At 54.3% G+C, this 68,809-nt stretch overlaps 2 protein-coding genes across 9 annotated transcripts; one reads left to right on the top strand and one right to left on the bottom strand.

Annotated features, from left to right (window-relative positions):
* Window positions 1-18,757: 18,757 nt before the first annotated feature.
* On the bottom strand, window positions 18,758-30,216 carry NDUFV3 (NADH:ubiquinone oxidoreductase subunit V3). Of its 2 annotated transcripts, XM_043593517.1 has the most exons (4): window positions 30,077-30,216; window positions 28,496-28,616; window positions 21,233-22,318; window positions 18,758-18,988 (listed from the first exon to the last, which is right to left on the bottom strand). In XM_043593517.1, exons 1-4 carry the CDS (start codon window positions 30,122-30,124, stop codon window positions 18,825-18,827), a joined length of 1,419 nt encoding a protein of 472 aa, XP_043449452.1. In that variant the 5' UTR covers window positions 30,125-30,216; the 3' UTR covers window positions 18,758-18,824. The 2 variants fall into 2 exon arrangements, with proteins under 2 accessions (XP_043449452.1, XP_043449453.1); XM_043593518.1 differs by lacking the exon at window positions 21,233-22,318.
* A 13,793-nt stretch (window positions 30,217-44,009) lies between these two features.
* On the top strand, window positions 44,010-65,351 carry WDR4 (WD repeat domain 4). Of its 7 annotated transcripts, none has more exons than XM_043593519.1 (11): window positions 44,010-44,207; window positions 45,954-46,019; window positions 47,149-47,292; window positions 51,939-52,095; window positions 52,754-52,866; window positions 54,708-54,768; window positions 58,446-58,544; window positions 60,177-60,241; window positions 60,966-61,149; window positions 62,306-62,375; window positions 64,330-65,351. In XM_043593519.1, exons 1-11 carry the CDS (start codon window positions 44,119-44,121, stop codon window positions 64,509-64,511), a joined length of 1,230 nt encoding a protein of 409 aa, XP_043449454.1. In that variant the 5' UTR covers window positions 44,010-44,118; the 3' UTR covers window positions 64,512-65,351. The 7 variants fall into 7 exon arrangements, with proteins under 7 accessions (XP_043449454.1, XP_043449455.1, XP_043449458.1 ...); XM_043593520.1 differs by lacking the exon at window positions 47,149-47,292 and adding an exon at window positions 47,016-47,117 and having other exon boundaries at window positions 44,184-44,207; XM_043593523.1 differs by having other exon boundaries at window positions 44,185-44,207; window positions 45,954-46,024.
* The last annotated feature ends 3,458 nt before the right edge of the window (window positions 65,352-68,809 follow it).

A 68,809-nucleotide genomic window follows, 5' to 3' on the forward strand; every position in this document is an offset into this window, starting at 1 on the left:
CACGCGGCCACTGGGTCATCCTTCGACATACACATACAAGTGTTGATATACACCTCATAAGGCAGCGTAAGAAACCCACAGCTGTGAACGTCCCCACCCGCCTCACGGAAAAGTCCCCAAGGACTCACAGGTGATCACGGCGGGGAAGTCAGCTCAAACCATCAAAGTTTTCCCCCAGGTGATCACTGCATTGGGGCGGGGGACCCTGCCCCCAAAGGGACTTGGAGGGCACCCCCCCTTCCTCACATGGATATTAAAGATTTTTTTTAACGTTTATTTATTTTTGAGACAGAGACAGAGCATGAACGGGGGAGGGTCAGAGAGAGAGGGAGACACAGAATCGGAAGCAGGCTCCAGGCTCCAAGCTGTCAGCACAGAGCCCGACACGGGGCTCGAACTCACGGACCGGGAGATCGCGACCTGAGCCAAAGTCGGACGCTTAACCGACCGAGCCACCCAGGCGCCCCTCTCACACGGATATTAAAAGCTGCTTATTCAGTGGTCAAGACTTAATAAAATTAATCAATACATTCTGCCCCATCAAGGACACCTGTCCTGTTTTGACAGCGAGTGGGCCCGGGTACAGAGCGCGGTGACCAGCAGTGGGTTTTGGTGCCATGCCTGGATGCTCCGCGCTGACGAGGCGCATGTGACGGGGGAAAGGCAGGTGGCAACTCGGTGCTGCCTGATCTGGTGCTGCCTGAGCTGGTCTGATCACAGTTCTGACCACACTGACTCCCCCAAACGGCTCCTGGGGGCTCCTGGTTGGACTCTAATGTCGCACAGGAGAGTCACGCTCTTTGAATTGATTTCCCATCGGTTATTCAGCAGGAGCTCTTTGTAGAGTTTTCTCTTCCTCAAGGACATCTCTCAACTTGCCTGTTGGTCTGTGATTGAAAGCCTCCGAGCTGCAGGGAGCTGCAGGGTCCTGAGCTGGGTGTTGCATGCTCGGGGCAATCTTGCCTGCTTTTTATTCTAATTGGAGCTCAGTTTTGATCCTCTCCTCCAGGGTCACACACACCACATCCAGGCACTGCTCAAATACCGCAACACCGTGTATGCTGCAGCAACTCTCCAAATGACTCGATTTCGATTCTATAATCTGATAGAGGCCGGTTCTTCCAGGAGAGCATTTCTTGATGGAATCAGTGAACAGTCGAAACGCGATCGACGTGAGGACAGACGAGGCCGGCGCGTGCGCTCAGGTCTCGAGGGATTCAAGAGGATCTGAAGTCCTTCGAAGCGTGTCCTCGCCCTGCAATGGAACTAAAGGACCAGTCAGTGATAGAAACATGACTAAAAATCCCCACGTTTGGGGGAACTATGTAACACGCTTGTGATAAAACACGCGTAACAGAAAGTTTGCCGTTTTGACGACTTGTAAGTGAGCCGCGACCTCGGGCGCTCACTGCCGAGCTCCGGTCCCCCCGCTGTCCCACCGCTGTCCGCAAGGTGCTTCCGTCTGGGGAAGCAGGGGCCCTGTGACCCCTGAGCAGCAGCCCCTGGGCCCCGGGCCCCTGGCGCCCACAGCTCTCTCCTTGTTGTCTCTGACGCCTTCCAGGCTCCTCCCACGAGAGGAATCACAGTCTTTGTGCTGGTGTGACCGGCTTATTTCAGTCGCTGCGGTGTCCTCTGGGTTCATCCGTGTTGTGGCACAGCTCAGAACTTCCTTCCCCTTTAAGGCTGAATCATATTCTACTGTATGTTTAGAAAGAGAGAAGTGGGGAGAAAGAGAATTTCTTGACCGGGTCAATGACCCGTCAAAACGTAATCACCAGCAGCAGGCAAAAGCGGGCCAGCAGTGGATGAGGCCACACTACAGAACAGAACAGAAGCAGGCTGGGGTCACAGACGCACAGCAGACCGCGCGGGGGCCAGGTGCGTGTGCCCCCGCCTTAAGGGAGCCTGCTAGCATGCACCGACAGGTTGAAGGAAGCACAACGAGCAGGAACCGTGAAATGTCCCCAGTGTGTGCAGCTGGCTCTGGGCGTGGGCTCTAAACCCAGGCACGCTGATGAGTCCTGAGCTTTGGAACCCGTGATGGTCGGTTTTATATGTCAGCTCGGCTGGGCCGTGGTGTCCGGATGTGTGGCCAAACACCAGTCCGGAGGTGGCTGTGAAGGTATCTTTTAGATGGGATTAACATTTAAGGCAGTAGACTTTGAGTGGAGTAGATTACCCTGCAAGGTGTGGGTGGGCCTCGTCTCATCAGGTGAAGGTCTTGAGAGCAAAGACAGGTCCCCCAGGAGGAAGGAATTCTACCAGCAGACGGACATTGGTCTCGGACTCAAGCTGCACCAACTCTTACCAGAGTTTCTAGCCTGCTGGCCTGCCCTGCGAGTTTCAGACTTGCCAGCCCTTGCAATGGCATGAGCCAACTGCTTAAAACCTGTCTGTCTATCTATCTATCTATCTATCTATCTATCTATCTATCTATCTACCTCTCTATCATCTAAAATCTCCGTCTTATCAGCTCTGTTTCTCTGGAAAGCCCTAACTAACAGTGCCCCTTTTCATTTCTATTTAGGTCTTAACAATGGCACATTGAGGCCATCGGGAGAGACCTGCATTTATTTATTGCCCCGTGGCCGCCAAAGCTGCTGGGAGATGGGCCTGGAAGGCCTGTTACCCATTCACCCCTGGTTCTTCCTGGAGGGATTATGTGGTTGAGACTCAGCTTCAGAAAATGTGCCTTCAGGGGCCCCTGGCTGGCTCGAGTCAGTAGAGCGTGTGACTCTTGATCTCAGGGTTGTGAGTTCAAGCCCCACGTAGGGTGTAGAGATTACTTACAAATAAAATCCTGAAGGAAAGAAACAAAGAGAGAAAGAAGGAAAGGAAATGTGTCTTCAAATCCTACCTCCTCCTTCCTGTCTCCCCACAGCGGGAAGGTTGCCCTCCCGCTCGTGGAAGTCCCCAGGACTTCGACGCTCCTGTCTGGAGGGGAGTGCGGGGCAGAGGGGGTGGCTGCAGCCGTCTCCTGCCTCCCTGCCCACCAGCTGGCCCACTGGCCCCTGCAGGGACCCAGATCTGCTCTCGCTCGTCTGGGTGGGGGCGGCTACAGATGGGTGTCCGGGGGGTGGAGCTGGCCCACCGCCCTCCTGTGCTTGGGGCGGCACAGAGTTAGCACAAAAACACACATCATGCCAAAAAATGTTTCTTTTTCTTCTTGCCCCTCCTTCCTGGCTGTTTTCCTAATCTTGCCAAAATGATTACCATCTCTCGAGACATCAGGGAGCAGAGCTGCTGTTTCTGCAACATCCTCTCAATGAGGGGAAAAAGAGAGAACAAAGCCTGGGCCGGACCCTGTGGGCCGGGTCAACAGCATGCCTTCCGTGGCGGCTGTGTGTCTGTCTTGCTTGCCACCGGTCACACGAGACACACACTCTTCTTCCGTGGCCTCCACGACATTACATTTGTTTGCAGAAACAAATGTACTTGGGTTCTGCGCAAATCCTAGCCGCGATGCACGGAGAGATTAGACAACAGACTTGTTTCTGGAAAACGGAATGTGCCTAATATGGGTCTTTGGAAGGTTGTTTAACAACGGGATGGAGGGGCGCCTCGGTGGCTCAGTCGGTTGAGCGGCTGACTTTGGCTCGGGTCATGATCTCGCGGCTCATGAGTTCGAGCCCCGCGTCGGGCTCTGTGCTGACGGCTCTGTGCTGACGGCTCGGAGCCTGGAGCCTGCTTCACATTCTGTGTCTTTTTCTCTCTCGCTGCCCCTCCCCCGCTCACACTCTGTCTCTCAAAAATAAATAAACGTTAAAAAAAAAAAATTAAGGGGGCGCCTGGGTGGCTCACATTGGCTAAGCGTCCGACTCTTGGTTTCAGCTCAGGTCATGATCTCAGTCTCCGTGCTGACAGTGTGGACCCTGCTCGGGATTCTTTCTCTCTCCGCCCCTCCCCCACACGCTCTCTTTCTCAAAATAAATAAACTTAAGACATTTTTTTAATGAAAAGTTTTTTTTAAGTTGAGGTCTTGAGCTGCAGAATAGTTTTGCATACATTTGCCCGCTGGTTTTAGCAAGACCCATATGGCCTTTCTTGGTGGCTGTCCTTTCTGGAAGCAGTTCTAGACCCCTGCTGAGCACATGTGTGCTGCCCCCCCCCCCCCCGCAGGTCTTTGAGGAAGCCTTCTCTTCCTTCCAGGGGGTTTCACACCAGATAACTCTCTTTACGCTATTCTAGAAAGCTCAGGGGGTTGTCAGAGGCCAACAGCCATGTCTTTGCAAGCACCCTCCTTCCACGGAGGGACGCGTGTGTTCATCTCTACTAACGTGCAAACCTCAGCAGCCCGCTTTACGTGGCTCTGTCTGCCACCCTGCGCCCCAGATGCTCTCCTCCCAGTCTCCACCTCGCGTTACGGGGGCCACGGCCTTTCTCATCGGCTTGCTAATTCCCCAAACCGGGTAAACCACCACCTGGCGACGGGAGTCGCGTTGCTGGAAATTAACCAGCTTCTCCGGCGGCTTCTTTCCATTCGGTGTGTGCATCTGCCTCTGGGAACCGGTGATTTATAAATAAAAATTTATTATTTATCATTTATGAGCCTGGAAATGTGACACATATGGAGCTCCGGAAATAAATTGTCAGCTACTGGGCAACATATTTTTGATATATTGCGAATTTATTTCCTACATCACCGATCTGCCCAGATGGGCTTTCGGTTTGTCATACTCAGATGAAATCCTCCGTGCAGCCTCCGACACTTTGAAAGTTTTATCTTTGTGTTTCATAGCCGGTCTTCCCAGGGGCCCCAATCTACTTTCTGGCTCCCTGTCAACGATACCTCCAGGGGTGATACAACAATTTGAGGGCCACAGAGTAATAACTCAATGTGTTTATGTGGCATCCTTCTCCGAGAGGCAAAGGTACTCCGAGGACAGTGCTGCACGTTAAGGCATTCCTGCGTGGCAGACAGGGGCAGGTGTTATTGTTGTGGGGTTTTCTAACTTATTATTTTGGAGATTTTCACATGCACAAAAGCGGGGAGAAAAGTGTAACAAACCTCTGTGTGCCCATCGTTCAGCTGTCAAATCATTAACGTTTCCCACATCTCACTTCCTCTCCGTCTCGTTCTCTTTTCCCCCTTGAGTAGCTTAAAACAAATCCCAGATATGCCGTGCCACTGGTGCAGGAGAAAGTGTCATCAATCCCATTTTATGGCGAAGCAGGGGCACCGTGAACTTAAGGATCTCACCGGAAACCTTACGCCGAGCCTACGGGGAAGACAGGCACCAGAAGTAGGTCTCGGGGTGCCTGGGGGGCTCAGTGGGTTACGCGTCTGACTCTAGATTCGGCTCAGGTCACGATCTCGCGGTTTGTGGGTTTGAGCCCCGCATCGGGCTCTGTGCTGACAGTTCGGAGCCTGGAGCCTGCTTCGGATTCTGTGTCTCCCTCTCTCTCTGCCCCTCCTCCACTGTCTCCCTCAAAATAAATAAACATTAAACATTAAAAAAAAAAAGTCAGTATATCAGATTGTGTATTCAAAATATTTAACAGGGGCACCTGGGCCGCTTAGTCGGTTAAGTGTCCGACTTCGGCTCAGGTCATGATCTCGCGGTTCAGGGTTCGAGCCCCGCGGAGCTGCTTCGGATTCTGTGTCTCCCTCTCTGCCCCTCCCCAGCTTGCACTCTGTCTCTCTCAAAAATAAACACACGTTAACACAGAAGTTTTTTTTAATTAAACGAACAAACTAACAACAGAAGTACGTCTCCCTGCATCCCGACACCGCGCTCCTCAGAACAGAAGCAGGTTGTCCCTCACAATGATGTGCTTGGTTACATACGAAGCATCTACTACACGGTGTCAGCTGTGGCAAAGATGTTCGAACAGATTAAGAACACAGACGGATTTATCTCAGTCTATAAATATTTAAATACGTTAGAAGAGTTTACTTCCTGAAACTATCAGAGTCCCTGTAAAGAATTAACGACAAGCTAAATCCCCCCAAGTTCATACACTTAGAGAGCCATTTGAAAACCCGGACATATGGAGTCATAAGGAATAAACGTGTGACCTCTTGGTCACTCGCAGCTCGGAACATATTGCACGTGTCTCGTGCTGTTGCGTTGGCGAGGCCGACGTGCCCGCCAGGAGAGTTCACGGCAAACGCCATCTCCCGTGAGGACATCTTAGATGTCTGGCTTCTCTCCTGGGCACCTGGGGCCATCAGGGGAGCCTTGCCAGATGCTTCAGCATCCTCTGGTTTCCCCCACAGGAGAGCGGCTTCCAGGTGGCTCCGTGGGTCCCCTGCTGTGCTACTGGGAAGCCTGAAGAATTTGGCAGATTTTTGTGGCTGGTTCCTGGGAGGGGGGCCTCTAAACCGTCAGACCGCATCCAGGTGTAGGCCAGTGGGGTGGCTGATGGCCCCTACACAGCTTCCGGACGGGCGCCCTTCATGCCACAAAGACCAACATGGGTTAGAGGGTTGGGACTTTGGGTCAAGTGATATCAGGCTGAACTTTGGATCTCCAGGGAGGGCAGGGGGCTGGAGACGGAGCTCCTGTGCAGGGGCTCGGCGTGCCTGTGTCCTAGCCCGTCACAGGAACTCCAGACCCAGACGCTCAGGTGAGCCTCCTGGCTGGGGACACAGGGATGTGCTGAGAAGACAGCGCACCCAACGGTGCGAGTCCCGCCCGGACTTCACCTTGAGGTCTCTTGAGGCAGAGCCTGATCTGTACCCTTTATGGGAAACCTAGAACCATTATTCTAGTGCTTTCCTGAGCTCTGTGAGTCGTCCTAGCACATGATTGAACCAGAGCAGGTGCTAGGAGTTCCCGAGTTTGCAAACAGTTGGTCAGAAGCAGGAGCGGCCTATGGGCCCCCGGGTGGCTCAGTCAGTTAAGCAGTCAACTTTGGCTGAGGTCATGATCTTGCTGTTCGTGGGTTCGAGCCCCGTGTCGGGCTCTCTGCTGACTGCTCAGAGCCTGGAGCCTGTTTCGGATTCTGTGTCTCCGTCTCTGTCTCTACACCTCCCCTGCTTATGTTCTGTCCCTCTAGCTTTCAAAAATAAATAAACATTAAAAAAAAAATTTAGGGGCGCCTGGGTGGCGCAGTCGGTGAAGCGTCCGACTTCAGCCAGGTCACGATCTCGCGGTCCGTGAGTTCGAGCCCCGCGTCGGGCTGTGGGCTGATGGCTCGGAGCCTGGAGCCTGTTTCCGATTCTGTGTCTCCGTCTCTCTCTGCCCCTCCCCCGCTCATGCTCTGTCTTTCTCTGTCTCCCAAAAATAAATAAACGTTAAAAAATATATATATAAAAAACAAGCACGAGTGGCCTGGAACCCCCAAAGTGCTGCTGGCAGCTGGAGTGAGGGCAGTCTTGTGGGGCCTGCGGGGTCAGCACTAGCCCCGGGAGCTGGTGGCAGCCTCGTACCGCCTGTCCCAGTGCGATCACCCCGAGTGTGCACCTCGGGCTGGTCAGCGACCAGGCCGGCACCCAGCCCCGGACCTCAGCACCTGAGCCCCTGACCTCAGAGCCTGAGGGGCCCGGCCAGGGCTGCAGGGTGGATTGGGGATGGGCCACCTGTGATAGCCTTTCTCCCTGTGCTACTGCTTTCTGCTTTCAAACAGCTGTGTTAGATTTTATTCTCGAATAGCACACACATTGTTAGAAGATCAAATACAGACGCAGATAAATAAAAATATAGAAGCCGAGACGCGAAGACACTCCGTGTCCCTGCAGACGCCCACTACGCCCTGGAAGAGGTTCCCTTCCAGACCCTTCGCAGCTCTCCAGCGGTTTGAAGGGGGAAGGCACTGGCCCTCTGTTCCCCCTTCTCCCTCCTGCTCTGTGCCCTGGGGGCCACCTGCACGCCGCCTCCTCCTGGGCTCCCTCCTCTGGCTTCCCAGTGGGTTGGCCAATGAGAGAGTAGGAGGAGGAGAGGGGGGCAGGGCTCAGGCTAGGTCCCGGTGCTGGGGGGAGGGTCCCCTGCTTCACTGCCACACTTGCAGTATTCACCTGCCTCCTCCACCTCTGGGAACCGCTCCCTCCCTCTGCCCTCTCTCCATGGGCTCCCAGCTCTCGACAACCCCACGTTAGGGTGCTAGGGTCGAACACCGCGGCACCCTGTGCCCGCAGCTCGGAGCCAGCGCCTGGATGAAGTGTCTTCAGATCCCTCACCTCGAGTGGCCTCTGTGTCCCGCGGGCCCAGCCAGCACAGGGAATGGGGAGGGGGTGGCAGAAAGCCACCAGGGGAGAGCGGGGAGAGGCGGCTGGGGCCCTTCGGGAGCAGCGGCCACCTGCCCAGCACTCAGGGCTGTCACAGAGAGGCCCGGGGTGGTTCTGGTCAGACGACAGGCCAGGTGAGAGGACAGGTTGGCGAAGGCCACTGAGGAGAGAAGGCAGGGACCAGACCCTCGGCTGGGCAGGCCGGGCCATCCTTGGACAGACTCTCCGTGCGATGGGTGCCCCTCATTCGTCGTGGGGAACGTATGGGCCTCAGGCCTCTGAAGTTTGAGACGTGGAAAATCAGCATCCATGAACAGACATACTAGCAAATGCTGCAGAGGGCTTGGGTGGCTGGCCACATCTCAGCATCTCGGTCACCTCACGACAGGCGAAGGTGCGGGGTAACATGGCGCCTGCGTCCCTCCAACACCCAGAGCAGAGTTTCTCAAAGATCCCAGATCCCAGACCTTCTCAAAGTCTGGGCATTTGTCACAATGCACATTTTTTTTTTTTTCCCCCAAGGAGGCTTCATGCTCCGTGCAGAGCCCAGCGTGGGGCTTGAACTCAGCACCCAGGTATCGAGACCTGGGCTGAGATCGAGTCTGACGCTTAACCGACTGAGCCACCCAGGCGCCCCCGAAATGCAGATTATCGATGCTGACGACAGTGAGCTTCAGCTGATCCCCCAGAAAGCCGCGACCTTGAGAACCCCCGCTTCCCCTGCCTCTGCCTCAGGTAAGACTCCCCGTCGGGCCGTTCCCTCCCTCCCACGTGACCCACGAAGATGCCCGTTTATACACAGACTCTGCTACTTCCTGTCCTGTGTCTCGTCAGTGGTTGGCTGAGATTAGACCCGACCCGCCCCGACCAGTTACAGCTGGACAGGGACACATTTCCACCCCGCGCACTGCGTGGGCCCTGGACCTCAGACCCATGAGTCCCACACCTGTGAGTCCCACACAACTAGTGAGACCACCCTGCCCAGACTCTCCGTTCCTGCACCGGGCCCCCTCCTTGTGGCGGCGGCCGCAGAACGTCAGCCTGCTTCCTTGTATGTTTCGTGCTGGCAGTGCGCTCCCCGGGCCCAGGAATCAGCATTTCCACATGCGCCTTTGGGTGCTTCCTACAGCATCACGCTTGAGCAGCTGGGCTCTGGAGCCCTGGGCACCCAGGGAGCACCGTGAGGGCGGTGTGGCCAGGCCCACACTCTCTGCATCGGCAGGTGAGGGTGCCGCGGGCACCACCCCGAGGGAATCAGCTGTCCACACCGCTGGCGGTTCTCCAGCCTGCATCCAGGGGCCACTTTGATTTGCCCCGGTGTGGGGGGAGGGGGGGGGGAAGAGCGGACTTTGTAAATGGAAAGAGACCAAAGTTAAGTCGATGGGAAGAATCTTGAAGTCAATAGTTGGTTTCTGAAAGCAGCTCACAGGCCGGGGTCCAGTGTCCTTTCTTAACCAGCAACTCCCGGCTCCGCGTTTTCTTGGTTGGTCATCGTCGCCCCTGCTGACAGTGAATGATTCCCTCCCAGGGAATATCACAACAACTGTAGTGGCTGCCAGAACCCTTTGTCACAAAATTCCTCTGTGAGTCAGAGCCCGAGGCCATTAGTGAGAAAGGGACAGCTGCGGGCCGCACATCTGTGAGTCATTTGAAAATTTTATGAATAATAAAAACTATCCATTACACAGACTTACACATTATATATTAACCCGATACCTCCACGATTGCCCTATCAGCGGTCTCCTCCGGCACGCATGTTGTTTTCTAACGACACTCTAGCTCCAATAATAAATTCAAATACCTAGAACGTTGCTCTCCAGTAACACGACATAAAATTTCCCACTCTGCATCGTCAACACTCCAAGAACAATAATAAGAATAAATACGGCAGTCACTGAACAGAGAAGGGAGACATGGAAACCCCCCAGAATCCTACGAGCATAGAAAGAGAATTATGGTTTTAGGTTAAATAACCAGGAGGCTGAAAAATTAAAAAAATAAAAAATAAAAAAACCCCAGAGAACATCGAAAGATGCTGAAAAATAAGCCTTAAAGATAGTTGAACCGCCGGGAGCCCCGTAAGCTGCCCCCTGAGTGTAGGTGACCTTCGTTTGTGACTGTGTGTCTGGCGATATGTCGGGGTGCTTTAGAGGACCCAGCAGCCCAGTGAAAGGACGGAGGGTGGGAACCGGAAGCCGCGGGAAAGAAAAGGAGCCCCTTTAAGTACCATTCAGGGCAGGCAGGGGCTCATTGTGTGTGGGGCGGTGGGGGGATCTCGCGGAGAGATCCCTCAGCCATGGGACCTGCTTGCGGGCCCTTCCGGTGTGCGGGTCTCCACCCCCCTCACCCCTGTGTCTGGGTCAGTTTTCAGGAATGCCTTTCCCCCCATTTCTTTTTCTCATAAACTCTGTAGTTAACATTTTCTCCCTCGGAAAACAGCTTTTGGTGGTACAAAGCGTTGCCTATTTCCATGCATTAAACCTACATTTTTATTCTATACCAGAACATCCCTTCTTTTCTGCTTTCTCCCTCATTCCGGCGGCAGTGACTTGCCATATGTTCCAAAGAAGATGGTGTTTTATTTTGGCTTCCCCTGGCTGGCCCAGAGCTGAGGAGGATGTATTTTAAGGCCCACACTTAAAAATAAAAGGCTTGGCAAGGCTTCTGATGAACTAAAAACATCAAGATATACTTGTAACTTGGGCCCTGATTAGTTTAGATTTCATAAGATTTCAAAACCAGTGCTTAGAAGAAAGAACGAAAGGCTAGCGGGTGCCAGTGTGGAGGGATTGGTCCTGCTCCTGGGGGGCAGGGCTGGTGTCCCGGGACAGAGCGTGGCCCTCAGCCACTTGGTGCCCTTGCCAAGGGGATCCAGGTGCCGTCGGGCCTCGACTGCCGAGGACAGTGCAGAGAAGCTTGCCCCTTCGATGCATTTGCAAGCTGCTGGTTGCTTGTTTTAAACTTTTTTTTTTTTTTTTTTTTTAAAGTAAGCTCCAGGTCCAGCACAGAGCCCAGTCGGGGCTCGAACTCAAGACCCCAAGATCAAGACCTGAGCTGAGATCAGGAGTCAGACGCTTAGCCGACTGAGCCACCCAGGAGTCCCAGCTGGTTGCCTGTTTTAGACATAAGACTGGCATGGCTGTCTCTGGTTATGTTCTGTCCCCGGTCTCCCCCCCAATTTGTCCCATCGGCTACGTCCCCGCTGGACTGGGGATCTAGCGGGTGGGGACAACAGAAGAGACATTTCAGCCTCTTTGGGTAGGAAGAGCGGCTTCTTTGTGGAGCCCAAGAGCCCAGTTCTGGGCTGCCCATTCCACCCACAGTGGCCAAGGACGGCGGTTCATCCCCAACATTCCGGTTTCGTTCCCGGCCTGACTTCGGTGAATACTTGATTTGTAAGTGCCAAATCCCGTGTAAGCGATTTGAGAGGCTGCACGAGGCACACAGTACAGGTGGTTCGCAGGGGACGAGTCTGTGCCCCTCCTGCACAGTGATGTTCCCGAGGGCCCGCCGCTCTCTCCCCAGCAGCCTACTCCCGTCGCGGGAGGCGGCCTTGACTTCTCACCCACCCGGAAGCCTACCTGGCTGTGTTGGCCCAGAGACGCACGAATTTCCAGGGCACCATGCAAAGAAGCAGCTCACGATGTTGGAGGAAGCGTCTGTCATGAAGGCACCGTGACCCCGCGGGGGGAGCTCTGTCTTCCCTGGTCTTAGGTACGCATTTCTGTTAAGACTAGGATGTGGTGTCACACCCCTGCGTCGGGGTGCCGCGCATCTGGGGCCGGGGCAGTGAGAGGAGCCGTCAGAGGCGGCCGGGGCTCTGGCACCTCGCGTTAGGGAGAAGGAGGGGGTCCTCAGACAGCAGAGCAGACAAGGAAGAACCCCCGAGGCCGCGGTGCCCTCGCGGCGCTGTCCGGCTATCACAGAACTCGACCGGTACTCGACATTTGCAGCAAGTGCGCTGGGAACGCCGGCCTCTCCTGCAAGTTTCACCACGAGGAAGCACGTGACGAGCGCACGCGCCGGCCGGGTCTCAGCTGCACGTTCTCTGGGGTTTCGGGGAGACGGGCTGAAGTCCACGCTGACTTCTGACGGGTCGAGGGAACATCCTCAAGTAAAGAAACATGCTGGAGACGACTGACCGTTTTGTGGGTTCTCTGGACTTGTGGGGAAAACACGGGCAGCGGTTTTTGCCAACCGAGGACTGGATGCCATCAACCCACACTCGCTTTTTGGGTGGGCGATCTTGCCTGCTGTCACTCGTCAGTGGTGTCGCTCGCTCCCGCCTGCAGGTCCCGGTTAGACTTAGGTCGACGTCGTGGGGAAGTGCGGTGGCTTTTAGTGTGTCGACGTACTTGGCCACCGCGAAGGCCAATCACTAAGCGGGGACACTTAACTCCTGCCCAGTGGGGGGGAGCTCCTATGGGGCCACAGGGACAAGCTTCAGGCCCCTCCCTGGGGATCCAGGGCCAGGTGGGGATCCAGCTAGGGATCCCCACTTGTGGTCACAAGGTGTCAAATTTGCAAAAGTGAGACATTTGAATACAATAGCTTCAGACCACAGCCTCTTTCCACCCCAGCTCGTCTCTCACAGGCGCTGGAGTGGCTGGGAGCACGTCGGGACCCGCCCCAGGGGTACGCTCAGTTTGGGTTTGGTGGGATGTGGTTGGGGGTTCACAGTGACTTCCCTGGTCGGTGCTGTCTGGTGTGGACCGGCTTCCGGGCACACTCCTGCTTTCCACTGAGCGGAATCGCCAGGCACTCTGATGTGCAGGTGGCGACAGAGGGGATCCCGTGGTATGGACACCATGAGATTGCGGACATTGCTGTGCTGATGTCACGTGGCCAGGAACGCGTGGCCTAGCTGTGAACGTGCGGTGTGGCCACAAACACGTGACGCGGCCAGGTCCGGAGGGGTTTGGCACTGAGTCGCTGTGGGTGAGGGCGGGTTTTGAAGTGCATGGAACAGAAGCTACTCGGGGGGAAATCCTTTCTTTCTTTTATTAATTTTGAGACAGCGACAGAGAGAGCGAGCTGGGAAGAGGCAGAGAGAGAGAGAGAAAAGAGAGAGAGAGAGAGAATCCACTTGGGATTCTCTGCTGTCAGTGCAGATCCCGATGCGCGGCTCGATCCCACGAGCTGGGAGATCGTGACCTGTGCTGAGACCGGAGTCGGACGCTTAACCAACTGAGCCACCTGGTGCCCTAGAAAATCCTTTCAATCAGGAAAACTCCCATCAGAGGATTCAGTTTCCGTCCGTAACGGGACAGATGGAATTCTGTCGAGAGCGTCCTCCTCGCATAGCAGAAGCAGCGAAACATGGGCCTTACTTTCCCCTTTTTGATGGGAGCACGTGAAATAAAGTTTATCAGCATTCACTGCAAACAGCAGAGACATCTGTGTGTGGTCACACGTCTATGCATCCAAACCGCCAAAAAACCAAATTTCAACCAACCGCGCAGGAGGAAAGATGGCATTATCTTCATAGCCAGCAAAATAGTGCTATGAAATTCTCATAAGAAGCAACCAAACGTAGCAGCCCAATGTTATTTTTTCTATTAGCTGCCTGACACATAGAGGCGTGTCAAGTGGTTAATTAAAATCTGTTATCTTTCTGGATTTTGTGAGGTTTATAGTATCCACCAACTTTTAAAATTTGTAAGCAATTTTTTTCATTCTCTATAATATCCACTTTCACATTTGATTTTGAATTCTTTTAAAAAAAAGTTTTTTTAATGTTTGAGAGAGAGAGAGAGAGAGAGAGAGAGAGAGAGAGTGTGTGTGTGTGTGTGTGTGTGTGTGTGAGAGAGAGAGAGAGTGGGGAAGGGGCAGAAAGAGGGGGACACAGAATCCGAAGCAGGCTCCAGGCTCTGAGCTGTCAGCACAGAGCCTGACACAGGGCTCAAACTCATGAACTGTGAGATCACGACCCGAGCCAAAGTCAAACGCTTTAACTGACCCACCCAGGTGCCCCTTGATTTTGAGTTAAGTCTACATTATTTTTATGAAAAGAGCTTGCCAAATTTCATAGCTTCAGGCCCCACGAAACCTGAATCCGTCCTCAAAAATTGGTTTATACTTTCTTTCCTTTTTTTTTTTCTGTTAATTTTCATTGAACCCCTTCTAGACTTAAATAATATTCGTTCATGGATTTAGGAACTGAAAAAAAAAAATAGTTTCACTACACTTCACTAAGAAATTCATGTCCAGGGGCCCCTGGGTGGCTCAAAGTGTCTGACTTCAGCTCGGGTCATGATCTCTTGGTTTGTGAGTTCAAGCCCCGCGTCGGGCTCTGTGCTGACAACTCAGAGCCTGGAGCCTACTTTGCATTCTGTGTCTCCCTCTCTCTGTGTGCCCCTTCCCTGCTCACACTCTGTCTCTCAGAAATAAGCATTAAAAAAAACTTAGAAATGCATGTCCAATAACATTTACTTTTTAAGTTTAGAAGCGTTCATTAAGGGGTGCCTAGATGCCTCAGATGGTTAAGTGTGGGACTCCTGATTTTGGCTGAGGGCGTGATCTCACAGGTTTGTGAGATCAAGCCCCAAATTGGGCTCTATGCTCACAGCGCGGAACCTTCTTCGGATTCTTGCTCTCCCTCTCTCCGCCCTTCTTGTACTCATGCTCTCTCTCTAAATAAACTTTAAAACTTTTTGATTCTTTTTTTTTGATGTTTATTTTTGACAGAGAGACAGAGCATGAGCGGGGGAGGGACCCTCAAGCTGGGGTTAGGGTCCTATTAAGAGACTCCAGAGAACTCGCTTGCCCCCTCTCTGCAGTGTGAGGACACAGCGAGAAGGTGGTCATCGGCGAGCCAGGAAGAACCTTACCCGCTGCATCAGCCAGTACCTTGATCTTGGACGTCCGCCTCCAGAACGGAGAGATGGACACCTCTGTTGTTTAAGCCCCTCCAGCTGTGGTGTTTTGTTATGGTGGCTGAGCCGCCTAACACAGAGCCCAAAGCCCCATCCTCGCTACGCGTCCCCTCCCAAAACGTGACCTCCAGCGATGTCCTTGTCCGGGCCTTTGCATGGACGCACCCACCCTGACACCTCGAAGACCACGCCGAGGGTCTCCCCACCATTGCCCTGTGCACCTGGGGGCTTCCTGGTCACCTGGCAATATCTGGGCTAAACATCTTGCCCCACGGAGCTCTCTTGGGTCAACACCCAGCCCCAAACAGCCCCTCTGCTACCAGACGTGGCTCATCACCTTGCCAGGCCTTCCACGTGCCTCGTTCCCAAGGCTGGAAACTTGGGAGAGGTCGTCCGTCCCCACCGTCTCTGACCCCACGGCCCAGATGCAGGCCTGGCATACGGTGGGCATCTAGACCCGTGTTGACTCTAGGCTCGCGAGAGTGACATTGCTCTGAAAGGAACGCCATTTTAACTGTTAACTTTTATACCCTAGTCTTTGTTTCAACTCCTTGCTGGAATAAAGGTAGGAGAGGAGGGCGGGAGGACGTAGAACCCAGGGTGGTGAGCACCTGAAACAGCCCTTGTTACTTTTGTTATTTGAGAGACAGAGAGTGTGCGAGCAGCAGGGAGAGGGACAGAGAGAGAGAGAGAGGGAATCTTCAGCAAATTCCACACTCAGTGCAGATCTGGACACAGGGCCCGATCCCATGACCACGGATCATGATCCGAGCCAAAATCAAAGAGTTGGACACTCAACTCACTGAGCCACCCAGGTGCCCCTAGTCAGCCTTTTTACTTTTTTTTTTCAATTTTTTTTAACGTTTATTTATTTTTGAGATGGAGACAGAGCATGAACGGGGGAGGGTCAGAGAGAGAGGGAGACACAGAATCGGAAACAGGCTCCAGGCTGAGCGGTCAGCACAGAGCCTGATGCGGGGCTCAAACCCACGGACCTGAGCCGAAGTCGGACGCTTAACCGAGCCACCCAGGCGCCCCATCAGCCTTTTTATTAAATGATCTATGGCAACCCCTTCAATCTGGGGCCCCTCAGGGAACCCTGCTCTCTGCCATTGCATAAGGCCCACAGCCAAGAACAGGTTAAACATTTTTTCTTTCTTTTTTTTTTTTTAATTTTTTTTTTCAACGTTTATTTATTTTTGGGACAGAGAGAGACACAGCATGAACGGGGGAGGGGCAGAGAGAGAGGGAGACACAGAATGGGAAACAGTCTCCAGGCTCCGAGCCATCAGCCCAGAGCCTGATGCGGGGCTCGAACTCACGGACCGCGAGATCGTGACCTGGCTGAAGTCGGACGCTTAACCGACTGCGCCACCCAGGCGCCCCTAAACATTTTTTCTTAATGTCTATTCATTTTTGAGAGACAGAGCATGAGTGGGGGAGGGGCAGAGAGAGAGGGAGACCCAGACTCCAAAAGCAGGCTCCCGGCTCCGAGCTGTCAGCACAGAACCCGACGTGGGACTTGAACCCACAAACCACGGGATCGTGACCTGAGCCGAAATCACACGCTTAACTGACTGAGCCACCCAGCGACCCCCAGGTTTAACATTTTTTAAAGGGATGTAAAAGACAGAAAAAGACTGTTCAACGCTGCATGTGGCAAACCCTGAAATATTTCCTATCTGGCCCTTCGCAGGGAGTGTGTTAATGCTGCTTTAATGGAAGAAATGGCTTTGTACTGTTTATGTGTCACACTTCATCCCCTGGGGCACAGGAAGTTCTGTGGTGCTGGTAAACTCTTTTTATAAACCTTCCATTGCTTCCTACGTGCAAGGTATGGGACGCTCCCAGAAGGCACTGGGTGCGAGTCCTGAGCCGAGGGGCACTTTCTTGGGTCTCGGATGCCAGTTGAGATGGGTGGGAGGACTCCGACTGTTAAAACTCAAAGCACATACTTGGAGGAAGAATCAGAAAGGCCACACCGTAATTCGCTGGGTTTCAGTTATTAACCAGCTGCCAGTAAACATTAGGACAAGAATTCACAACAAGGACTGGACTTCTGCTTTGTGTATAATGCCCTCCAGTCTGAGGGTGTTTATTTGTTAACAGGTGTAAGAGAACAAATGTCTAGAAAGATGCCAGGGTTCAGGTGACAGGGAAAATACAAAAGGAAATGGGATAATTGCTTTAACTTGAACCTATTAAACTGGTTTAAAAACCTTGTGGAAGCGGAAGCAATACCAATGTTTGTGAATCATGTGCGATTCATCAGACGGGTTTCTGGAAATCCATCTTAAGGAATCAATACAACACACGGCAGGAGTTACAGCCGCCCAGATGTTTCTGGCAGCGCTAGGAGAGAGCACGGGGACGAGCTCGGGTCCCAAGCCACACTCGGTGGGGAACCGCCCCCATCGGCTCGCGAGGGCTTTGGGGGTCAGAGAGGATAATTTAACAGGGCTGGTTCCCAGGGAAAAACTTCATGCAGACGAAAATTTCTTCATCCAGATCGTTCCGTCGGGAGAATCCCCAGGCCCTGCAGCACGTGCGGTCCAGGAAACGCACTGTGGTTGTGCACCCCCCCCCCCCCCCCCCCCCCACCGCACAGGTTCTGCGGGCCACGGTTTGCAAAGCCAGGTATCACATGGGCACAGCTAGCAGGAGAGAGAACCGTCTGCATGTCGTGGGACGACCTCTCTGAAGCCACCACCACCGGGAGGTGTGTGACACATCAGTGACTGCGGGGCTGGCACCGTGGCCCTAGGGGTTTTCCATTTTCTCCCTTTTGGGTAATGTGGCTTTGGTACTTTTCTGATAAAACAATGCGATCAGGAGAAGCTCGCGGAGTCGCCAAGCGTCTCCCTCGGCGGTAATAAACTCGGAGGCGGATGATGACAATACTAGGGTGACAGACACGTGGAACAGAATTCCATGCACCACACTGTGTGCTGCAGACTCGAGGCCGGGGACCAGAATGCAAATGAAGGGAGGTGATGCCCTGGGGTCCGGGCACAGGAACAAGGGCCATGTGAGAACAGAGCAAACCACGGCTGTGACACCAGCGGGTAGACAGACTTCTGCCCTGACAAACGGACGCATCTCCCACCTCCGCTCTCGTGGTCGGGCGTAACCTCACCTCCACTGGTCCCTGCAGGGTGCGAGTGCAAACACACAGCCCGACACACCCCGCTTACGCCCCGGGGGCGTAAGCAACGCTATCCGGAGCCCGCCGCGGCCATCGGGGACGGAGCTGCTGATGGGCCCCACAAAACTTCAACCCCCCATCCCGCCTGAGTTTACATCAAACACCGGATTCTGGCGAACAAAAAGGATTCCATTCCTTCTCTAACGATAAAGTGCTAGAACCTAATGTTTTAGTCTCTGCAGTACAGGAGATAAAATCAGTGAAACCCTATCTTCGATGATCAGAAGCTAGGTCTACCAAATCAGATGTCCTCAGCACACGTATGGGCACCTGGCTGGCAAGCAGACGGACGTTAGACTGACCAGGGACTCGGCACAGCGGACACACGCTGATGGAAAGCCCCTACGGCTCTCTAATGCTACGATCTGTGCGGCGGACCCCAGCTTTACAATGAGAGGAAAACCCCTTGTGCACAGACGTTTCTGATGCCCGTCGAACCAATGGTCAGAGAGCAGGGTTGCTAGCTCAGCGTTCACCGTACGAGGGACACCGATCACACACGAGGCCTCACGACCGGGGCGGATTTTATTTCTGTAGCCCAGACAACGGGGAAGTTACTCTCTGAAGGGGGCGCTCAGTGGCGAGGGGACTCCCGTCCTGACGAGGGCTGGGGCATCCTGAACTTGGACAGGTCCAGGTTGAGGTCTAAGAAGGTGTACGGGGTATAGTCGTGGTGCTGCAGGTTCTTGTAGGTGGCGTTGTCCAGTGGCTCGGAGGCGCTGGCGGCGTGAGCGGACTCTGTGGGGGGAAACGCAAGGCCCGTGAGAACGTGGGACAGGCGGCGTTCCCGCGGGGCTCAGCTCTCAGACACCGCGCGCCCCGCATCCTGAGATAAACTGTCTAACTAGGGAAGCCGGTGAAAGCTACAGGATCCTCAGACGCGAAATAAAGGAATTAGCGGAAGACGTACTCTAAACCTCGCAGCCGCCGCGGTGGGAGCCGCTGGTTCTTACGAGGCGTCTGAACAGCCTACTCTGTCCGCTCCCCGGCCCGTGCTGTGCAGAGCTGTGAAAACGCCTACGACAAGGATGCAGGGACTTTCAGGACTTGAGGGAGCAAGAGAGACAAGTAGATCTACAGGAGTAGGAATGAACTATTTGCAGAAAAAAACGTTCAAAAGCAGAAGCCGGGTGAGCCCTCTAAGTCTCTGGATACGCGAAACTAGACTCTGTCTGAACAACGTAACAAAGTTAAGGGGAACTGGAAGTGAGATGCAAAGTTTTCAACTTTTTTTGAAAAAGCTGCTGGAATACTTTCGATTCAGGCTAAAACGTACAAGCTGAGTTGTATTTCTTCACGTGGAAAAAGGACATTCGGTGATCTAAAACTCAAAGTGCACAGCTGAAGCAAAAGAACGCAGCTCTCCTGCCCTGGGACGTCCGCACGAGGGCACACGGCGGAGCCTGCCGGGAGGCCCCTGCACGGCTACCCAGGCTGCACAGGAAATCACCTAAGCACACTTTCCACCATCGGAATTCACACCCAAAGCTCTGTTTGTCACGTCTTCGGCTGTGTTACACAAAAGCGAGGACTTATGCAGAGCTGACACCTTCCCGATCTCGAGCAGAGACTCCCCGTGTGGTGCAGGCACATTGGCGGATACAGGGAAGGTGTTAGCTGGAGGGAAGCGTGGGGCAGGAACCCGAGCAGAGGACTGCTCAGCGACACCACACGGGGGCTGTGCTCCTGGGCGGCCTCCTTACCCCCCAAAGGGCAAACGGAGTACGAGAAAAACAACAATGGTTTGCTGTCATCATCCTAAGTTTTGGTTTTCGTCTCCAATTTGTAGCATCAGGAACTGCACTCTCCAAGTCTGGACAAGGCTGGCACTTTGTGTATTAATGAAAGAGGGAGAAAACGGAAGGGAGAAAACACACAAATTCTGTCAACGGAACGCAACCAATAACGATTAGCACATAATGGACATCAGGCAAAGGCGGAGGCTTTAGGAAGACTAAGGAGCAAATAAGGGGCCAGGTTTGTTAGCAACGCAGCATTTTACAGACACTCTGCGGGGCCCAGCTCTGAACCCGGGGACGGCCCTGCCGGCTTCGCCACGACCCGGCTACAGCATGTGCCTTCATAAAATTCGATGCACAAGTCAGGAGCATAATAGGAATAAAACCCTAAAAATCTGTGATGGCAAATAGCCCTTCATAAAAATTCAGGGGCGCCTGGGTGGCGCAGTCGGTTAAGCGTCCGACTTCAGCCAGGTCACGATCTCGCGGTCCGGGAGTTCGAGCCCCGCGTCAGGCTCTGGGCTGATGGCTCGGAGCCTGGAGCCTGTTTCCGATTCTGTGTCTCCCTCTCTCTCTGCCCCTCCCCCATTCATGCTCTGTCTCTCTCTGTCCCAAAAATAAACGTTGAAAAAAAATTAAAAAAAGAAAAGAACTTTAAAAAAAAAAAAAAATTCAATATGGAAAAACAAAGCAGCCCATTGTGTTTTGGGGTAAATCAGAGAAGGAAACGTCACCCAGCGGAAAGAAGACTAAAGCCGCCCCAGGCTGCCCCAGTGTCACTTACTGCGGGACTTCCCAAAATGGGGACTTCCCCTCCGGTCTAAGAAACCTAAAAGCAACACCCCTCGTATCCCCCCAAACCCCACGTCAGGGATAAGCACGGCTCTTCGCTGTGGGAGTGAATCAGGACCCCCTTCCCGCTGACCAGAGGCCCTGAAAGTTCATGGACACCTTCCAAAGCGAAGGGGGCCGTGAAACCACTAGAGTTGAAACATCACCCTGGCCGTGGGACAGCCAGGAGGGCCAAGCGCACGCTGTTTCACCACAAAATAAACAGGAAATGCCCCAGGGATGCCGCGCACAAGGCGTGGGTCCCTCCGGAGCCCGGCACAGTCCTCTGCCCGCCGGAGGCCGTGCTGCAGGTGCCTGACTACCTGGACCCCTCCTCGGGGCGCACAGGCCTCCGAAGGCCCACCACCCGCCCGGGAAAGCAGGGATCTCAAGGGCGCAAGTGAAGGTATACCCTGGGTGCCGTCCGGCCCTCCTGGAGGGGCAGGGTCTTCTGCCATCCCGGCCCCACCCTCAGGCTCTGGGCCCGCGGCCTTGTCCTGGAAATCGCCTTCGCTAGGAGCAGGAACCGGCTTCAAACTTCGGACTGGTGCCTGACCTTCCAGAGTCTCTCCCGCGGCCTTCAGGGTTCCCTCCGTCACCTGCGCCCCCAAATTTACTTTGCTGAACAGGGGGAAAGCCACCTCCCCACCACGCTCCGCTGCATGTTGGCCCCGGTGTCTCTCGCTGGCCTCAGGAGCTGCTGGCAGCGGTCTTGCTGTTCCGGTTCTTTCCCTCCACTGAATGGGCGCTGGGCCGCCAGCCGGCTGTGTAGACAATCCTGACTCTGTATGAGCAGGCAGGACTTCGTCAACTTTGGGCAGCTTTTGGCCTTCTTTATCGGTTTCACTTGATCTAACAATTTTCTGGAATTGCTTTTCCTTGACGTTTTGTTTCATAAACTCTTTATCTGCTTGTGGCTTGGGTGTTGTGCTTTTGCGTTTTGTGTCTTTTCTGTCCTCTGGCGGCTTGATGGTGCCCCCTTTCTTCTTGGCCGGACGGGGCCTCTCGGGAGGGGGGACGTCTGGCTGCGAGCGGGGCTTCTCTTTGGCGACTACTGCAATTCTGGGGGCTCCATCTTCGAGGGGGCGGGACGCCTGCGGTCTGGGAGGCCCTCCTCTGCCCCTGCTCGTCCCCTGGGGGTCAGCTGTGGAGCTCTCCCCCTCCCCCTCGGAGTCGGAATCGGAGGAGCTGGACGAAGAGGACGATGAAGATGAATCATCTCCCCTGCTCTCCCTAAGAGCTTTTGCATCCGTGCCCTGCTTCCTGAGTGGAGACAGAACTTTCTGAGGCGTCTCTACGACAGTCTTTCGCGACCGGAACTCTGGAGCCCCTTCGGCTGTGAATAGCATGCTGCCTTCGGGGCCGGGGCCGGGGCCAGCTACCAGCCCGCCCGGACTCACAACTGACGGGTGAGCACGGGGCGAAGACAAGTTTTTAGACAATTCAGCTGCTGTTGGGGTGGCTACGGGTTGGCCCCTCTCCTTTGGTTCCACTACATCTAGGAAATGGCATAAAGAGGAACGTTATTCTCAATATTTTGTACAACAATCCAAATTCATAAGTCACAGATGGCTCGTTAAATAACAACTTGCTATTGTAATATCTTCAGTGTAATCATCCTAAGGAATGTTCCATGGGAACTCACTCTTAGGTCAAAGTCAAGCCGCCTGAGAGAGAACAGTAAGAAATGTAGGTCATTCCTTTGCAGCTGAAAAACTAACAAGCAGCTGTTTTTACCAACAGGAGTAACAAACTTGTCTCCACTTCTCACAATGCCAAATTCTTTGATGCTCATTTTTAAACGACTACTTCATCCAAAGCTCAATTCGTTAAACCACAAAGATATTTTCCAATGACTACTGCAAGCTTTAGAAATGTGTACTTTCTTAAATCTTTAAGAAAACTGATGCCTCTCGAATATTAAAAAAGTTATCCACGCTGGACGAACCTGAACTTTCTGAAAACCCAGAAAGCACAACTAGAGACAAGAACCTGGTTTGGGTTTGGGTCCGCACACACACGTGTTTAAGTGCTGCAGGGTACCGGGAAGAGGATAATGTCGTTCACATCAAGGTGCCCTAAGGAGGAGACGAGCCCTTCAAAATCAGAAGTCATTCGGGGATCTCCTTGGCCAAAGGAAAGCATTACACGACCAAAAGAATCTAAAATAAACTGATAACGAGATATATATACATGAACAACAGGTTTTAAGCTGTAAAAAAAGGAAAAGGGCTAATATAAAACCTTTATATTTCATAGCATCAATTATTAAAAAAAATAACACCGCACAGTAAGTTGATCAGAACTAACTTCATTCAGTTTTCTCAGGTGGTAAACCCTTTCTAACCCTGCAGATTTAAAGAAAAATATAAGACAAGTTTTTATAAATTAAAATTACTTTCCAAATCTAAAGCCGCAATTACACACATTACAGACGAGCAAATTTTAAATGCAGAGACTTCACTTTCAAGTCTAGGGGGTCTGTCTACTTTATACTGAAAAGATCTGAATCCTGCTTCTCTCAAGTGGGGAAAAAAACGTATTCCTAAGATCACCATCTTACCAGTGTCCAAAAAGGGTTCTAATTGGTTTCTGAGCTCAGGGACCTACCCATGATAGATGGACAGAAAACGACCCAAGAAACCCGAGAAAACACCAAGAATCAGAAATGGGCCGGAGAGGAAACCGGGCGGTGCGAAAGGGCTTGACCGGGCAGCCAGAGCAGAGGGGACTGTTTACATCCGTCACCTCCACCCCCTCCACCCCCTCCGTCAGCACCTTCACCCCTACCTCCTCCATGCCACGTCGGAAGCTGTGGCTACGTGCCAGCCCAGAATCTGCACTCCGCATGCTAGGCGGGTGCTGACCTAACTTCAGGACTCTCACAGAGCTCCAGGGTCACGAGAAACCTGAAAATGAGGCAAAGGAATGTATACACACTTGAACGCTCTGTTCTCTCTGTCTCTGTAAACCATACCTGAATCAGCTCAGCGGTTCCTAGCAGGCCCCGCACGTCGTGTGCCCGCTCACCTGTACCATGCACCCACGTTTACGTTGGGCATGAATGCTCCAAGTATGAAAAATTAACTAAAAACAAGGTGTATCTTACATGGGCTGTTTTGAATAGAAAAATTACAATTCCCGAATCTTCCAAAGTATGTGGTGGAGATTTAAAAACTGCAAATAAGTGATCGGAACTACGTTACAGGCTGAGTTATCACCCACTGACAATGGAAAGAAAACTCCATATGGGACTAACATTTAAAAATTCTCTTTGAAGAGGAAATTCCTATTATACGACATAAGAGCATTTTCATTATTCATGCTAAGTTACTGGGAGAATTGCAGGGAAAGTCCACCGGACCAAAACAGAAATGCATTTTCCTTTAATTGAGAGTCAATTTCTGGCCCAGTGCAGCACGGGCCCAGCAACCGCCCCCCCCCCCCCCCCACCCCTGCGACCCCCGAAGGAAACTGCCACAATGGCTGGGAACCCCCACCGGTAGGTAGCCGCTGATGCAGGGCGCAGGGAGCGGACCAAGTGTGGCCCCGCCGTGAGGTGCAGAATGACGTCATTTGGGAAACAGCACCATCACCTAGAGGAACGAGGGCTCGCACGTTGACTTCGCCTGCTGGTTTTCACAAAGTCGCACACTTTTGGCCAGAGCAGGACGCCCACATACTGTTTTAGTTTGATACTGACCTCCCTCGAGAAACAAATCTATGAAAACACGAAACCACCTAGGTAAGGCTGGCCACGCAGGCACATCTCACAGCACAAGACGGTGACCTCCGGGGCTGTGTCTACTCTGCCGGAGAACGGATAAATGACCACGGCCTGTGCACGGTAAAGGCGCACAAACACTGGTAACCGTGCAGATGGAGAAGCTGTACTGCGTCTCCACCTCTTCTCCAACTGAACTTAGTTGTATTTCCCAGGTCTCTTTCCTGCTGGGGCGAAAAGTGAGGCCATGACCTACACGTTTCTGGTGGTCTCCCTAACGCAGGCACAAATGACGATGGTGTTTGAAATGGATTAGCCACCTTAGTATTCTTCCAGATCTTGGGGCACCTGGGTGGCTCAGTCGGCTGGGCATCTGACTGTGGCTCAGGTCATGATCTCATGGTTTGTGGGTTCGAGCCCCATGTCAGGCTCTGTGCTGACAGCTGAGCCGAGATCCTGCTTCAGATTCTGTGTCTCCCTCTCTTTCTACCCCTCCCCTGCTCACACTCCGTCTCTCTCTCTCTCTCTCTCTCAAAAATAAACATTTAAAAAAATTAAAAAAAAAAATTCTGGGGCGCCTGGGTGGCTCAGTTGGCTAAGCATCTGGCTTCGGCTCAGGTCATGAACGGATCTCGCGGTCCGTGAGTTCGAGCCCCGCGTCAGGCTCTGTGCTGACAGCTCAGAGCCTGCTTCCGATTCTGTGTCTCCCTCTCTCTCTGCCCCTTCTCTGTTCACGCTTTGTCTCTCAATAATAAATAAACGTTAAAAAAAAAAAAAAAGTTAAAAAAAAATTCTTCCAGATCTCGTCACTGGGTCACAAAACCAATCTCGGAAACAAAGCACATTTCGACACAACAGGAAGGAGCACAGTTACTCAAATTTTATGTGAACTAAAACTCTTTTCCATGTATAGGACTATAGAGTTGCTTGTCTGCTTGCTTGTCTGAGGACTGAGATTTTCTCAGAGGCAAGACAGCACGGAGAAGATGCTGGGGCCTTCCTGCCCGGGTTTACATCCGGCTCCACTCCTAACACACGTGTGGCCTTGGGCAGCTCACAGGCCTCTTCCCTCCTCCGCTCTCTCATCTAAGGCAGGGAGATGACTACCGCCTGCTCACGGGTTGTGAGGACCAGACGGGACAACGTATGCCGGGCTCTGCTGGTTAGAAGTAAACACAACAAATCCCTATTTCCAGAGATTCCTCACCCTTCAGACTGAAATGAGGACTTGAAAGGAATAATTAACTGTGGCCTCTGGACAGACCCTTGAAAAGGCGGCACAGGAGTCTTTAGCCGATGACTCAGTACTGATTGTTGCCATAGTGACTGGACTGAGAGGACCGTCTGGAGGGGCACCTGCGAGGAGACCCTGGTCCCTGACATCTACGTTGGTGGCTCTCCTCAGGAAGGAAGCAAGCACTACGAGAAGCTGGAGTCCCAGAAGGAATAGGGCAGAACGTCGTCTGGAACCCCGGGGTCCTGCCTCTGAGGCAGGCACTTTGCCTAGAGATGGGACCCCAAGGGTGAGCGCACAGGGCCAGATCTGCATGCGGGAAACTGCCGTTAAAGCTCCCAAAGCCAGTGAGAGCAGACAGGGCTTCACCCTGGGGCGTTAATGGGCCACCAGCGGGCAGAAAGCATTTCCGCGTTTTTCGCTTGACCAGTCTTACGAGCGCTGACATCTCGGGCAAACACTGAGGCCTGTACATGTCGGTTTAGAAATTCCTTCATACAGGGATTATAAGTACTTTTAGATTATACACAGATCTCACACGAATTAAAGACAGCGTAGTTCGCAATACTGTCTTCCCACCTGAAAGCACTCTACACTCAGTCGACACCGCACACATATATCCCCCTCACAGGGGCCTAGCACGGCCTGCGCGCTGACCCCACTCAGGCGGGGAAAAACCTCATCCAGACTGATGACCAAACTACACAGGCCCAGGGCCAACTCCTAGGTCAATGTTCCCTGCTCATAACTGCGCCTAAAACTGTTACATAAACAAGCACCCTATTCTACTCACACATAGAAGCATGTTTAAAAAAGGATCTTTGGGGACGCCTGGGTGGCTCAGTCGGTAAAGCGTCCGACTTCAGCTCAGGTCATGATCTCACGGTCCGTGGCTTCAAGCCCTACATCGGGCTCTGTGCTGACAGCTCAGAGCCTGGAGGCTGCTTCCGATTCTGTGTTTCCCTCTCTCTGTGCCCCCCGCCTCCCCTGCTCAAGCTCTGTCTCTCTCAAAAATATATAAACACTGGGGTGCCTGGGTGGCTCAGTCGGTTAAGCGTCCGACTTCAGCTCAGGTCATGATCTCACAGTTCATGGGTTCAAGCCCCGCATCAGGCTCTGTGCTGACAGCTCGGAGCCTGCAGCCTGCTTTGGATTCTGTGTCTCCCTCTCTCTGTTCCTCCCCCACTCACACTGTCTCTCTCTCTCTCTCTCTCTCTCTGTCAAAAATAAAGATTAAAAAAATTAAAAATATATATATATAAACATTAAAAAAAGGGGAGGAATCTTTGACTCTGCCACAATATTTTAAAATCCATTAAGTCAGCTTCAAAAACCTATGATGTAGGATTGCAGAAACAAGACTAAGAATCACCAAAGGCATCAATAACATTAGCAATGAGATTCACTAATCATCAGTAAACATTGAAAGAATGTCAAAAATGTGCTATGTGTAATGCAGAATTTAACTGACATTCTGGCTGTTCGCATTAGTTTTTTAAATTATATTTATTTTTTGAGAAAGCATGTGCGAGAGAGAGTGTGCGCTGGGGAGGGTAAAGAGAAAGGGAGAGAGGAACCCCAGGAGAGAGGAATCCCAGGAGACAGGAATCCCAAGCAGGCTCCATTTCATCAGAGCAGAGCCCAACGTGGGGCTCAAACTCACGAATTGCGAGATCACGACCTGAGCTGAAACCAAGAGTGAGATACTTGACCAACTAAGCCACCCAGCTGCCCCAGAAAAAAATTTTTCGTGTTTATTTTTGAGAAAGTGAGAGAGAGAGTGAGAGAGAGAGAGAGAGAGAGGAAGACACGGAATCTGAAGCGGGCTCCAGGCTCCGAGCTGTCAGCACAGAGCCCGACATGGGGCCAGAATTCATGAACCGTGAGATCACGACCTGAGCCAAAGCCAGACGCTTAACCAACTGAGCCACCCAGGCACCCTAAGATTTTATTTTTAAATCAACTCTACACCCAACGCGGGACTTGAACTCACAATCTTGAGACAGAGTCCCAGGTTCCACTGACTGAGCCAGCCAGGCGCCCCCTATGGTCAGTCATTAATAACGAGCATTCCCACAAGTATTTAAAACAGTGTCGCACATTGTATTTTCCTTCCATGAGGATATGCTACGTTGGTATTCAGGAAGGAGAGAAAAAAAAAAAAAAAAAGTAAAATCCAGCAATAAAAGTCAAAATGACTCTGGACAAAGCCGGACAGAGATCAGACATCGTGCTTCATCAAAGTGAGCGGTAATGGAAAACTGTTCCTGCTCTTAACTCCCTCCCCACGGTCATGAAAGGAGGCCCGCAGTCCTGGACGGTGGCCCACGAAGCCTGGGAAGCCAATCTGTGTTTCTGAGACACTGAGAAGCGTCGCAGCTGGGGGGGAGAGAAAAGCAAGGTGGGGCTCAGGGCTGCCACGGGAGCACAGCATCTGTATCAGGGCCATCCAAAGGTCCCCTGGCCACACATCAGAGCACAGCACTTAGAAAACACAGACAGAACTGGTTCAGGGCTAAATGCTGAGTCAAGGGCTGTTGCATTAGTGATGTGTTTGGTCTAAAATCTGCCACAGATCCGATGTCGGATTATAATCTGGACACGGCTGGAGATGAAGAATCGAATTATGTGGTTCGTAAAACTCTTCACGCCTGGAAAGCGGACTGATTTGTTTACTTTGCATTATTCTCCCCTTGGGACTATCATTAAAATCTTACTTTTTGGTGGACTTTGCTTCTTGGGATTTGGTGGCAGTCCCTTTTCGCTCTTCCCTGATTCCGCAGAGAGAGACACTGAGGGAGCAAGTCCTCGAAACACTCGTGCGTCTAGGAGCATAGTCTGACAGAGGATGAACAAATATGGACATTTTAGAGTCATGCCATTTGGAAGCTATTACGACCTATAGACGTTATATATCATTACATGCATTACATGTGCTATATAACGTGTTATAACATAGCATTCATGTCATATTTCTAACGGTTATTACAATTTTCATAACATATGGAAATTTTGGAAAATACAAAAAAAGTTGCAAGAAAGAAAACACATGACAGTCACTATGAACTATGTAACTCCAAGAAAAGTCAAAAACAGTTTCTCCTGTGCATACTGTTTGTAGCCCCCAACTACTATTTAACCTACCAAATAATAAAGTGTTTTCCTACACTTAGAACACCAACGAGAAGAAATACTACCTGGGAGCCTGGGTGGCTCAGTCAGTTAAGCATCTGACTTCGGCTCAGGTCACGATCTCGCGGTTTGTGAGTTCAAGCCCTGTTGGGCTCTGTGCTGACGGTTCAGAGCCTGGAGCCTGCTTCGGATTCTGTGTCTCCCTCTCTATCTGCCACTCCCCTGCTTGCTCTCTCTCTCTCTCTCTCTCTCTATCTCTCAGAAATACACAAGCATTAAAAAAAATTAAAAAATAAAAAGAAGAAATACTATCTGGCTGTTAGTAATGATGCAGGTGGATAACTGCTTCAAAACCACATACAATGAGTGCTCGCTTCGGCAGCACATATACTAAAACCACATACAATGTATCATAAATGGCAAACCTAAACTGATAATTCACTCAACATGTATTTACTGACAGCTGCTATGTGCTAGGCGCCTTTCTAGAAGCTGCATACAGAACAAAGGTGCCTCTCCTACATACACGAAGGTAAAAACATATCTTTTTATGTTTATGACTATAAGTACGTGTGAAAGCTGAAAAAATTATTTGGAACCAGGTGTTTCAAGGACTAAACGGTGGACTCTCGGAAACAGATCTCCCCCCATCTGTACGCTCTATCTCGCAATGAATAGGAAGTGCTTTTGTAAGAGACTTTTGCAAATTTAAACGCAGGGCAATGATCTCACATTTTTTCTACACGTAAAAAGAAAGCCCTCTGTCTTCCTCTCTTTTCCCAGACAGGATCATGTAAGCGGGCATCTTAGTGGCTGCCAAGACAGTTACCGGGTCACCCAGGTACCCGAGAGTCCCCTCCTCTCCCCTCCAGGCTACGTAAGAGGTCAAGACGCGGTCCTCAACGTCTCGGAGCGAGCGCGGCGGCGCAGGACACCTGGGAGCCCTCGCACCTGCCCGCGACCTTGGCACCGCACGCCGGGGGCTCCCCAGGAGATCGGGGTCAGTGTCCGTTCGCCGCGCCCCCCCCACGGCCCGCGGCCACCTGCTCCGGCCCAGCGCCCTCTCTTCCACCCTGGAACCGCGTCATGGGCCCACCCGTACGGCTGGAGGTGCCCCTCGCCCCGGCCCTACGCGGGCTCCCGGCCGCCGGCCCGGCTCCCTTTACCTTCATTGCCCCCGACCGTCCTTGCCGCAGCAGAAGAGAGGCCGCCATGACTGTGACACGCGGGGGCGGGCCTGGCCAGGCAGAGGTCGCTCCAGGACTGACTCCACAGATGCGCGCGCACCACCGGCTGACGGCCCGCCCCCTGGGCCGAAGGCACCAATCACAGGCAGGGACGGGGGCGGGCGGAGCGGGTCAGAGGCCGCCGGGCTGCGCGCGCCGAGGCCACGCCCCCGTGCAGCTGCCAATCACAGACGGAGCTGTTCGCGCGGGTGCCGCCGGGGGCTGGACGCGCGCGTGGCCGCCGAAGAGGGTGTTGTCGTGTCCTTGTCTGCGGAGGGCGGGCGCGGCTTCTGCTCGCGTCTCTTTCCCAGGTGCACCGGCCTCAGACCGTACCCTGGACGTCCCTGGCCCTGACCCAGAGTCGTCTGTGTTTGATGGGCTGGAAGCCCTTCGGCACGTGAGGTCCGCGGCCTCAGCGTGCCCACCTTGTGGCGTCGGGTCGCACCCCATCCTCCGATGGGCGTGGCCACCCATGGTCTCCACCGTTCCTTGCTCATCCTGCAGGCGGCCGAGGGCACGCTTTGGGGCCATGAGGGCACCTGTACCAGAGCTATATGCAGATCAGGAATGCAAGCTGCATTTTACGCGAATGTTTATGGCTTGCGGTGCAAAGACTTCCCCCGAAGTAGGGCATGATTGTGGAGCAGGTGTAGTCAGTCGTTGGCCCCCTTCTTCCGCTATTGATCATGACTCCCTGCCTTGCCCTGTCCAGCACCCCTTGGAAGGTGAACCTGCCCACACCTCCGACCCCACCTGGACTAACTGGACATTCATTCAGATGGCCAGATAAATGGGCAGAAACAGGTCCCCTCAGACACTTATCAAAGGGGACTTGAATCCAGCGAGTGCAACGCAACCAGCCATCTGTCACCCAGGGAGGCAGACAAGACCTTAGGTATTAGGGTAATAATGAGAAAGAATTCCTTTGTTTCCATAGGGAGAAAAACCTTGGTGAGAGAAGAATTATTCTTTACTCAAAGCAAATTAACCTGCTGTCTCCAGCGGAAAGTTCACGCTTGTGTTTGTGAAGTTGATGAGGGGGCATAAGGCTAGTGGAGGGCAAAGCACAAGCTAAACCCTGCCCACCCCCTCCCCCAGATGGGATGTGTGTGACATTCCTCAGGCACTCCTGGCTGCCTAAGAACAAAGGAAAGAAAACAAATGGTTAACTGATGGAGATCCCAGTCCTGCAGGACATGTGTGTCCATCAGTTTGCCAACATCTTAGTAAATTACAAGATAAAGCAATCTAATTAATAGCCTAGCCTCCAGAAATGTATACACTCAGTTTCCAGGACCGCTAACATCACCCTCCCCTCCCTAGTGATGTGGGGAATAGGGCAGAAGGAAATGGCAGATAAAATTAAATTCCTTTATAACCTGCAGCCCCTTGGCAAATACTTGAGGCAGGCAGAGTAAAAAGTTTTTCCAGGAACCCCCTACGGTCTTAATGTTAATGCTTTGCTAAAGGGAAAAACAACCATAACTTGACAATAGCTAGGCCTCCAATATCTTAAGAGTCCTCTTTCACATGTCAAAGTCCTTTTGGAGGCCTTTTTTCCTTACCCTCCCCCCTCTTCAATTCCCTTGTATATAATCAGTCACTCTTCACAACCCCAGTGCAGCTCTTTCTGTCCACAGGTCCTGTCCCTGTGATTTCATAAAATCACCTGTTTGCACCAAAGACGAGTCAAGAATTCTTTTTTAGACGCCACCATCACTCCCAAACCTCATCAAAGTGTGCTTTCTTTAAAGGTGATCAAGAATATTGAGGGTGATGGGGCACCTGGGTGGCTCAATTGGCTAAGCCTGCAACGTTGGCTCAGGTCATGATCTTGTGGTTTGGGAGTTTGAGCCCCGCATCGGGCTCTGTGCTGACAGCTCAGAGCCTGGAGCCAGCTTCGGATTCTGTCTCCCCCTCTCTCGGCCTCTCTCTCTCGCTTTCTCAAATAAACATGAAGGAAAAAAAAAAAAAAGAATACTGAACATGAGGAGTCACAGCTGCCACTTGGGGAAGCTTATCTGGAATGGGGAAATCCTATCGCCCTCCTTCAAGAGATCTGGAGCCCTCAATTTCCTCCCATCGGCAGCAAGCACAACCCTCCAAAGGTAGCTGAAGTTGTTAAGACTGAAGAATAAAATGAAAGGCCTCCCTCATTGGGATCAGTGTGGTTACCAGCCAGAGTGGCTTGAGGAGAGGGCACTTATAGTTGAGGGGAGGCCTGGGGAAGAAGAGACACAAAAGTGGGGAGGGGCCATGTTGATGGTTTTCAGAGAGGCAACTCGAGTGTGTGTGAAGGTAACTATGGCAACAATGTGGAGGCCCAGTGCCTAAGCCTGGAGGGGGCAGGGCCTACTAGGAAGCTAAAGGGTAGGGCAGTTGAGGTGGGCCTACACGACATTTGGCCAAAGGGAAGAGAAAGTGATGAGGTTTTTGGGGTGACGGTGGGGTCCGGAGCCGATGGCCAAGAAAGAATTCTTGAAGACGCCCTTGGTTCACAACGGTGGTTTTATTAAAACAGGAGGACAGGACCCTGAGGAGAGACTGGTTAGGTACTATGGGGCTGGGGGAGGTAAAGTCCAGAGGAAGTTTCCAGGAGGATGTTCATATGCTAAAGAAGACTTCCGGATACAGGAGGCCTAGCTATTTTCAAACTGGGGTTGTTTGCCCTCTAGCAAAGCATTAGCAGCAAGACACTAGAGAGTTCCTGGAGAGACCTTGTACTCTGGGCCTCAAGTAGTTGTCAATGGGCTGCAGGTTAGAAGGAAATTTAATTTTATCTGCTGTTTCCTTCTGCCTTTGTTTTCCACATCAAAAGGACTAGGCAAGAGGCAAATACCTATAAGGTGTTGCAAAAAAATCAAAGAAACAGAGGCCAGAGAAGGGTCGGTGCTTTCAGGAGTATTTGTGAGGAGGGATTACATCATCTTTTCAAATCATCTGGAAAACTGTATACTAGATTCTGTTTCCCCAATCCTTAATAATCTGCCCAGTCTTGCTGTACCCATCACCTCTGCCCGGAACTCGGGCAAGTACTGACTCAGCATTTTTAGACAAAAACCTCAAAAGCTTATGTTTGTCTAGATTTCTTTATTAATCACCTAAAGTTCGGGGCGCCTGGGTGGCTCAGTCGGTTAAGCGACCGACTTCAGCTCGGGTCATGATCTCCGTGAGTTTGAGCCCCGTGTCAGGCTCTGTGCTGACAGCCCAGAGCCTGGAGCCTGCTTCAGATTCTGTGTCTCTCTCTCTGACCCTCCCTCGTTCATGCTCTGTCTCTCTCTGTCTCAAAAATAAATAAACATTAAAAAAATTTTTTTTTTAAATCACATAAAGTTCTATCTAAATTACTATAGATCTCCCTTAGCTCTCCTAAGGGCAAGTTAAACTTTCAATTTTTTTTAAATTTATTTTTTGGGGGGAGGGACAGAGAGAGAGGGACAGAGAGAGAATCCCAAGCAGGCCTGGTGCTGTCAGTTCAATCAAGAGTTGGACACGGGGCGCCTGGGGGGCTCAGTCAGTTAAGTGTCCTACTGTTGACTTTGGCTCAGGTCATGATCTCATAGTTTGTGAGCTCGATCCCCAAATCGGACTTTGCACTGACAGCACGGGGCCTGCTTGGGATTCTCTGTCTTCTTCTCTCTCTGCGCCCCCCCCACCCCCCCCTCATGTTTTCTCTCTCTCTCTCAAGAAAAAAAAAATTGGACACTTAAGTGACAGCCACCCAAGGCACCCAGGCAATCCTAGAGCTTCTTTTTAAGATAACTAGGAAATGGAACATTCGTTGGGCCCAAACCCTGAACTCAAAGGTGTTTAGGCCAAAAAGGAAAATAAAAATACTCAGGTATCATACCGTCCTTACCCATGCCTCAGCTGTGCATTCTTGCCTGACACATACATTCTTTTTTTTTTTTTTAATTTTTTTTTTTTCAACGTTTATTTATTTTTGGGACAGAGAGAGACAGAGCTTGAACGGGGGAGGGGCAGAGAGAGAGGGAGACACAGAATCGGAAACAGGCTCCAGGCTCTGAGCCATCAGCCCAGAGCCCGACGCGGGGCTCAAACTCACGGACCGCGAGATCGTGACCTGGCTGAAGTCGGACGCTTAACCGACTGCGCCACCCAGGCGCCCCTACATACATTCTTTTTAAGCCACAAAGAAAATGTATTATGTCATTTTTCTGGGTCAATACAACTTAATTATGTGTTGTAAATTGAAAAAAAATTTTTACAAAGTTTTCAATAACACTGTGGTTTTAAATATTGTTTAGGGGGCGCCTGGATGGCTGAGTCGGATAAGCATCCGACTTTGGCTCAGGTCATAATCTCGCGGTACATGAGTTCGAGCCCCGCGTCGGGCTCTGTGCTGACGGCTCAGATCCTGGAGCCTGCTTCGGATTCGGTGTCTCCCCCTCTCTCTGCTCCTCCCCCGTTCACACTCTTTCTTTCCTTCAAAAATAAATAAACATTAAAAAAATTTTTTTAAATATCTTTTAGGATGGCCATATATAGTATGCCTTATTCTTATTAAGGTAAATTCTTTTTAATAAAAGAGATAGGGGCTCCTGGGTGGCTCAGTCAGTTAAGCGTTCGACCTCGGCTTAAGTCCTGGTCTCATGGTTCGTGAGTTCATGCCCCGTGTTGGGCTCTGTGCTGACAATTCAGAGCCTGGAGCCTCCTTCGGATTCTGTCTCCCTCTCTCTCTGCCCCACTCATGCTGTCTCCCTCCCTCTCTCTCTCTCTCTCTCTCATAAATAAACTCAAAAAAATTTTGCTTTAAATTAAAAAGTTAACGGGGCGCCTGGGTGGCGCAGTCGGTTAAGCGTCGGACTTCAGCCAGGTCACGATCTCGCGGTCCGTGAGTTCGAGCCCCGCGTCGGGCTCTGGGCTGATGGCTCAGAGCCTGGAACCTGCTTCCGATTCTGTGTCTCCCTCTCTCTCTGCCCCTCCCCCGTTCATGCTCTGTCTCTCTCTGTACCAAAAAATAAATAAATGTTGAAAAAAAAATTTTAATTAAAAAGTCAAAAAAAATAAAAGGGATAAAAACAGGTAGTTATGCAAACAGGAAAAGTAAATTTAAAAGCTTTTTTGGTCAAGAGAAAATAAGGAAATAGGGAAAGTTATAAGTGAAATTGTGCTATAAGCCCTAATTGTGCTTTAAAACACACGTGCTGGGGGACCTCTGTGGCTCAGTCCGTTAAATGTTCAATTCTTGATTTTGGCTCAGGCCATGATCCCAGGGTGGTAGGACTGAGTCCGAGTAGGGCTCTGCCCTGAGTGTGGAGTCTGCTTAATATTCTCTCTCTCTCCAGAGTGACTGGGTGGTTCAGTCGGTTAAGCATCTGACTTCGGCTCAGGCCACGATCTCACGGTTCCGTTCGAGAGTCTGAGCCCTGAGTCGGGCTCTGTGCTGACATTGCAGAGCCTGCTTGGGATTCTCCTCTCCTCCCTCTCTCTCTCCCCAAAGTAAATAAACATTAAACAACAATTCTCCCTCTCCCTCTGCCCCTCTTCCCTACTTGCTAATTTTCTCTCTCTCTCTCTAAAATAAAATTTAAATAAATAAATAAAACACATGCACTGACTTCTGTCTCTGTGATGAAGTTTTGGGGTGATGGGGGGTTTGTGGGGTCTGGCGCTGATGGCCAAGAAAGAATTCCTAAAGAATTCTTTGTTGGGGCGCCTGGGTGGCGCAGTCGGTTAAGCGTCTGACTTCAGCCAGGTCACGATCTCGCGGTCCGTGAGTTCAAGCCCCGCGTCGGGCTCTGGGCTGATGGCTCGGAGCCTGGAGCCTGTTTCCGATTCTGTGTCTCCCTCTCTCTCTGCCCCTCCCCCGTTCATGCTCTGTCTCTCTCTGTCCCAAAAATAAATAAACGTTGAAAAAAAAAAATTAAAAAAAAAAAAAAAAAAAGAATTCTTTGTTGCCAAAAGGTGATTTTATTAGAGCACGGGGACAAGGACCTGTGGGCAGGAAGAACTGCACTGGTAACTCATTACATACCCTCAGGTTGGGTGGGGGGCGGTCAAGGATAGAGTAAGCCTCTAAGGACTTCTGGAAGCAAGGTTTCCAGGGCCTTGAGGGACTAGCTGTTTCTAGGGAAATGCCATTTATTACCGTTTAATAAAACCTCCCTCACGAGCCCCTTCAGATCTATATCAGGGGCCAGAAGCTTGGAGTAGGGTCACCAGCGTATGTCTTGGGGGAGTTGAGATAAAGGAAGCAGACTTACAGGGTCCTCGAGGTTGGGACAATGTTAAGGCAAGATTCCCTTTTGTCCCCAGCAAAGTGTCATCCTTGAGGCAGCTGAGCTCCTGGAGGGGGGGGGTCACTCTGCTATCTCAGGGACTTGTCAATGGGCTGCAGGCAGTAGGGAACTTAATTTTTCATTTGCCTTAGTTTCCCCACATCGCCATGGCACACACTTCAACCCCTTTCCTTTGTTCTTGGGCCCGACAGGACTGCCTGAGGAATGTCACACGGACTTCACTGGGGTGCATGTGTGTGTGTGTGGGGGGGGGGGGTTGCCAGCCTGTATTTTGTCCCTCAGCTTGGCTTATGCTCCCTCATCATCTGGGAGCGTCTGGCCACTAGATATTATGAAAAAACCGTTGGGCCACAGAACATTTCACGATGCTGGGTAAAACATCACAGGCATCATGGCAAATGATGAGTTCTGTTGTCACTTGTCCACGCTTGCTGGGCACTGATGCCCTTGCTGCCCGTGTACTTCTGGGCTCCTGTCTGTGGGAACTCCCAAGCCCTGGGCTGAGTGCCCCCTCCTGGGTTGATGTGGTTTGTGTGTCCGCCAGGCGCTTGTGAGGACTGCCTAGCTGGGTCTAGTGTGATCATTTAAAAAACATTTTTTTTAATCTTTATTTTTGAGAGAGAGAGAGAGAGAGAGAGAGAGAGAGAGAGAGTGCGTGCGGGGGAGGGGTAGAGAGAGAGAGGGAGACACAGAATCGAAGCAGGCTCCAGGCTCTGAGCTGTCAGCACAGAGCCCGACGTGGGGCTCGAACTCACGGACCACGAGATCATGACCTGAGCCTAAGTCGGATGCTTAACCGACAGAGCCACCCGGGCACCCCAAGTGTGATCATTTTTTTCACAGTTTGGAATGTCTGGGAACACAGGAAGTGTGTGTCCCCAGGGACCTAAAAATGAGCAAGAAACCACAACCAGCCACATGGCCCTGGGAGCATTTGCTGATCTCTGTATGCTAATGTGTTGGTTTAATTGATGTCAAGAGGAGACAGGACCGGGTGCCTGGCTGGGTGGCTCAGTCGGTTAAGCGTCTGACTTTGGCTCAGGTCGTGATCTCACGGGTCGTGATCTCACGGGTCATGATCTCACACGGTTCATGGGTTCGAGCCCCGCGTCGGGCTCTGTGCCGGCAGCTCGGAGCCTGGAGCCTGCTTCGGATTCTGTCCCTCCCCACTCTCACACACACACTCTCTCTCAAAAATAAATAAAGGTTAAAAAAAAATGAGGTAGCCGTCCCTTCCTCTGAACTCTGCTAACTGCCTTTGGTATGGTTTCTGTCAGTCCTGCTAGGGATTCCGGGGCTGTCTCAGACCTTCCGTGGACCTGCCTCCCCCACATTTCTGGCTCCCCCTTGTGGCTGATTCCTAAGCACAATCGAATGCCTTCTCTTCACCCCGCAAGTAACCAGGTTGAGTGCCGACAGCCTTCCTCTTGTTTCCCAAAGGTGTTGTTGAAGGTCAAGTTGCTTGTCTCTCCTCAGCTCTCGGACTGGGGCCCATTATGCGTGCGTGCCCACCGTTTGCCAAAGCTCGCTGTCGTTGCCATTGGGAGTGCACTCTGGGGGTGTGTGCGGGTGAGGAGCACAGAGCCCGGGGGGTGCCAGTGGGCCGGTGGGGGGTCTGCGGGCAAGGTGTCCCTCGTGGCTCGTGGGCAGTGCAGTTGGCGGTGTTGGGGCCCGTTCTTGCCCCTGAGAGTCCTATCTGCTGCTCTCCCAGCCCTTGCTGCCCCAGTACTCCTGACTCAGTACTCTGGAAGGGGCAAGAGAGACACGGGTGTCTTTCGCAGTATCTACCTGGACTCCCACAAAAGCTCTTTCCTTTGGGGGGAGCTAACATGGCGTTTTCCAGGGGCTCCCAGGCCACGGCCAAGAGAGGGTGGGGCCACTTCACGGCCAGGGCCAGCTCCACGGCTGGGACCAAGGCGTGCGTGCCTACGACCCGATCCGGGGGTGGGAGAGACTCTGCTGGGGTTCCTTGGCATACGGGGCTGGGCCCCACAGTTCCCACAAAGGCTCTCTGTGCAGGGACGGATGCTAACTTGTTGCTGAGTGGGGGGCACGACGAAGGGCATCTTGTTCAGCCACGATGCTGACACCCCCCCCCAAAGTTCTCACGGGCATCGTGTTGAACAAAGCACCACCCGCTGGCTTCGGGGAACTGGACAGTTGAAGTGAAAAAAGGCCAGTGGGCCTCCAATTTGCTAAGAGCAGTGAAAGAGCTGCTTAAAGTGCACATTTTTCTTTTCTTTTTAAAAAAAAATTTTTAGGGGCGCCTGGGCGGCTCGGTCGGTTGGGCATCCGACTTCGGTTCAGGTCAGGATCTCACGGTCCGTGAGTTCGAGCCCCGCGTTGGGCTCTGGGCTGACGGCTCAGAGCCTGGAGCCTGTTTCGGATTCTGTGTCTCCCTCTCTCTCTGCCCCTCCCCTGTTCATGTTCTGTCTCTCTCTCTGTCTCAAAAATAAATAAACGTTAAAAAAAAAATTAAAAAAAAATTTTAATTTATTTTTTAAATTTACATCCAAGTTAGTTAGCATATGGTTCAACGATGATTTCAGGAGTAGATTCCTTAAGCCCCTTCCCCATCTAGCCCATCCCCCCCCACAACCCCTCCAGCAACCCTCTGTTTGTTCTCCATATTTAAGAGTCTCTTCTGTTTTGTCCCCCTCCCTGTTTTTATATTATTTTTGTTTTCCTTCCCTATGTTCACCTGTTTTGTCCCTTAAAGTCCTCATATGAGTGAAGTCATGTGATATTTGTCTTTCTCTGACTAATTTCGCTTAGACAATCCCCTCCTGTTCCATCCACGTAGTCGCCAATGGCAAGATTTCATTCTTTTTGATTGCCGAGTAATACTCCATTGTCTATATATCCCACATCTTCTTTATCCATTCATCCATCGATGGACATTTGGGCTCTTTCCGTACTTTGGCTATCGTCGATAGCGCTGCTCTAAACATGGGGGTGCGTGTGTCCCTGAAGGGCACATTTTTCAAAGCGAGCAACAGGGTGCCGGACAAGGAGCGATCTCCAAGAGGGCAGAGGCCAGAGGCATGTTGGGGTAGGGCCTAGGGAAGCGCTCCCAGCAGGCCGAACTCACCCTGATCGGAGGACACTCCCCACTCCTTTGGTCTTGAACACGTTGCCCCAGTGGATTTAGGGATTGCTGCGGACTGGTGATCGCTCTGTGCACTCCCTCTCCCCCTTTCCAAATGCCAGCGTTCGCCGTGGCTGTCCTTTCCCCGGTGGCCATTGTACGCCGTGTGGGGGCCGGATAACTGATATGTTTAGTTTATGGGCCTGGGCCACATCCGACCTACTGTAGGCCACGAGACCTTGCCCTTTGAGCCGGGTACTGGTACTGCATGAGACTTTTGGGGATCTTGGGAGGAGGGGAGTGTTTTTCCGGTGGAGACGTGTCAATAATTGGGGCCAAAGGGCGGACTGTAGAACTGACTGCACAAATGGCATCAATTCTCCACCCCTCCCTTATCTAGGCCCTTTTTTGTTCTTATTTATTTTGAGGGAGAGAGTGAGAGCATGCACACCTGGGAGAGGGGCAGAGAAAGAGAGAGAGAGAGAGAATCCCACGCAGGCTTCTCACCATCAGTGCAGAGCGCCATGAGGGACTCGAACTCATGAACCTCGGGATCACAGCCTGAGAGGAAATCAAGAGTGGGGACACTTAGCCGACTGCGCCACCCAGGCGCCCCGTGTCCAGGCCCTTTGTAATGTGACTCTGCAGCTCCTATCACCAGCAGGGGAAGTTCATTTCCCCTTCTTCGGATCTTTTTGCCCTTGTGTCTTGCTTTGGCCAATAGGTTGTGTCAGAAACAACTGCACACCAGTCCCACACACGGACCTCACAAGGCCTGCGGGCTTTTTCTTGAGTGTGCCCGCCATGTAAATAAGCCCCAGTGCCCCTCCGAGGGATGACAGAGAGACGAGCTGTGTCCCAGCGCATCCTAGACCAGCTAGTTCTCTTCCAACCAGGTGGCAGGTCACGGGCACAGGAGCAAAGACCAGCCAGCCCAGAAGAACCACCCAGCTCAGTCCAGACCAAATGGCCAACCCACGCAGTTGTGAGCTGAATCAAAGATTGATTACTGCTTTAAGCCACAAAATCTGTTGCTGTATGTTACTTGTTAGATATTTACTATGTATTATTATGACCACGGAGAACAGATACAGTTGCTAATAAGCTACCAAAACAGTTACTAGCTACGGTTACTGTTAACACAGCAGGCTCCTTTGAGAAAATTACCAAGGAAATAGTACAAAACCAAATGGCTCTCCATTTTCATCCAAGCTGTAAGTGATTAGTATGCCCTCATTGATTTGTAAATTTCAGGGAGGTTAAACCTTGGTTATAACTTTAGTAGCTACGTTAACAAATTATAAAAGAAAACAGCCAAATTATACCGAACTGAAATTTGAGTTGGGGGTTTGGGATAAAATGCTAAAGACATTAGGTAGTAAAATATCAACACATCATATTAATGCCGAAATAGTTTACACGTATAGATAACAGTCATGACGCTAGGGGCGCCTGGGTGGCTCAGTCGCTTGAGCATCTGACTTCGGCTCACGTCGTGATCTCACGGTTCGTGGGTTTGAGCCCCAGATGGGGCTCACTGACGTCAGCACAGAGCCTGGAGCCAACCTCGGATCCTCTGTCCTCCTCTCTCTTTGCCCCTCCCCCACGCGCATGCGTGGGCTAGCTCTCAAAAATAAATAAACATAAGAAAAAAAAAAACCCCAGCAATGATGGTAAAAACCACTTAATTCTTTCACAGACCTACGTTAACGTCGGCTAGCACGCAACAAAATAGATTTGTGTGGCAGCAGAAGAGACACAAAAAACTGTGAAAGTAAAAATAAGCTTTAAAACCATTTCAATTCAGACTTGATTAAAATTACAAAGAAAAGGTTTGGATTATCATGGAATTTGATGAGGAAAAAGATCTTTAAGCAAATAAATCGTGTTGGCACAAGTACTGTACGAATTCAAAGTATGAGGCACACGGTTCATCACCTCACAAAGATCGAGATGAACAGGTTGTGTTTACATCGGATGGTCAGGTACAGTTCTTTAAGACCTCATTGACACATGCTCTGTATCTTGTGAGGTAATGCACGATTTCTCTTAAATCTTTGTTATTCAGTCTCTACAGTTTTTGTTTTTGTTTTTTAGTTTCTACAGTTGAAAAAAATTGTACTGGGGCGCCTGGGTGGCTCAGTCGGTTGGGTGGCCGACTTCGGCTCAGGTCATGATCTCGCGGTTGGTGAGTTGAGCCCCGTGTCGGGCTCTGTGCTGACAGCTTGGAGCCTGGAGCCTGTTTCAGATTCTGTGTCTCCCTCTCTCTGACCCTCCCCCGTTCATGCTTTGTCTCTCTCTGTCTCAAAAATAAATAAACGTTAAAAAAAAATTTAAAGAAAAAAATTGTACTCATTTCTCAAGGTTGTAACTTAAAACACGAAGGCAGTCACACTTCTCTGGGCACTTCAAATAGGTACGTTATAGCCAATTGTATCTGCTAGAATGTGTATTACGGAACATTATGTAAGATGTAAACCATAATTGTAAAACCAGTTGAATCTGATCGTGAGCCTAGTGATGCCTGGCCCGTCTAGGATCTCTGTGGTCTTATTGCTGTCCTGCCCAGAATGGAAATTGTAAATTCATTTGTATGCCTGAAAAATATCCCAGACCATGAGTACGGGCTTTCACTGTGCCAGCTCGAGTAGTCAAATAGCAAGGATTTTTTTTTAATGTTTATTTATTTTTGAGAGAGACAGAGTGTGAGTGGGAGAGGGGCAAAGAGAGAGGGAGACACAGAATCTGAAGAAGGCTCCAGGCTCTTAGCTGTCAGCACAGAGCCCAATGTGTGGCTGGAACCCAGGATCCCTGAGATCATGATCTGAGCCGACTGAGCCCCCAGGCTTCCCAATAGAAATGGTGTTTATGGCAGATTCCTTTTCAGAAACATTGAGGTGTCCTGCTTCCACTGTGGTCACTGCCCAGTGGCAACCCCTCTAGTAATCCTCCCTTGTAATGTTTTTGCCTCTTCTTCCCCTTCTCTCCAGCCCTGTGTCCTTTGTCCCATGATACACAAACTCTCTTCCATTTTGTGCTTCCATGAAAATCCCTTTTACCTCATTGCTTTCAAGGCAGCCTGGCTGCTCTCAAGCTTTCTGCTTGGCCAACAGCAGCCACCTTTGATTTGGGTACAAATTCATCCTTGTTTCATACAGGAGGTCGGTTAGGGCCAGCATTCTTCTAGTTTCCCATACCTCCTTCCTGTCATAGGTCCGTCACTCTTTTGTAACAGTAGCTGCTCTTTTAAGACAAGTTACTCCACTCCTGAGGAGCAAATATTGGTTGAGCACTGACTTCTCGCCAGGCATTGTGTTGCAAGTTGGGAAAACCAGTGATGTGCAAAATTAGGCATCTGTAGTCTGGAGAGACAGTAAACAAATAGTCAGGAATGCAAAGGATGGAAAGGCAGGGAAGGTTTCCCTGATTAAGTGATGTTGCCCCTGAAATGAAATCGGGTGACTGAAATTTACCGGTTACAGTAAACAGATGGAGCGCTGGGGAGAACATTTCAGGCAGAAAGAATGGCACGTGCTAAGGCCCTGTGGTTAGTGAGTGCCTTGTGCCAATGGAAGGAAGGGCAGTGATGGCTAGAGCACCGGGAATGAAAGGGCCTGGTAGGGAGAGAGGCTGCAGAGTAGGTGGGGGCCAGACCACAGGCACTCTGATAGTGCATGATTAGGACTTGGACTTTGGTCTTTGCCACAAGAGCAGTGAGAACCCACCTGTTGCTGTTGTGTTGTTGTTTTTTTGATGTTTATTTTTGAGAGAGAGGGATAGAGGGGGACGGAGGACTGCGCTGTCAGCAGAGAGCCTGACGTGGGGCTCGAACTCAAGAACAGGAAGATCATGACCTGAGCTGAAGTTGGATGATTAACCGACTGAGCCACCCAGGCGCCCTGCCACCTGTTGGTTTTAAGATGAGATCTGTGATCTGCCAAGACCTCTCTGGCTTCCGCGTGGAAAGCCGATCTGTGGGGACACCGGCAGCTGCGGGGCCCGGCAAGCCGCGGGCCTGGGGGAGCAGGGGGATTTGAGCGACTAGACGAACAGGGTGGGTGTGGGGCGGCGCGTCCTGAGAAGCCACCGCGTCCGGCTGGTGAACGGTGACGCCAGGCCACGAGCAAAAGGCCACGGGCAAAGAAAGCGCTCTCCCCGGGGCGCCCGCGGCGTACCTCCCAGGGAGGTGGGTAGGCTCCCGGCCAGCGCCTGAGCGCCCCTCCGCGGGCCCGCCGACGCCAACGCGGGACAGGCGGGGGAGCTCACACCCACCCACCTCTGGAAAGAGCGGCTACGAAGAGCCCAGCAGGTACCAGAAGGACCAAGTCCCCCGGCTGCAGCGGAGAAACATCCGGAACCGGCCCTGCCCAGGAGGCAAAGAGCAATGCTCAGCAAGCGTGCTCACGGGAGCGCGCGAAACCGATCGGCAACGGATCCTGGCCTGGGCGGGAGGGTTGAGGGGGGGGGGGGCGGGGAGGAGAGGGCACCTTGTGCGCATGCCCGGGGCCTCCGGCGCCGCGGGGGCGGGCCGAGCGCGTCACCCCGCGGCGCCTTTCGTGACGTCATTGCACGGCGCCGGCAGGAAGTGGCTCTGGGCGGCGCACGTGGGGGGTGGCGCGGCGGGAGGGCGCATGGCGAGTTCCGCGGGGCTGGCGCTGTGCGGGCAGACGCTGGTGGTGAGGGGCGGCAGCCGCTTCCTGGCCACCTCCACTGCGAGCAGGTGAGGGGGCTGGGCCTGGAGCGGGGAGCCCCGGCTGCGGGCGCGCGTCGGGGCCTGGAGGGCCCGAGTCCCGGGAGCCGCCGGGTCTGTGCCCGCCCTGGCGGGCACCCCCGGCGAGCCCCGCCGCCTCCTCGGCCCGCGCTTCCTCTCAAGAGCCGCCCCCGGTGCGTCCCGCCGCCCCCGGCCCGGGGCCCCGTGCGCCTGGCCGGGTCGGCGCCGGACGCTTCTGGTCGCTGCCCGGGCCGGGTCACGTGAGGTGACGCGGGCCAGGCCCCGCGGTTTCGAGGTCGTGGCCACACCCGCTTTGGGGGGCCCTGTGAAGAAGGCGGCCTCTGCCCTCTTGGCGAGGGGTGCCCTACTCTCGGGGAACGCGCTGGGAGGGGGTCCCGGGCGCACTCCTCTCGCCTCCCTCTCCTTGTCGGTTCCTGCTCCCTCGCCCGCAACCCAAGACCCCGCTCTTGTTCTTTCTTTGGGGCTCTAGGTGTCGCGCGCACCTCCCCAGCGCCTCTTCACAAGGCTCTGCACCCGCTTACACGGCACCCGAAATTCTTAGCAATAAGTGTTAATCAGATAGTCTTGCCCCAGGAGCCGCATGGATATTAATGGTCCGTTTCGGCCCGTGCTCCTTTCCTAGGGTAGTTTGGATTCATACATATGTCCGTCAAATGCAAATATAGCCTCTCTGAGCTTTTTGTTCAAAGCCTGGTATCGGAACTCCCCTTTCAACGTTCAGTTCAGTTTTCACAAAAAACTTGCTCATAAACTTGTATGTTCCAGATTGTTTTGTTTTGGAGACTCCTGGTATCCTAACACGTGCCACTGGGAGACATGGGTTTATTACACTTGATATGCTTGCTTTGGTCTACGCCTTTTGAGGAAATGTGCCGGTGGCACAGTTTTTGCCTCGGAGAAGTGTTTCTACGTCACAGTGTTTGGTGGGAAAAGGTCTGAGCGCAGTCACTTTAAAGGCTGTGCCCTGTCTATGCCCGGGCACTGGAACGGGGGAGATGGGCATAAACTGAAGAGAGCTTAGGGTCTTGAGGGAAGATGGGTGGTGACTCCTGTACTAGTAGGTGTTTGGTGGCCATGGGAGCTCTCTTGGGTAGTTGAGACGTTCTTAAAAGGTGGCAGTTTTGTTTTATTACAAAAACTTTTTTAAATGTTTATTTTTGAGACAGAGATAGAACTTGAGTAGGGGAGGGGCAGAGAGGGAAGGAGACACAGAATCCGAAGCAGGCTCCAGGCTCTGAACTGTCAGCACAGAGCTCGTCGAGGGGCTGGAACCCCCCATGAACCGTGAGGTCATGACCTGAGCTGAAGTCGGACGCTTAACTGACTGAGCCACCCAGGTACCCCTTAAAGGTGGCAGTTTTAAATTTGCATGGAAGAAACCCCCAGAAACATCAATGTAATTTCTTCTGACATAAGCATCTTGCATTGATTTTTTTTTTTTAAAGTTTATTTATTTATTTTGAGAGAGAGAGAATGCGAGTAGGGAGAGGCAGGGAGAGAGAATCCCAAGCAGGCTCCATGCCGTCAGCGCAGAGGCTGACGCGGGGCTCGAACTCAGAAACAGTAAGATTATGACCAGAGCTGAAATGAAGAGTCTGAGGCTTAACTGACTGAGCGGCTCAGGCTCCCTGATAAGACCCTTAATTTAATGATTATAAGATTACTTATGTTCTAGGAAAAACCCCGTGTTTTTATTAATAAAGTGCTCTTTTTAAAATCTTTGTTCTTCCTCAGTGATGATGACGTCCTCTTCGCATATGATTGCAGCACGGCAGCAGAGAAGTCACAAGAAAGTAAAGGGTGAGGTAATGGGGGAGCCTCATCGGGCCTGATCATGGAATTATTGAGACAGGGTAGCCTAAGAAGTAAATGATCTTCTTCCTCACTGAAGTCTTCATTTCTTTTTTCTTTCTCTGTTCTTTTTTTAATGTTTATTTTTGAGAGAGAAAGTGCGAACAGGAGAGGGACAGAGAGAGAGAGAGAGAGAGAGAGAGAGAGGGGGACAGACGATCCAAAGTGGGATACACGCTGAGAGCAGCAAGCCCCACGTGGGGCTCGAGCTCATGAACTATGGGATCATGACCTGGGCAGAAGTCGGAAGATTAACCGACTGAGCCACCCAGGTGCCCCTGAATTCTTCATTTCTCTTTACCCTGCTGTGTGGATAAACCAGGTACCACCTCTGGAAAGAAACGTGGAACTCACTTTTAAATTTGGCATTAAGGATATTAGGATTTTTCTAAGTATTTTTAATTAGTTTCTATCCGTGATTAACTTTTTTTATGGTCATCTTGAAATACAATGGGATATTCATGTTTTATTTTTATGTATTTTGAGAGAGAGAGGGAGAGGGAGAGAGAGAATCCCAAGCAGGCTCTGCTCCTGAGATCATTACCTGAGTTCAAGATCGTGACCTGAGCTGAAATCAGGAGTCAGATGCTTAACCAACTGAGCCACCCAGGCACCCCAAAATAGAATGGGATTTTAAATGCTTTGAAGGCAGGTGTATGAAGTTAGCTTTAGTTAATTGAAAGATCAGGAAAGCAGAATGTGATAATTTTGTATGGTGTTCTTTTTTTAGTAGAATTGGTCTTGTGGCTCATTAGGAAAAAAAAAAACTGAAAATAATCCTTGGCTCTAGTCTTAGATCCGTTCATGTCCTTGAGGGAGTGGGTCATGTGATCTCCGAGGGTCTTTCCAGCTCCGCTCTTTGGGTTCCGGTGTGTGTGCCTGTTTAATGAGATTTATTCGTTAAAAATTCCAGCTGTGTTGAACCTCCCTCTGTCCCCTTGATAGGTCTTTGTATTCTGGTTACGTGAACCTCACACCGTTTTCTGCCCCTGTTCGTGTTATAAATGAGTGAGGCTAGCCTGCAGGGATGCCGCCTTGTTTACTCAGGTAGGCCCTAACCCTGTCCTCTCTTTCTCAGGGAGGACGGGCAGCCCGCGGATAAGGGGAGTGACACGGTTCTGGCGTCAACCTTCTCCAAGTCTGGCTCCTATTTTGCCTTAACTGATGACAGTAAGCGTCTGATTCTTTTCCGTACAAAACCGTGGCAATGTCTGAGTGTCAGGTATGAGATGCTAACGTTGAATAATTTGATGTTGAACGCGCAGCTTACACTTGCATGCCCGTAACCGTAGCGACAGCGACCTAGTAATAAGCAACTAACACATAGTCTCAGCTCTGTGCCAGGCACTGTTTTCAGGGTCTTACGTGTGTTAACTGATTTAATCCCCGAAACAGCCCTGTGTGTGTAAGGGGGGGGGGGGGGCGGGCGGGGGTCTTGCCCTTACCCACATCCCTGGCCGGAGTCCAGAAGCTGATCCTCATCAGCACCCAGGGCAGAGCCGGGCCCTGAACCTGGTCGCTCTGGCTCCAAAGTGCGGGCCCCTGGCCACCGTGGCATCCTGCTTTCCAGCACTCCTCCAGCCCCGTAGTGGCAGAAATGGAGACTAACAGCGGGCGCCCCGAGAGTGTGAGGGGTTTTGTGTACGTTCAGGCACCTGTGCTGCAGTTGAACTTGGCGGGATGTAAAGTTAGCGTCCTGATTCCCAAGTACGTGAAGAATGTGCGCGAGCTCAGTGTTGATGGGGGAGGGTGTCAGCGGCCTGGTGTCCTTTGGCCTTAGTTGTCCCTCTGGAGGTCTCTGTCAGTGAGTTCCCGAGAGCTTCCTTGTTTTGGGACCTCGAGGGCTTAGAGAGGTGGGGGATGCTGACGCAGGCCCTGGGCACACGTGATTTTCTGTTGCTCTGACAGGGCGGTGGTGAGTTCTCTGCTTCCTCCGGTGGGAGAAGGCTGGGATTCTTTGATGTCTGTGGCAGGGACGGAAACACCCACCCGGACCAGGGTCGGCCTCTCTGTTCCCTCATCTTTGCCCCCGCCCCCCCAACCCCCGCGCAGGCTGCTCCGCTTAACTGTCCCTTGACAGTAAGAGAGAAACACCTGCAAGTTACGTACCTGTTGAGCTACCCAGCAACCAGGGTTAAGGGACTCCGCCTGGTAGCTGGTTCACATCTGTATCGGGGACAGCTGTGCTTTTTATTCTATTTATTTATTTATTATTTTTTCAACCTTTTTTTTTTTTTTTTTTTTTGGGACAGAGAGAGACAGAGCATGAACGGGGGAGGGGCAGAGAGAGAGGGAGACACAGAATCGGAAACAGGCTCCAGGCTCCGAGCCATCAGCCCAGAGCCTGACGTGGGGCTCGAACTCACGGACCGCGAGATCGGGACCTGGCTGAAGTCGGACACTTAACCGACTGCGCCACCCAGGTGCCCCATATTTATTTATTTATTTATTTATTTATTATTTTTTAAACGTTTATTTATTTTTGAGAGAGACAGAGACAGAATGTGAGTGGGTTAGGGGCAGAGAGAGAGGGAAACAGAATCGGAAGCAGGCTCCAGGCTCTGAGCTGTCAGCTCAGACGTGGGGCTAGAACTCCCGAGCTGTGAGATCGTGACCTGAGTCGAAGTTGGACACTCAACTGACTTAGCCACCCAGACGACTCCCCCCTTTTTAAAAATTTAAATTAAACTTAACTTAGTTTAATTTTATTTTTAAATGTTTATTTAATTTTTGAGGGAAAGTGCACACGCATGCACACGTGAGAGGATCAGAGAAAGAGGGAGACAGAGGATCCAAAGCGGGTTCTGCGCTGAGGGCAGAAAGCCCGATGAGGGGCTCGAACCCATGAACCTGGAGATCGTGACGCTTGACGAACTGAGCTCCCCAGGCGCCCCAGCAGCTACGCTTTTTGAGTCCTGATTGATCTTACTTTCAAAGAGAAGAATGAAAAGGCAAATTCCAGGTGGCCTCTGCATCGGGGTGTGCGCTGTGCTCAGGGGAGCCCTTCGCCCTGAACTTGGGACGAGGGGACGTCCGCACAGCCTGCCACCACGCCCCTGCATCCTGTGGTGGAGCTTGCGCCTCGACCGAAGGGTGAGCGCCCGGGGCTCCTGGCGGGGCTCTGGCCGTTCCCCAAGGGCTCCCGGGTGCTGCGACTTGGTTTTGTGTCTTGAAGGTGCCGTGTTGGTGATTACCTTCCCGTAAAGATCTAGGAACACTCAGGGTCGGCAACAGTACGCTGGCAAACGGTGGTTGGGGTCTCGTTTTTTTCCCCCTCTAATCGTATTTGGGCTGTTGGTTTTTATGTTGATGCCAACAAAGGGCTGTGTTGCAAACGTGCATTAGGTGTGCAGGGCCTCTCGTGTCGCGGGTGGGGTACAGCGTGCCCTGCAGACCGGTGCTTGCTGGCAGTTAGGCGGGACCCCACGGGACTCCCGTCCCATCTGTGTCAGCCACCGAGCGAAGGGCGCGGGCCAGATCACGTTGCGGTTCTAGAGGCTGCGTTTCCCACGTTGCCTCGTCCTACACCTTTACCCTGAACGCAGCGTAAGATGCGATGCTGCCCGATGCAGCACCTGTTGTGCTTGGTGGGGGTCGGGGGGGGGGCGGCCCCGACAGATGGACTCTTCCTCAGAAAAACAGCCATCCTTGACCTTCACTTCAGTCTTGGGAGCGTCCTGGACTCGCGTGTTTGACCAAGACTCGTCACAGCTCGGAGCTCTCCAGTGGCCTTAAAACCTAGCCGTGGAGGGTGTCGAGGAAAAGCCCAGATGGAAGTCGTGGGTAGCAGTGATTGTTTTCGAGGTTTCAGTTCAGGATGACAAAGGCCTGGACCTGAGGCCGGGTTTTCTGAACCAAAAATGAGGACACTTGGCGTGACATGTTTTCTGTTTTCTTGGTGAGAGATCTTACGTAGGAAGTCACACCGTTTCGGGAAATAGATGCATTAAAATCATACGAGTATGTGGAAAGGCAGAGCCCTGGGAAATGAGATGGTTTGCTGCTGGAGGTGTGTGGTGTTGGGGAGCTTGGTATCCTCAGGGCCCTGTGGGGCCCGGCAGGCTCAGTTTTGTTGAACAAGCATGGCTTTCTGGAGGGGGGCTTGGGTGGGTCCCAGCCCAGCGGGGGCCTCTCGGGCTCAGCTGCTGGACCAGGATAGTGGCCAGGGGAGAGGCCAGGCCGGCCTTGGGGGTCGTGAAGACAGGAACACTGGGCTGTGCACCTCATGACTCTGGAGGGAAGGGAGAGACCCCGAGGACAGGTGGGGCCCTGTCACCCCTCCTTCCGGGGGGGGGGCTGAGTGGCCAACCCATCGAGTGTCCTGTCTCGGGATCTGCCCCTGCAGACCCTCACCCCCACCTGCTCTGTGCATCCTGGAGTCCTTGCAAGGACTAATTTAGCCTGAGAAGATAGAAGCCCCCCACCCCACTGGCAAAAGACGAAGTGACAAGATTGTGGAGCCGGGCCGTTTCTGGGCTGATCAGGAAGAGGGGCAGTGGGGGGTGCCCGTGTGAGTCCTGCAGGACCGGCCCAGGCCGATGCTCTGGAAGGGTGGCCTCGAGGCAGCTGCGTAATCGCCCGTTAGGAGCCGCGGCGGCGTGTACGTGAAGGCGCGCCGGGAGAGTTGTGCTTAATCTTGCCCGGAGCCTCACCGTCTTTCTCTGTTTTCTCCACATTTATGTCATTACTCGTCCTTTCTTAGCTCCCCTGGCGGGCGGAGGGGGAGGTTCGACTGCGGCTGGCGGCCCTCTCCCCTGCGTTTTCTGTCCTTTAGTCCCTCTGCTCCCGAGAAGCTGTGACGTCCTCGTTCGGTCCTCGTGTCGGAGACGTAGCTTGCTTGAGCTTAGGTTTCCATTTCGGGCTGACGTCTGGAGCGCCAGCTGCAGGGCGCCGTGGGGTGCACTCGCATCCCCTCTGGGGACAAGGGAGGGCAGGGCCGTAAGTGCAGGCAAGGCAGATAAACGTGATGTCTGCGTAAGGCTGTGGCACAGGTGGGGTCTCTCAGAGCCGGAAGTGCAGGGACTTGCCTTGTGGACAGCGAGTAGAAAGGCAGCGAAGGAAGTGTAGGAGGAGGGCGGGAGGAAGCTGCATAAGCCCGCCCCCGAGAGTGGGCGAGACGCTGGGTGGCCAGGACCCCGGATGAGGCGTGCGTGCGTGCGTGCGTGCGCGCGCACGCGGTAATGTTTCTCGGGCTGGCGCAGCGTTGAACCAGTTTCCAACTCGCGGGTGTGACCGACCTGGTGAATCGGGTCGGCGTGTGAACTTTCATGGGGCCTGAGCCGGAACTCAGACCTCCCCAGCCGCGTGCCGGTGCCGCCCCCGTGGGGACGGATGGCGCGTGCGCACCCCGTCTTCGGGACTGTTGTGCAAGCAGGCAGCAGTGCGGGTGGGTCCAGCCCGGCAGGGCCCCGGGCTGCATGTGGAGTCTCCCGGCGCGGGGGGCCCGCGTCGTGCGTGTGCTCGCGGTTTCGCCCAGAGCACGTTGGGTGTTTTCTGAAGCTGACCGTCTTCTTCCTCGACATGTGCGGTGGAGCTGCTGGGTCGAGGAGCAGGTCTTCTGACGTTTTATTAGGATAATCTGCAAGCACAGCAAATTGGAGAGGATTTCGTGCCAGACAGCTAGGTATCCACCGCCCAGATTCTGCCACCATGAAAGCAAAAATATCATCTCAAAGTGAGATTTATCTAGGACGTTGGCTTTGTTTCCATTTCTTAACTGCCTTGCTTTTTTGGTGCTGCTGTGGTACCCGGAGGGGGAGACGCTCGGCGAGGAGCTGACGCGTGTGCGAAGGACGCACGGCCGGCAGGCCCGTCGGCCCTTCCTGTGCTGACTGTGCGAGCCAACTGTGGGCGTCTCTGGCCTTCCAGGACCGTGGTGAGGAGGTGCACGGCCCTGACCTTCACAGCCTCCGAGGAGAAACTTCTGGTGGCCGACAAGTCTGGAGACGTTTATTCCTTTTCGGTGTTGGAGCCACAGGGATGCGGCAAGCTTGAACTTGGGCACCTGTCGATGTTGTTGGATGTGGTACGTGGGTGGTGTGCTAGTCAGGTGGGGCAGAGCAGAGGGTCTGACGAGGGTGAGGCCGGGTCTGCAAGCTTGGCCGTTGGGGGCGTGTGGGTTCTGTAGAAGCTCTGCAGACCGGTGAGCAGGCGGCCTCACGAGTGGGACTTAGGAAGGTGAAGCGGCTGGTGAATGCGGACGGGCCAGCGAGGAGGCGTTGGGGTGGTCCCGGAAGTGAGGGACAGCCCGGGTCACGTGCCGAGGCGGAGGAGGGCGGTGGGAAGAGCAGGCACCGTCTCCAGGCCTGGGCTTGTTCTCCGTGCTTTACGGGCCTCACCTCCGTGTCCTTGCGGCCCCTCAGCCACGACCTACCCCACCGAGGGGCCTGGTGAGGGCTGGGGGCGGCCAGTAGGAGGTGGGACTGGGTGGGACCCGAGGACGTCGGCAGGAACAACGAGGGAGGGTTTCTTGACGGAAAGACCGCCAGGAGTTGGTGACTGGGTGGCTATGGGGACACGAGGAGGAGGAGGGAGAGAGGGGGCGGGGAGCGGGTGCTGGAGGTCGAGGGGTGGTGCAGGCGGTGTGTGTGCGAGGACACCTGGGGAGCACCGGGAACGAGTCCCGGGGGCGGGAGTCCCGGCTTCGGCCACCCTCACCTGTCCTTTGTCACCCTCGTGTGCAGGCCGTGAGTCCCGATGACTGCTACGTCCTCACCGCCGACCGGGACGAGAAAATCCGGGTGAGCTGGGCCGCGGCACCGCACAGCATCGAGTCCTTCTGCCTCGGGCACACGGAGTGAGTCCCCTTCCTGCCCCACCGGAGGACGTCTGGGACGCACAGGCGGGCTGCTCGAGAAGCGGGGGCACCCGCTCTGTGGCCAGGCCTGCAGGAGCGGGACCGCCGCGCGTGTGCAGCGCTCCCCTGGGCGGCTCCCTGGCGAGGCCCCATCCGGTGCTTGCTTCTGTCCGGGGCCCTTCAGAACCTTCACCTCCCCCTTCCCCTCCCTTCCTGTGTGTTTCGGGGACCGGTTTTCGCCCGCCGCCTCCCGCCTGTGACCGCTCACCAGTGGTCCCCACGTTGGCCTCCAGGCGAGGGCTTGTTTCTGGAACACTACTTTCTCTGCACCGACACCCGCCAGGGCCGGGCAGCGGTCGGTGGCCAGTAGGCGTGTGTGGGGGGGACATACTTTCGTAGTTTGAACAGTCCAGGACTTAAATCTGAACCTGGGCAGTGGTCTTTCCTTTGTGACCTCTTTTCTAGGGCAAGTGAGCTCTTTTCTAGTTGAATTTTGACATTTTGCAAGGGAGGCATTTTCAAAGAATGCCGGTCTTCTCGGGGTCAAGGCTAATTACAGTGTGTGCTCAGGAGAAGTCCTTAGTTTCATTTGCTGCAGTCTTTTATTTTAAGGAAAAAAATTTTTTTCAATGTTTATTTATTCTTCAGAGAGAGAGACAGAGTGTGAGCAGGGGAGGGGCAGAGAGAGAGGGAGACACAGAATCTGAAGCAGGCTCCAGGCTCCGAGCTGTCAGTCCAGAGCCCGTCGCGGGGCTCGAACCCATGAACCGTGAGATCGTGACCTGAGCCGAAGTCAGACATTTGACTGACGGAGCCACCCAGGCGCCCCACATCGGTGTCTAATTCTTGGATGGGGTCCCTGGCAAATTCCAGTCACATGGCTGGAGCCCTGTTTCTGTTGGGCTCTCCGCCCGCCCATCTCCTTTGGCTCCTACAGCCTTCGTGGGCTGTGCTTACTGCTGTCTCCAGCCCTCCGCACAGCGGCAGGTCGTAGGTGCTCAGGTATTTCAGTGAGCGAATAAGTGGTAAAAATAGATTAAAAACAGTATTTTTAAGCAATCTCTGCAGCCAGCACAGGGCCGGAAGTCACACCCTTGAGATTAAGTCGCACGTTCTGCCTGCTGAGCCAGCCAGGTGCCCCAAATAAAAATAGATTTTTAAGACTTCTGTGTAAAATCTGTAGAAACGGGTTTCCACCCGCTTCATCTTGACTCGTGGAGGTGACCTACGGCGTCTGTAACGGACGTTCTGTGCCGGGGGAGTGCTGGGGCCAGCCGCCTGGAGTCCCTGGGGACCATGGGCTGGTGACCACCATACAGCTGGCGGGAAAGTCGGGGAGGCCATCTCCCTCGCAGGGCGAGGCTGGCTCCAAGGTGGGCTTCTGGGGACGACCGCGGGCTGAAGGACAGTGGGTCTGTGTCTGCCTGCCGACCACTGTTGCTCCGTCCCACGGATCCCACCCTGAGGCCTCCATCATCACGGACCTGCAGGGGAGGTCTCGGGCTGTGAGCGGGGCGGCTTGAGCAGCAGCACAGAAGCTCCTGGACCTTTCCGCAGCGCGTCTGGGGAGCGCGGCCAGGGTGGGGAGCGCGGCCAGGGTGGGGAGCGCGGCCGGGCTGGGCCGGTCCCTCCTGCGGGTTGTCGTGTTGTTGGGCCCTGAGAATGACGCGGTGTGCTCCCCGGCTTGCTCGGCGCTGTCCAGCTCCCCGTGGACCCTCCCTTAGTTTTCCCTGGGGCTCGGGGGTATGTGGGACAGGGCTTTGGCGAGGGCAGGCGGGCCGGGCGGGTGTCAGAGCAGCATGCCAGAGCTCAGCTCACCCTCTGCTTCTCTCACGCTGTAGGTTTGTGAGCCGCATCTTCGTGGTGCCTGACCACCCCGAGCTGCTTTTGTCCGCGTCCGGGGTAAGTGCTCGGCTCCGTGGTGAGCACCTGTGGGCGCCTTCCAGTGAGGGACCCGCGTGGGGCTGGGGGCCCGTCCTGGTGCTGGGTCTTGGCTGTTCTCCACTAGATGGTGCTTGTTTTCCCAAGTTTGGAGCTGACCCAGGCTGCCTCCTTGCTTAGGGCCTTACATTGGGGGGGGAGTGGGGGGGTGTCTGTCCCAGGCTGCCTGTGCGTGTCCGTGTGTGTGTCCGTGTGTGTGTCCGTCCCAGGCTGCCTCCTTGCTTAGGGCCTTACACGGGGTGGGGGGTAGGTGGGTGTGTGTCGCCCTGGAATGGAGTGTGAGGAATCGGGTCTCAGGGTTGTGGTCTTACTGGAATAGCATTGTGACCTCCGGTACAACAGTACCTAAGTCCCAGGGGGACCTGGGTTCCCCCGAGTTACTGCTGTGCTTCACCCTGTCCCCCACCCTGTCCTTCGGGCCGGCACCTGGCCCTGTGTGTGTGGGGGCGGTTTGGTTAGTAGTGAAAACTTCGGTGTCCGGAAGGTGGGACTCGAAGCCTGGATAGTTTCGTCGCCAGAGACCTCTTTGCTCTGAGGAAGATTTTTGCCCAGAGAAGGTTTTGAATTACTGATGGCGTCTGATTCTTTCTTTCTTCCCCAGAAGTCCTGTCCTGTCCCTCCTCCTCTGTCTTTCCTGCTCCTTAGCATTCTAGGGGACTCGGGTGCCTGGGGTGGGCTGCCCGGAAGGCTCCTGGCCCTCCTGAGTTCGGGCTTCCGGGTGGGAACCGCGCGGCCTCCCTGCCGTCCTGCAGAATTCTGGCCGCTGTCTACACGTCTGTTCTTTGTTGCTTCACCATGTTTGTGTTCTCCTTTCTGACTCTCTCTTCCTCCCAGCCGTGCTTGGTCCTGTGATAGCAGACGGGAGAAAGTAGGTGTGGCCAGAGTTCTCAGAGGTGGCCGGTTTTTGTGAATTCTGCTGTACCTACGCCTCCCAGTGTTTCTCACAATAAAACAAGCATCCGAGCACATAGAAAAGCAGAACGAACACTTTTGACTTTGGCACTGGCTTTGTCAACTTCCGTGTTTTGCTTAGGAGCGTGTTGAAAGATGCGGGGGAGCTCTGCCCACCCTGTGCCCTGCCCTGTGCAAGGTGCAGTTCTTTTCATTGTTTTTGAAAAAATTTTTTAAAAGTTTTTTTTGTTTGTTTTTAACGTTTCTTCGTTTCTGAGAGATGCAGAGAGACAGAGTGCAAGCAGGGGAAGGGCAGAGAGAGAGGGGGAGACAGACACAGGATCCAAAGCAGGCTCCAGGCTCCGAGCCGTCAGCACGGAGCCCGAGGCGGGGCTCAAACTCATGAACTGTGAGATCGTGACCTGAGCCAAAGTCAGACGTTTGACTGACTGAGCCACCCAGGCGCCTCTAGAGATTTTACTTTTTGAGGAATCTCTGCACCCAGCGTAGGTCTTGAACTCACAACCCTGAGGTTAAGAGGTGCACGCTCTACCGACCGAGTCAGGCTGGCGCTCCTAGTGTTGATTGTCATTAGAAACACACGCTTACAAAGTGACATTCCGCTGTGAGGCCCCCAGTGAAAACTGGCACTCGCTCCCACTGCCCCTGTGAGGTGCGTCCCTGGCCTCTTTGCCCTTCTAACTTCCGCTCTGAGTGTCCAGAGAACAAGAGTCATTGAGAAACAGGAGAACCCCCCCCCCCCCCGTTTCCCTGCCCTGCGGAGGGTGGCGGAGGGTGGTGATGGGTGGTGACACGGTCTTGCTCTTGACCCCTTGTTTCCTGCCGCCTCCGGACGCCCCTCATGTTAGTTCACGTTCTCTGTGCCTCCTTTCTCCCAGGGGTGCCTCTGAGGGTGGAGGGAGGGTGGTGTTAGGAAGCCGCCTTTCTGGAAACGCCCTGAATCCTCCGCCCCCGCCTGGTGGGTAGGTGGGTATCCGAACTCCAGGTTAAAGCTACCCCCCGCCCCCCGCCGCCCCCCACATCTCACGTGAGGGTTTGCGTCCTCTCTGTGGGACCCGTTCCCCCTTCTCTGGACGTTTTGGGGGCCTCCATGCCCCGTGCTCTGGAGATGGGGGTCAGGGCTCTGACCAGCTATGTGGTTAGCGCCCCCCTAGCCCCACCCCCTTCCCCGCCCGATTCGAGACCCTCCTCTCTCCTGGGGAAGCGTCCTCACTCTCAGGTGTGCTTCTCGCATGGCTCGTTGTCTTTCCCTTGACATTTCCCTCATGTTCCTGCTTCTGCTGTGGGGACGTCTCCGCAACTTAATTTCCCAGTGTCCTGTGGGCTGTGAAGTTCTGCTGTTACCATTAGTTCTCGGCAGCCTTTCTGGTGCCCAGAACGTTCTCTCCTCACAGCGCCACGCCGTGCGCAGGGCCTTTGACCCCTGAGATCACACGTTTGCGTTTCCTTCACCGTGTGTGGTGTCTGCCTTTTGCAGGGGGGTGTCCGTGTGCGGTGGGGACAGGGCAGTGGCCAGTGTCCCTCGAGTCCAGGGTGTCGGAGTCGGGCACCTATAGCCGTGGGTCACCTCTCTTCTCCTGGTGGTCACGTTGCCCAGTCTTTGCCCTCCTGGGCGTCAGGCCTGTCCGCGTGCCCCGGGAGGTGACCAGGGAGGGCCAGTGGTATGGTCCCTCACTCTGGATCCGGACGGGGACCCCGCGGCTCTGCGGGCAGCAGGGTGGGGAGTCCGGCTGCTCTGACGGACCCCCTGGTTGTGCTGCTGGGCCCGGCCTGGTGCGTCACATCTCAGCCCCCTATGGCCTGTCCCTCCCTTCACCTCCTCCCGGGTGGCCTCACATGACTGTCGTCTTCATCCTCGAGGGTTCATGCTTCTGAAACCTCCCTTTCTGGTCACTGGGGAGGGACGTAGGGGTGGGCGTGTATGTTCACGGCGGCTACGTCCTCTTGCCCAGCGCCCACACACCCCTGCCGTTAACACTCGGGCAGTTTGTCGTCCGTCCTTTTTTCCTGGTGGTTTAAAACCTGCCGTGTGCGCTGTGTTGGTGGCGGCTGTGTTGGTGGCGTCTCATTGGATGAGTCAGCGTTAGGTTTTCAGGTGCGCGTGGGCCTGTGCACGCGTTCCCAGCGACGGGATCTAGCGCACGGATTTCCTGGGTAGACCCGACGGCCCACCCGCGCTTCACTCCCTGCTCATTCTCCTTAGACGTGCGGTTCTTCGCGTGTCCCGTCCCTTCAGCAAGCGCCGTGACCTGCATTTGTTAACACGAGTTCTTCCTCTGTCGTGTGTGTCTGCGGGGCGCTGAGGCCTTTGGGATGCACACCAGTTTCCTTACCGGCCACACAGTTGACGGTCTCACGGGGAACAAATGGACGCCCCCTTTTCACTGTTCCTAAACAGGGACGTGGGACCGTCCTTGTGCTTGGCCCGACCCGTGTTTCTCCTGTGCGAGCACATGATTGTTGTGGTGTGTGTGCGTGTGCGTGCCCGTGTGTGCGTGCTTAGGCTCCAACCCAGCCGCCGTGGTCCGTGATGTCTGTATGTGACGGGTCGTCTCGTGTCCTTTGCCTGCTTTGCCATGGGGTCACGTGTTTTCTTAGTGGTTGCGTGACTGAGCACAGAGAGCCTTCGTGCTGGCTCCGCTGAGTCAGTCCTCCCCCCCCCCCCCGCCTGAGGCAGGCCTGGGTCTCCCCGCGAGTGCACACTGACCTGTCCTTGCTGTGTGCAGGACCGCACCCTGAGGCTCTGGGAGTACAGAAGTGGCCGAGAGCTGCACTGCTGTCACCTGACCAGCCTGCAGGAGCCAGCGGAGCCCTGGGGTGACGAGGTAGCGTCTGGGTGTGGGTTTATTGGACTTTGCAGGGCGCCTCTCCAGTCCCGGGGATGCCGTGGGCCAGAGCCACTGTTGTGTGAGAAACGGCTCTCTGCCGTCAGCACAGACTTGTTCCAGCTTGGGAGAACGCGTGTTCTCCTTGAGGGCGCCCGGTCGCGTAAGTAGGAGATAATTTGTATTTCGCTGTACGTGCGTTGCAACACCCGCTTTACAGAAGTGCCTCTCCCGATCCTGCTTGGAAACAGAAAAGACAGTGATGCTTGAGCAGAGCACTTAATTAGTCTCATGACCCTCCCCGTACCCCTGGGATGACACACTGGCCAGTGTATTCTCAGGTCAGGTCACCTGGGCCTCTGGTTGTGAAAGATTTTCAGGGGAGAACGTGTGGGCGGCCCTTTGGGGTGTTCCGGATTCCGTGCTCATGGGCACTCAGCTCTGTGATGCTTCCCAGCTGGTGCCCTGCACGGCTGAGGTCCAGGTTGGTCACCTGAGGACAGCCCCACCGGTTTTCCTGGAGGCCTGGCTGGGCCTGGCAGGGAGGGAGCAGTTCGCTCTCGTGGCTGTTCACGCCTGCAGATCTGGCCCTCGGTGTGGTTTCTTGATGACCAGGATGTCCTGCCTGTCACTGGGAGCTTTGCAGTTCCCCCCGGAGCCCCCACATGGCCCCCCGCCAACCTGCAGGAGGTCCGTATGAGAACTGAGGGCTTCTTCTGCCTCATCCTGGGACTGCCTGCTCGCTCTTGTCCCCCTGAGACTGCTCTGTAGCCGCTGCCCTTACTCCCTCTCAGAAGTGGGCAGGCCAGGCCTGACCACGGGCCAGAGCCTCAAGGACCCCTGGGGCCGTGGCCACCCAGCCGAGTGGCTGCCTGGGCCTCCAGCTCAGCCGACTCTGCTGCTCTGGCCACCTGCTCGTGGTGCCTTCTGCTTGGGTGGCTGCCATGCTGGTGTCCCCCCTTGGAGGCTGTGGCGAATAGAATTTGTTCCAGCAACTTTTTCATATTTGTGCTCTCTGAACCTTCTGATGCTCTGGACAGTGAGGTTGAGAGAGGACCCTGAACCAGCAGCTGTCTGACCTTGGGCCTGGCCCTCAAGGCCTGCAGGGTCTGTGGAGCATCCCTGTCCCTCGGGCTCCTCGCCTCCCTCCCTCCCTGGAGTCCCCCTCCCGCATGGCCCAGCCCCTCAGGCCAGGCTTGGTGAGCACCAGACCTTTCCCTCCACTTCTCCCGACTGGCGGGCGTCTGGTGGTTCCCTCTCCAGGACCAGGGGACCTCAACACCGTTGTGTCTTGTTAATAATTCCTTGTGTTCTCTGCTGTCCCCTGGTCTTGCTTTTTGACCAGTTCTGTTGGCTCCAAAGACACCGCATAGGCTCTGGAGGGAGGGCCAGAGCCACGGAGAGGCTTCTCTGTCTCTCGTGGCACGTCAGAACTGTGTCATGGGGGTCTGCTGTGTCTTCCTTTTCTCTCACCGATCTCCAGAAAATTCTAGGGCCGTCGTCTCTTTTTCCTTCCTCGACCGTGGTGGCAACGTCAAAGTCTTGCCGCGTCCGATCTCGCTTTGAACAGAGTAGTCTGGGGCCGGGTCCCTGGCAGCTAGCGTGCATTTACGTTGCTGTGCTCCCTTGCAGAGGTTTGCCGCCTCCAGGATCACTTACCGGAGCCAGGACGGCTGCGTGGCGCTGCTGTGTGACTGGTGAGCTCGTGCTGCTGCGGGGCGTCCATGGGCCCCTTGCTGTGGGCTGGCCCTCCTGTACGCGCTGCTCGGTTCATGGCCTCCAGCTGTGCCTGAGAAAGTCTGTGCCCGAGGGCCACCCAAGAGTTGTGGAACGCACCTCAGTCGGTGCCTCCTGAGGGCCGGGCAGGTCACGGCACGACCCGCTGGCCCTCCCGAGGGCTCCGGTGCCGAGGGGCGCTGAGGAGGAGGATTTCGGGGGCACGTGCCATCCGCGGGCGCATCAGCATGTTTATGCGCCGCGTGGGCGTGTGGTGTGTCCGCACATCTCGTGTGTCCTCAGGACAAGCCTGCCGCGGGCGTCTTTGCTTCTTTTACAGCAAGGACGCGGGTTTAGAGCGGGTGGGAGTGCCGGTGCGTCCCGTGCCGTCCGAGGCGCAGCCGGGACGGTCACCTTCTCCACCTGTTTTGTGCTGCACTGGTTCCCTAGTGCCGCAGGGCAGGCTGGGCCAGAACTGGGCGACCTGCACTCGCTGCGACCCTAGGTCCTATGGCTCTCCGGCCCGGAGGCGGCTCGGCTAGGTGCGTGCGGCTGGGCTGCTCGTGAGCCTGCAGCCGAGAGGTTGGCGATGGCCGGGTCCCTGTTGGGGGCGACCCGGGCACGGCACTAAGCTGTACGCGTCGGATGATACCACGTGGGCCTGGTCGTAGCCGTAATACAACTTCTCTCTCTCTTTGCGGAAAGTATTCCCGCGGTCTACGTTTTCCAGCTCGATGCCGCCAGACAGCAGCTGGTTTACAGACAGCGGCTGACGTTTCGGCACAGAGTGTGGGACATCGCTTTCGAGGAGGGCCGGGGACTGTGGGTCCTGCAGGACCACCGGGAAGCCCCCCTCGTGCTCTGCAGGCCTGTGGGCGGCCAGTGGCAGGTGAGGTTGCTGGCCGTGTGCCTCTGGTGGGGGTGGAGGGGGCGACGGCTGTGCCCCCTTACAGCTCGATCGTGGCTCGGTGCTCGGGGGGGTGTGGCCGGAGGATTTGTGACGTGGATTCAGGGAGCAGGGATGCCCAGCCAGCTCTTCTTTTGTTTTTTTTTTCTTAATGTCTGTTTATTTTTGAAGAAGAGAGAGAGTGAGTGAGGCAGAGTGTGAGTGGGGGAGGGTCAGAGAGAGAGGGAGACACAGAATCCGAAGCAGGCTCCAGGCCCCGAGCTGCCAGCACAGACCCCGACGCGGGGCTCGAACCACGAACCGTGAGAACATCACCTGAGCCGAAGTTGGACGCCCAACCGACTGAGCCACCCAGGCGCCCCCCTCAGCCAGCTCTGTTCATGTCACGATGCCTGTAGTGGTTTTTTTTGGGGGGGGGGGGGTAGTTGCCATCATTGGCATACGTTCCTTCTGACTTTTCTGGTCACGTGTCTTTTTAGCAGAGGAACCGACAGTTGGGGTGGCTTGGGTGTGTGGCCTCGACATCGGCAGGCTGCACGTGGCCTTGCACGTGGCGCACTGGACTCACGCGCGCCCATGTGTGGAGAAAGGGGTGTGGGCTGTGGGCCGGGCGACGTGCGAACCTCGCACATTCTCTGAGTCGGCTCCCCCGTCTGTAAAGCGGCGTTGTCTCCCGCCCGTCCCGAATCTCCTAGGACGTGGCGATGGCGGGGGAGAATGAGATAAAGCCCGCCCGAGCCCCGTGCTGGCTGGACCATCCTTTACAAGCGCTCACTTGACCGAGGGCTTTGGAGACGCCCGGAGCCTCTCCGGGTATTTTCATCTAGAAAGTGGTGGCGGACAGAATGCCCCCAGCTGGGATGTGTGGGGTCTGCCGGGCTCCTCAGAAAAGGTTGCGCTCGACAAGCCAATGTGGAGGGAATGCCGGTGGCCCTCACGTCATGGGTCTTTATCCGACGAGACGCGAGGACAGCTGCGTCTCTCGCGCTGGGACTGCCGGCTGGCTTTGCCTGGTGTCGGGCGGCCCGAGCGGGTGTCTCCCGGGCCCCGGCTGCCGGGACCACGCCTGGCGGGTCTGCCCTTTCCAGCGCCGGCAGCACCGCGGCCTGAGTCCTGCCTCCCTCCGTTGTCTTCTCAGGCTGCTCCTGAAGACGCCGCGGTAGAGAAAGTCTCCGCCCATCTCCGGGGGAACTGGGCCATGCTGGAAGGTAAGAATGTGGGCACAGCCTGTTTTCGGGGTGACATCCAGAATCGGCCAGGGGCAGATCCCAGGCTGCGATACACAGTAGGAAGCCGCTTTTCTGAGCAAGGATACAGGAAGCATGGCATGCGTCCGTATCCCCTCCAGAAGGCCAGTGGCTGGTTGGGGCACCGGGGGGCTGACCCACACCCACACTGGGAACGCCCAGTGTGAGCCTGCTCCAGGACCATGAGCTACATGGGAACCGGGGTCACAGTCGGGGCGGGGTCCACCCCTTTGCCTTCAGGGCTGCCGGTGCTGATCCCCAGGGCGGGGCCGGTAACGGGTGCGCCTTCACTTGGAGCGTGGGGCGACTTGTGAGCCTCGAATGTTGGCCCTGAGCGGTTCCTGGCCATGAGGTCAGGCGTGGGGACAATCACTGGAACCCCCGAGGGTCTTCTTGGCCCAGTGTGGGACCCAATGTGAACCCCAGGCCGAGAGAAGGGGAGAGACCGTGGTGAGAAGGCCGATCCCCCACCCCCCCCGAGTGGCGCTGCAGTGTGAGGAGAGTGGCCTGGCTGTCAGAGCCACGGGTCCCCGTCAGTTGAAGGGCCCGTGGGAAGCATTGAGTGCTGCCTTCACTTAGTCCTGTCTGAGAACGTTACGAGGACAAGACCTCGCTCCGTTTTTATTGATAGAGGAAGGCAAGCCCTTAGCTGCACGGCTTCTAGCGACTTCCACGATGCTGTTCTTGGGCAGAGACTTGAGGCGACCATGTCACAGGGATGACTCATGGCCAGCTTTGGGAGTCAGCTGCCTTCATTTGAGTAAAGACGTGGTTGAGCAGAAGACACCTGTCAAAGCCTTCCCCAGGCAGAAGTCCGAGTTCTTGGAACTCAAGAGAGTCACACGTGAATTCTGTCTGTGTTGACCCTGGCAACGACCTAAAGTCTCGTGGAAGGCGTTCTCATGGGGATTTGTTGGCTCTGTGTCCCAGGGTTAACTTCCAGCTTTCCTTCCGGGGTGGAAGGACTAGGGCAGTGACCGGGCTCCGTCCTCCCAGCACTGTGTGGATTTGCTTTAGCAACACTGTCAAATGGGCCTGTAGCAGGACTGTGTTGGGGACACTGGCGAGCCTACTCCCTGCCTGACGCTTGGCCATCGTCCCTGCCGGGGCCTGGGGCCAGCTTGTCTTGTTGTGGATCCCCTGGGAGGGCCAGGTCCAAGGTGGGCTTAGTTTTCCTGAAGTTCTGCAGGTAAACCAGTTTGCTCACAGCGCAGGTTTGGGGAAGGTGCCGGGGGTGGGGGAAGGGACCGGGGCGGAGACACAGGGAAGGAAGGCCAGCTGAGCATGGAAGTCCCAGAAGAGGTAGGGGACCCAGAGCAGCGGGCCCTGTGGGGTTTCTGACCGGGGTGAAGTGGACCCCGTGGGGCTGGTCTGTGGCCATCAGGCCTCTCAACCCTTGACACTGAGCTCAGTCCGCGTCCGTTACCTTGCTGCGTAATGAGTGTCCCGTGCTCAGTGGGTGAAGGCGACAGTACTTCTTACTGGGCTGTTGGTGTGGTTCTGAGAAGAGCTCCGCTGCCCCTGGGGTGGGATCTGATTCCAGGTGCGCACAGTGGTTGCTGGCAGGGTCCTGGTCCCCGCAGGCCGCTGGGCAGAGGGCCTCGCTTCCTCGCTGGCTATTGGCTGCAGGCCGCCTGCAGTCCCCAGCACAGGCGCCCCCGTGGGGCGGCTCATACGAGCGTGTGAGCCACAGCCCTTGTGCCTCGTCTCCCGGCGATGACCTGGCTCTGGCGTGCTGTTGGAAGCAAGTCCTGGGTCCGGCTGGCATGGCCACCCGGAGACGGGCGTCGTGGGGGCGCCTCGGAGCAGGTGCCGCGGGTCTGCTGGGAGGTCTGGGCCGTGGCGAGTTGATCCCCCTGCGGCAGGGCCTCGGTCCCCATCCCACCTGGCTTCTGTTTCCGTTCCTCCTGCACAGGCGTGGCTGGCGTGGACGTCGGTTTCAGTGGTCTCTACAAGGCCACCTTTGACAACGTGACTGCCTACCTGAGGAAGAAGGAGGAGAGGCTGCAGAAGCGGCGGCAGAACCCGGCTGCTGGGCCTAACGGGCAGGCCAAGAAGATGAAGCCGGGGGAGGCGTCCCTGAGGTGCCCGTCCTAGCCGCCCCCGCACTCTCGTGGCCTCGAGCCAAAGCCGGCTCTGCTGTCCCCTCTGCCCGCGGCTCCCCGTAAGAAATGGGGACATCGTTCCCGACCCACGCTTGGTGGCAGTTAGGTCCGCACCAGCTCCACACGCACGTGGGCCGTCCCAGAGAACTGGTCGGTATCCTGGCTCTAGAACTTTCCGCCGCCGAGCAGGCTCTTCTGCCTGGCGTCCTGGGCACTCTTCTGGTTGAAGGGAAACCAGACGGCCTGGTACTCGGCCAGAGACGCAACGGGTGGTGCCGGTGCCTTGAAGCGCCTTTTCTTCGTATCGGAGGGGACCGGAACCTGTGGTGGGCGTGGCGGCTGTGGAGCTTCCACTGTTCCCGTGGCGCTGGACGCTTCTCCAGGGGAGTCCGCGAGCTCTACGGCAGCGTGGGCGGCACGTTTCGTCCCTGTGTCTCCCTCTAGATGGTGGGGCGTGCTGTCCGGCGTGGGGGCCGCCGCCGGCCGGGGCCCGAAACCCAGGCGGGGTGGCTCCATTCCTCCGGTGGCCGCCACCGCCGTCTGCTCAGTCCCCGCCGCCGTGACGTGAGCTGGTCGGGGCGCGGGGCGCAGACTGGACTTCTTCGGAGCGTGAGGACCCGGGAGCCCCGACCGGAACCCAGCTCTCCAGGGAAACGGTGGAGGGTGTTACGTAGGTCTGTGATTTCTGTGTCAACGCTGCACGGGATGCAAAGACCCGGGGCATCCGCTGGATTCTAATCACCGATGAATAGAGATGAGCTTTTTGCAGCTTCTGGAAATGTTTAGGAGCAACATTTGGAACTAATTTCAAAATATATTGAGCAAAACCGTCTTTGATGAGTGTACTGTCTGTGACTGAGATGCTGACTTGTTAATGTGAAAAAGCGTTTTTTTGGTGGGTAGTCTTTACAGATGTGTCCGCTGATGTGTTTATTTGTGCTTTTACCCACTTCCCAGTGATGCGTCTCAGAGGTGGGAAAGCCCGTGTGTGTCCGTGACGCCTTTGGTGCGGGGTTTCTTGGGGTACTTAGAGACCAGTTGTTCTGTGTCGCAGAAGCGAAATCCCTAAGTGCCTTGTTTTGCTTTAAACGTTGATCTGAAGACAGAGCCGTGGGTGAGCCGCTCACCCTTCCCACAAGGGGCACAGTGGGGTGTTGGGTTGGGCAGAAGTCGTTGAAGGAGCAGCGGGGGCGTGCCCGGGGGTGCCCCGGGGTCGTGCCTGAGGAGCCAGACCTCGTCAGCCCTGCACTGCACTGCGCACAGACAGTGTTCTCGTTAATCTGCTTTGAAGTTCTTGGTTTTAGGAGAAATTTGGGTCTGGTGGTGGTGACGTGTTGACGGGGGGCCTGCGGGCCAAGTCCTGCTGCTGCCTGGCTTTGTGTGGCCTGTGAGCCGGGAACGGCTTTCACATTTTTCAGTGATCGAAAACCAAGCAAAAGAAAAACAATACTTCGTGGCATGTGAAAATCCCATGCGATTCCAATCCCAGCGTCCTGAAGTAAAACCGTACTGGGACCCAGCTGCGCCCGTTGGTGTAGGTGTGGCCTCCGTCTGTTTTGGGCCACGACAGCAGAGCGGGGGCAGTTTCACAGGCTGGATGGCCAGTGCAGTCTGAGGTATTTATCATCTGGCTCTTAGGGGGAAGTTTGTCGATCTCTCTTTAAAATGCCTTTTAAACCTGTATAGTTTTAAAACTAACTGGTTACTGTCTTTGAAAACAAAGCCAAACCCTGTTCTTCTGTGTTCATGTGGGCTTTCTTTCTCGCGGAACGTTCGCTGTGTTCGTGGGCAGGTGCCTGAAACAGGGCGGCAGGGGCGGAGCTGAGGGCAGTGTGCGCGGGGCCCTCTGGCACCTGCCTGGGAGGTGGTGCCGAGCCGCCCGTCAGGATCAGAACGGACGCAGGGCGGCCGCTGCCATCACTGCCTCTCCGGTGCTCGCTTTCAAATCTCTCTCGTTATTCTCACAGTCCCAGGTGCACACGGCCAAGACCAAACTGCTGACCAGCCGACAGTGACAGTGACCCGCCCTGCGCCCTTCAGCCCCGTTCCTCATTCCTTCTCCCAGCGGCTGCGTTGTGCTCGCTACTTGTATTTCCCTTCGTACGTCCGCATCCTCCGAGAACCACCACGCTGCCGACAGTAATAACGCAGTCGGCGGGTCATGCTCCGTCCACATGGGTGCTTTCGTGCCCCTCCTGCCCCAGCACACGCGGACTCGGGCTCTGGTGGCGGGCGGGGTTGGGGGTGGGAGAGGAGACCCAGCACCCTTCTCCTCTGCCGCAGCTGCCTCCTGTGGGGCTGCACCCCTTTGGGACCGAAGTGGCCTCCTGGTCCTGAAACCCTGTCCCTGTCTCCTAAGTGAGGCCCTCCATCCAGGCCTTCCCAGAGGTTGGGTGTGAGCCGCGTTCCCGTGGGGACCCTGACCCGCAGGCCCCCGGCTGCCCCAGGCCTGCCTTTCTCGGTTGGTTGGTCGGAACGCACACCCATGATGGCCACGTGCTGTGTTGGAAGGGTTTTCTGTCTCGTGCTCACTTTCTCCCACGACGGCCTTGCTGGGAAGCCGGGTCCGCCGCCAGCTGGCTCACAAAGCCGGCCTCTTTGTGTTTCCGCCTCTTGGCCTGCCGTGGGAGCTGAGGATTAGGTCCTTACACACCCCGTTGGTTTTGTTTTCTACTTTCCATTTTTTCTTCCTGTTTGTACCTTTAACCTTCTGGGGGGAGAAGGGTTCTTGGGCTTTGCTCCAACTTGTTTTATTTTTAAGTGATCTCTACACCCAGTGTTGGCGCTTCTTGAACTCACAACCCTGAGGTCAAGAGTCACGTGCTCCACCGATGGAGACCACCAGGCGCCCCCAGGTCATTTATTGACTTAAAAAGATCGGTGGTCTTTTTTTGTTGTTGTATTTTGAGAGCGAGAGCGTGCAAGTGTGGGGGAGGGGCAGAGAGAGAGGGAGAGACAGAAACCCAGGCAGGCTCCATGCAAGGAGGCTGCTGGGGGAGCTTGATCTCATGACCCTGGGATCATGACCTGAGCTGAAATCAAGAATTAGATGCTCAGTTGACGTATTTCTTAATCCTTACTGCTTTCTTGGTCTGTCTGCATTTTGAGTACGGCTGGAAGGGGCACGTCCGGTGGGCCCACTAGAGAGTCACCAGCTGAGTGCACGTGTGTGACGTGTCCACAGAAACAATGGGGAGGCATCCCCGCCCCCTGAGGCCAGGCCCACCGACACTTTGCCCTTAGTGGCTTCAGGCCCCTTGGGCCCCCCTCTCCCGCTGAGATTCATCCGCATCGTGACACGGGATCGTAGGTGGTTCGTTCTCTTGCTACGTGCTGTGCCCACGTGTGAAGATACCACGGCACGTCCGTTCCGTCAGGGGCCTTTTGACTAGTTCGCGTACCGGCCACGATGAACGTTGTGGTCCTTGTCTCTGGGAACGTGCCAACGTTTCTGTTAGATGTGTACTCAGGACGGCTGGCCCGTGGTCTCCCCTGTGTTCCGTTTAGATGGTGCCGTCGGCCTGGCGTTGTTCATGCAACCCTCCCGCTGCAGACCGGAACATTCGGTGCATCCTCCAGACTCCGCGTTTCGGTTGTGATGACGTTTACTTTCACAAAGGCAAGTTACGGGCTGGTGTGCGGCAGCTGAGAAAGCTGCCCACCCAGTGTCCAGACTTAACATTTGATCTTGTTCTCGGCAAGGTCATCTTAAAGGAACAGCTGGATCAGCCACTGTGGGGGCGGCCAGCCGCCGCGGGGTGAGGGCAGCCGAGCAGCCTGTGAAGAGGGCGACCTGCCGAGGAGCTGAGGCCTCTTGCCGATAAACAGCACCGGCTGGCCGTTCCGGAAGGGCTCCCCCCTGACACTGATGTAGGGCACTGTCGAGTTTTCCTACAGCACCAGTGCCTGAAGCCTTACGTGTTGACACGCAGTTTTGCTAATTTCCCTTGTGATTTTTGTTTCGATCCTGGTTATTTGGAAGTGTGGTGTAATTTGCAAACGTTTGCTTTTTTTCCCCTAGATTTTTTTTCGTTGTTGTTACGGGTTTCTTGTTTTAATTCCCTGTGGTCTCAGAGTATACTTTGACTTCCTTCCTTTTAGATGCCTCGAGGCTGGTATGTCGCCGCACTTGACCGGAACGTGTGTTCTTGGAGTCCTTGGTGGCAGCTGGGGGCCACTCTGTTAGTGGTGCTCAGACCCAGCTGGCGACGGTTCTGGTCGTCCTCAGCGGGAAGAACACTGTGTACTTGTATTGATTCTGAAGTCAGTATTGTCTTCCTAATTTTTTAT

Source organism: Prionailurus bengalensis, chromosome C2, assembly GCF_016509475.1.
Source record: "Prionailurus bengalensis isolate Pbe53 chromosome C2, Fcat_Pben_1.1_paternal_pri, whole genome shotgun sequence".
Lineage (NCBI taxonomy): Eukaryota > Metazoa > Chordata > Mammalia > Carnivora > Felidae > Prionailurus > Prionailurus bengalensis.

What these genes read in the sequence shown, in the direction of transcription:
- NDUFV3 (XM_043593517.1), bottom strand. Translation starts at nt 30,124, where the DNA reads ATGGCGGCCTCTCTTCTGCTGCGGCAAGGACGGTCGGGGGCAATGAAG. An exon ending in GACGGTCGGGGGCAATGAAG is followed by an intron (nt 28,617 to 30,076) that starts GTAAAGGGAGCC and finishes ATCCTCTGTCAG; the next exon opens with ACTATGCTCCTAGACGCACG. An exon ending in AGGGCCGGACGGCACCCAGG is followed by an intron (nt 18,989 to 21,232) that starts GTATACCTTCAC and finishes TTCCCCCCACAG; the next exon opens with AGTCCGCTCACGCCGCCAGC.
- WDR4 (XM_043593519.1), top strand. Translation starts at nt 44,119, where the DNA reads ATGGCGAGTTCCGCGGGGCTGGCGCTGTGCGGGCAGACGCTGGTGGTG. An exon ending in GCCACCTCCACTGCGAGCAG is followed by an intron (nt 44,208 to 45,953) that starts GTGAGGGGGCTG and finishes GTTCTTCCTCAG; the next exon opens with TGATGATGACGTCCTCTTCG. An exon ending in CTGTGGGCGGCCAGTGGCAG is followed by an intron (nt 61,150 to 62,305) that starts GTGAGGTTGCTG and finishes TTGTCTTCTCAG; the next exon opens with GCTGCTCCTGAAGACGCCGC.